Consider the following 52,500-nt stretch of genomic DNA (forward strand, 5'->3'; position numbering starts at 1 on the left):
TGCGGAGTGGAGAAGTTTAGTTAAAGTCAATTTACCTCAAACAACCTTGGGAGTCTGAGTAAAACTACTTTCACATCCATCTCCCCATCTTGACCCATCTATCTCTGCTAAGCGTCTGAGATCTCCTCCATAAAGTGGAGAAACTTGTCAGACTGACACTCTATACCAGCCACTTCAGGGATGTTCATATACACTAACCCAGCCTGCAGTATAAACAGCTGCATCCTCAAAAGTCTCAGTTATAGGAAGGTACAAGAGGAGGCCTGGAATCCAGGCTACATCCTCAATGACATAGAATATGAGAACAGCGCTTGACTCATGTTTTAATACAATGTGAGGAATTGTATCTTCTACTCTACTGCCAATGAAGTGTGTATCATGGTAGTTACAGGATATGTGCTGGTTCCTCATTCTGAACTAGAGCATGCTGGAGGGATAATGTGATGAGGAACCCCACTGGGCTTTATGACAGAGAGAGTGGTGCCCTCTGGGTGTCACCCTCTGACTGAAGGCGAGAGAGAGAGAGAGAGAGAGTGAGAGAGAGAGAGAGAGAGAGAGTGAGAGAGAGAGAGAGAGAGAGAGAGACAGAGAGAGAGACAGAGAGAGAGAGAGAGCAGGACGGTGTGGACAGGAAGGGTCGAGTCGTGTCCCGAGAGGAAGAATGTTGCCAAAGGTGGGTGCACACGCTGGAACACACACACACGTTTCTAGATATAGTGGAACACACACACACACGTGGGGGCGGCAGCTAAGCTACGCTTCATCTCTTCTCCGGCCTGGGTCTGGCCACAATACTTCGTCCACATCACAAGATACGTTTTCTCTTGCCAAACATCGAGGGAAGTATCTCCTAGCATGGCGTATCCAACCTTGGACAGAGGCAACCTCTATGTCCCCACATGCGTCCTCCATTGCCTGGAGAAGCGGCATGCGGGCATAGGGTTGGCGATCATACACTTTCCAGCGCCAGGCTGAGAAGAATTTCTCTATGGGATTTAGAAAAGGTGTATATGGGGGTAGGTACAAAACTACAAATTGTGGATGGGTGGCAAACCAGTTTTGGACCAGAACAGCCCGGTGAAAACTAACATTGTCCCATAAAACCACAAATCTATCAGGCTCCTGATCTGGATCAGGGACAAGCATTGTGTAAATTGCATCCAGAAAAGTGAGCATATGGCCGGTGTTGTACGGACCCAGTGTGGCATTGTGAAGGAGGACCCCGATTTGAGTGATGGCAGCACACATAGTTATGTTACCCCCACGCTGTCCAGGGACGTTGGTAATTGTCCTCTGTCCTATTACATTTCTTCCTCGGCGCCTGGTTTTGGTGAGGTTGAAGCCAACCTCATCCACATAAATAAATTAATGGCGAATTACATGGGCATCCAGCTCCAATACTCTCTGTATATGTGAGTGTGTTGGTAGAGTCTAGTGAGTGTGCATAGAGCCTGTCAAGGGAGTCAGTGCAAAACAATTAAGGTAAATAAATAGTAAAGGGGATCAATGTAAATAGTCCGGGTAGCCAGTTGATTAGCTGTTCAGCAGTCTTATGGCTTGAGGGTTGAAGCTGTTCAGATATCTTTTGGTCACAGACTTGGCGCTTGGTTACTCGTTGTGGTGCAGTAGCAGAGAGAACAGTTTATGACTAAGGTGGCTGCAGTCTTTGACAATTTTTCGGACCTTCCTCTGACACCGCCTGGTATAGAGGTCCTGGGTGGAAGGGAGTTCGGCCCCAGTGAAGTACTGGGCCATGCGCACAACCCTCTGTCGCATACCGTGCAGTTGCTCTACCAAGAGGTGATGCAGCCAGTCAAGATCCTCTCAGTGGTGCAGCTGTAGAACATTTTGAGAATCTGAGGGCCCATGCCAAACCTTTTCAATCCAATTCCAGCACTGATTCATTGCACTGGCTCAGCGCAGCCTGTTCAGACTGTAATTCTCCAACAGGGACGTCATTATCTTCTATGCGCTGTCTATGGCCCAGCTCACCCACACTAGAGACTGATTAAGACTACCTCAGCTGTACAAGATGCTACTATTGCAGAGGTCTCATACTGTATACAGTGGAGCTCCACTCAACCACAGAGAGACATGTCTGTTGTGCTACAGTGGTTACAGTGTGTGGGAGTCTGATTTCTCTGTGGAATGGGGAGATACAGATGTAGGATCTCAATTTGAGCCAGTTTGCTACAGCAGGAAAAAAAAACTTAAGTTTGGCATTTCACTTTTTTTTTGCTTAAAAGAGAGAAGTTAAACAAAGTTCGGAGCTCGATCGACACTATTTAAAGCAGGCATGGAGTGTGTGTGAGGTGGACAGTGGAAGTAATCAATTCTAATTGGAGGCTGCGAAGCACATTTCCTCGGCTGCAATCCTCCGGTGGCTAGCTCCAGGCATGCCAAATGAATGGGCTGAGAATTGACGATGCTATCTTACAGGTAATATATTGAATATTGATGGTGGATGTCCTATTCTAGAGATCCTGCCATCCTCCAACACACGATACAGTATATGCTGCAGTGGAACACTTGAGATGAAGTATTTCAAATACTTGACCTGTGTCTGATGGAGCTTGCCTAGCTAAATGGAACTTATACAATAGTCCTAAAAATCCTCAGCCACATAAGGGTGATCAAATGAAGTTCCTACATCTGCAGGGGTCTTGTACTATATGGTCAGTTTTGAATGACGATGGAGGGATCACAAGTCATTGATGAAATGTGCACTTTTGACAACAGGGAATACAACAGAATTTGTTGTCATAAGAATGCTATAATATATTCCCTTTACTCACTTGTACAGGCGCCGTCGTGAAGGTGATCCAGGTACACAGTTTTTCACCTTCACACATAATACCATGACTCATTCACACGTTCCGAAACAGGAACAGGAAATAGGTGTTTGTGTGTCCGCATGTCAGCATGGTTTCATGGTGAGGGTCAATGTCTGTGATGTGCTGAGTGGGCCATGGGAGACTGGCGCTGTGCCCACGAGAGAGAGAGAGATAGAGAGAGAGAGAGAGAGAGAGAGAGAGAGAGAGAGAGAGAGAGAGAGAGAGAGAGAGAAAGAGAGAGAGATGGAGAGAGAGAGTGAGAGAGAGTGAGAGAGAGAGAGAGAGAGAGAGAGAGAGAGAGAGAGAGAGAGAGAGAGAGAGAGAGAGAGAGAGAGAGAGAAAGAGAAAGAGAAAGAGAAAGAGAAAGAGAAAGAGAAAGAGAAAGAGAAAGAGAAAGAGAAAGAGAGAGTGAGAGAGAGAGTGAGAGAGAGTGAGAGAGCAGACAGTGGAGCTGGAATGAGCTGACGGTGAAGAATGACCAAAGTTTTAATACTGGCAGGAAGTTAAAGTGGGTTGAAAATATAGATGAATTACAGATGCAGGATCTTAATTTGATCACTCTTTTGTTGTTGAGAATTTTCCCGGGCATCAAAAAAGGCTAACATGTAATGTATTCAAGGTTTAAAAAGGCTTGTAAAGTTTGTAATTTACACTTTCAAATGTCAGACTTCCCCTAAAGACAAATGTATCAACCCCTACAAAACATTTACATGAATTACAATCCACATAATAATTCACATTTCCGGTTGCTGGAGGATTATTTTCCTGCTGTAGCAAACTGGCTCAAATGTAGATCCTACATCTGTAGAAGCTGCCGGTCCACAAAGTCTCTGTCTATAGCTGGAGACTCTATCTTACTCTGTAGCTGCTCGGCTTTCCCAATAATTCATTTATTGTAATGCAGCACTGCGTGATCCATACACCAGCCCAATGGATTAGTGTGTGGGGTTGAGTTGGGTCTGGGCTGCATAAAGGAACAGTAGAGTGTATAGTGTAACAGACAGACCTCAGGGCTTCTGAGGACAGACTGTACATAACAGTACTAGAGTAGCATGTCTCCCTGTTCCGACATGAGATTTCAGGGCAGGTCTCCAGAACTGGGTTCAAATACTATTTGAAATCATTTCAAATACTTGACCTGTGTCTGATTGAGCTTGCCTAGCTTAAATTGAACTAATACAATAGTCCTAAAAATGTAAACCCTTCCCATCTGGCACTGCAGGCAGGCTCAAGCAAACACTGAAACTATATTAAAACAAACATCATTATTTGAACCCAGGTCAAGTACATAACAGTTACTATTGTGGCACATCTGTCACTTCCCTTCAGACATGAGATGTCAAGGCAGGTGTCTGCTATACTCAGTATACTTAAAGCAGGCAGATCTCCCAGTCTCGTTCCACCCCCAACCATTAAATATTTACACTTAATTTCAGCTAAAACGCTCACTGCCTCCGAGAGGGCACGCTTAGAGGGAGAGGAAGTCTCTAGCCTACGGCGGAGGAGTTGAGCCTAAGTCTGTGTAACCCTAATGCAAGGTAAAAACACATGACTCCCTTAACTTAAACACTAATGTAGAAAATAGAAACCGAAGCAGAAACCCAACACTGAAGTTAGTTTGAATTTTGGCAGCGGGCATTTCAAATGAAAAGAGAGATGAAGTTAAAATAAAGTTTGGAGCTCGATCGGCACTATTTAAAGTAGGCATTGAGTGTGTGTGAGGCGGACAGTGGAAGTAATCAATTCTCATTGGAGGCCGCGAAGCACATTTCCTCGGCTGCAATCCTCCGGTGGCTAGCTCCAGGCATTCCAAATGAATGGGCTGAGAATGGACGATGCTAGCTTACGGTCTAATGGTAATATATTGAATATTGATGGTGGATGTCCTATTCTAGAGATCCTGCCATCCTCCAACACACGATACAGTATATGCTGCAGTGGAACACTTGAGTTTAGGTTTTAGAGGCTGTTATAACGCTCCATTGCATGGCATTTAAAAACAAACTATTCACATTTTTATATAGTGTCACATTTTGACTTGAGGACAGCTGAACTAGGCCCCATCTCTTTGATAGTCACGACACTTTGCAAACTGGTTCCTGCATGAATATTTCAATCAGCTTTCATTCATCTGAATGTATTCCCTGTGGATATCCTGTCCCAAATCAATTACATTTCATCCAAGTTGAGTGGATTGAATCCTTGGGTTAGACAAGAGATCGAAGTCAACTGTCCCTCAAATCATTCTCAGCCAGTAGCCCAGCCAAACCTGTCTTCAGCCTCTAACCCCTACTAACACTACTGTACATTCCTCTGGAATCTCCCCAACAACTTCCCCCAGTGTGTATAAGGTGTGTTTAAGTGTGCGTTCAGGGTACTCACATGTTCCAGCTTCTCTTTGCTGCGGAGCCAGATGGTTGCAGAATAGTCCTGCTGCTGGACAGCACTGTTGGCGTAGATGTCAGAGAGGTGGGGTGCGTGGAGGGGTTCCCCTCTACCCCTCATCCCATGGCCTCCTGATGCCATGATGCACACACGCACACAACACAACACACACGCACACACACGCACACACACACACACAAAGCTCTTCTTCTTCTCTTCTGGCCTATTTCCTCCTCTAGACTCTATCACTGTCAGTCTATAGCTAGTCAATGAGTGAGCCAAGCCCTTTTGAACCACCGTGGATCTGTAAGTGGGTGACTGTCTATAGCTCTTCAAACCCACCGAGGTTCTCTTCTCTCACTGGCTGTCTAAATGTCTGGCGTGGGTCTAACTGTCTGGGCAGTGGGTGGGCTGGTTCCTCGTTGGAGGTGGGGCTCAACAGGGAGTGCTGCAGCAGAATGAGGTGGGAGAGTGCCAGACCCGCTTAAAGGCACTGAGTGAGTGAGGGTGAGCGTGTGTGTGTCTGTGTCTGTATGTCTGTGTGTGTGTGTCTGTGTGTGTGTGTGTGTGTGTCTGTGTGTGTATGTGTGTGTGCGTGTGCACGTGTGTGTGCATGTCTGTGTGTGTGTGTGTGTGTGTGTGCGTGTCTGTGTGTGTGTGTGTGCGTGCGAGTCTGTGTGTGTGTGTGTGCGCGTGTGTGCGCGTGTGTGTGTGTGTGTGCACTACATTGAAATTAAAACAGAGGTTCTTACATCAGTGAGGAAATGTATTTATCCACCAGAATGGATTTATGTCACGGCTAGAGAACCTTTCTGCCACCAGAATGGATTTATGTCACGGCTAGAGAACCTTTCTGCCACCAGAATGGATTTATGTCACGGCTAGAGAACCTTTCTGCCACCAGAATGGATTTATGTCACGGCTAGAGAACCTTTCTGCCACCAGAATGGATTTATGTCACGGCTAGAGAACCTTTCTGCCACCAGAATGGATTTATGTCACGGCTAGAGAACCTTTCCGCCACCAGAATGGATTTATGTCACGGCTAGAGAACCTTTCTGCCACCAGAATGGATTTATGTCACGGCTAGAGAACCTTTCTGCCACCAGAATGGATTTATGTCACGGCTAGAGAACCTTTCTGCCACCAGAATGGATTTATGTCACGGCTAGAGAACCTTTCTGCCACCAGAATGGATTTATGTCACGGCTAGAGAACCTTTCTGCCACCAGAATGGATTTATGTCACGGCTAGAGAACCTTTCTGCCACCAGAATGGATTTATGTCACGGCTAGAGAACCTTTCCGCCACCAGAATGGATTTATGTCACGGCTAGAGAACCTTTCCCCCACCAGTATGGATTTATGTCACGGCTAGAGAACCTTTCCCCCACCAGAATGGATTTATGTCACGGCTAGAGAACCTTTCTGCCACCAGAATGGATTTTGCACTGATTGTTCTAGTTTCATTGCCTAAATTATGCAGCCATCATTGCATCAATACTGCACAGCTAAACTGATTCTTAATCGGTGAATTCTCCTATGGCAGTAGTTCCTATATAGCCTGTCAAAATGTACTTACTCACAAGCCTCCATCTCTCCACCCCAGGATGGAAATTGCAATATTTATGCCCTTACTTTTCCTCCAGTGTTTAGTGAACAGCATACTAATTCCTCCTCCTTCCCCACAGCCAGGTCTGCATTGGCAGACTTGCTGACACAGGACTCTTGTTTCTTTTTTTTTGTCCTCCTCAAACCTTCATCAGTCGACCACAAGCAATAATAGTTAATTGATGGAAAGTATAGACTATGTAAATATAAACGCCCCATTGCACACACCAGCTTGTTCGGCGTCGTACATCTTCGCCTAGTCAATGTGAGGAGACCAAGTGCCAAGTCACCATCGACTGACAGCTTAGCCTTTTGATATCCATGTTATGCAAGATGAACCAAAGACTTTGATACAGTATTCTACTGTGAGAAGTGTGTGTCAGTAACAGACAGGACGCAGCATAAAGGTCCAGGAATATCATAGAAAACCCATTTGAACGTTATACTTTATATAAACCAATATCCGTTGGATATGTAGAAGTATTGAGGTGCTGCCCAGGTCCCCAAGTCGTCACATTTGTCAAAACGAATCAAAAACTAGTCCGGTCTCCCTATGCACACTGACACACCAAAACACTCATAACATACACACACATTTATACTGACTCTACACAGTCATAACATACACACACATTTACACTGACGCTACACACTCATAACATACACACACATTTACACTGACTCTACACACTCATAACATACACACACATTTACACTGACGCTACACACTCATAACATACACACACATTTACACTGACTCTACACACTCATAACATACACAGACATTTACACTGACGCTACACACTCATAACATACACACACATTTATACTGACTCTACACAGTCATAACATACACACACATTTACACTGACGCTACACACTCATAACATACACACACATTTATACTGACTCTACACAGTCATAACATACACACACATTTATACTGACTCTACACACACATAACATACACACACATTTACACTGACTCTACACACACATAACATACACACACATTTATACTGACTCTACACACACATAACATACACACACATTTACACTGACTCTACACACTCATAACATACACACACATTTACACTGACTCTACACACACATAACATACACACACATTTACACTGACTCTACACACACATAACATACACACACATTTATACTGACTCTGCACACTCATAACATACACACACATTTATACTGACTCTGCACACTCATAACATACACACACATTTACACTGACTCTACACACACATAACATACACACACATTTATACTGACTCTGCACACTCATAACATACACACACATTTATACTGACTCTACACACTCATAACATACACACACATTTATACTGACTCTACACACTCACGCACACTCAAATACAATCATTATTTATGCTGCTGCTACTCTGTTTATTATATATCCTGATGCCCAGTCACCTTAAGCCTTTACATATCTACCTCTATCACTCCAGTATACCTGCACATGGTAAATATGGTACTGGAACTGACCCTGTATATAGTCACCTTAAGCCTTTACATATCTACCTCTATCACTCCAGTATACCTGCACATGGTAAATATGGTACTGGAACTGATCCTGTATATAGTCACCTTACCCCTATACATATCTACCTCTATCACTCCAGTATACCTGCACATGGTAAATATGGTACTGGAACTGATCCTGTATATAGTCACCTTAAGCCTTTACATATCTACCTCTATCACTCCAGTATACCTGCACATGGTAAATATGGTACTGGAACTGACCCTGTATATAGTCACCTTACCCCTTTACATATCTACCTCTATCACTCCAGTATACCTGCACATGGTAAATATGGTACTGGAACTGATCCTGTATATAGTCACCTTACCCCTATACATATCTACCTCTATCACTCCAGTATACCTGCACATTGTAAATATGGTACTGGAACTGACCCTGTATATAGTCACCTTACCCCTATACATATCTACCTCTATCACTCCAGTATACCTACACATGGTAAATATGGTACTGGAACTGACCCTGTATATAGTCACCTTACCCCTATACGTATCTACCTCTATCACTCCAGTATACCTGCACATGGTAAACATGGTACTGGAACTGACCCTGTATATAGTCACCTTACCCCTATACATATCTACCTCTATCACTCCAGTATACCTGCACATGGTAAATATGGTACTGGAACTGACCCTGTATATAGTCACCTTACCCCTATACATATCTACCTCTATCACTCCAGTATACCTGCACATGGTAAACATGGTACTAGAACTGATCCTGTATATAGTCACCTTACCCCTATACATATCTACCTCTATCACTCCAGTATACCTGCACATGGTAAATATGGTACTGGAACTGACCCTGTATATAGTCACCTTATCCCTATACATATCTACCTCTATCACTCCAGTATACCTGCACATGGTAAATATGGTACTGGAACTGACCCTGTATATAGTCACCTTACCCCTATACATATCTACCTCTATCACTCCAGTATACCTGCACATGGTAAATATGGTACTGGAACTGACCCTGAATAAAGCTTCTTCCTTTCTTATGACCCTGTATATAGTCACCTTACCCCTTTACATATCTACCTCTATCACTCCAGTATACCTGCACATGGTAAACATGGTACTGGAACTGACCCTGTATATAGTCACCTTACCCCTTTACATATCTACCTCTATCACTCCAGTATACCTGCACATGGTAAACATGGTACTGGAACTGACCCTGTATATAGTCACCTTACCCCTTTACATATCTACCTCTATCACTCCAGTATACCTGCACATGGTAAATATGGTACTGGAACTGACCCTGTATATAGTCACCTTACCCCTTTACATATCTACCTCTATCACTCCAGTATACCTGCACATGGTAAATATGGTACTGGAACTGACCCTGTATATAGTCACCTTACCCCTATACATATCTACCTCTATCACTCCAGTATACCTGCACATGGTAAATATGGTACTGGAACTGACCCTGTATATAGTCACCTTACCCCTTTACATATCTACCTCTATCACTCCAGTATACCTGCACATGGTAAATATGGTACTGGAACTGACCCTGAATATAGTCACCTTACCCCTTTACATATCTACCTCTATCACTCCAGTATACCTGCACATGGTAAATATGGTACTGGAACTGACCCTGAATATAGTCACCTTACCCCTTTACATATCTACCTCTATCACTCCAGTATACCTGCACATGGTAAATATGGTACTGGAACTGACCCTGAATATAGTCACCTTACCCCTTTACATATCTACCTCTATCACTCCAGTATACCTGCACATGGTAAATATGGTACTGGAACTGACCCTGTATATAGTCACCTTACCCCTTTACATATCTACCTCTATCACTCCAGTATACCTGCACATGGTAAACATGGTACTGGAACTGACCCTGTATATAGTCACCTTACCCCTATACATATCTACCTCTATCACTCCAGTATACCTGCACATGGTAAATATGGTACTGGAACTGACCCTGTATATAGTCACCTTACCCCTATACATATCTACCTCTATCACTCCAGTATACCTGCACATGGTAAATATGGTACTGGAACTGACCCTGTATATAGTCACCTTACCCCTATACATATCTACCTCTATCACTCCAGTATACCTACACATGGTAAACATGGTACTGGAACTGACCCTGTATATAGTCACCTTACCCCTATACATATCTACCTCTATCACTCCAGTATACCTGCACATGGTAAATATGGTACTGGAACTGACCCTGTATATAGTCACCTTACCCCTATACATATCTACCTCTATCACTCCAGTATACCTGCACATGGTAAACATGGTACTGGAACTGACCCTGAATATAGTCACCTTACCCCTTTACATATCTACCTCTATCACTCCAGTATACCTGCACATGGTAAACATGGTACTGGAACTGACCCTGTATATAGTCACCTTACCCCTATACATATCTACCTCTATCACTCCAGTATACCTGCACATGGTAAATATGGTACTGGAACTGACCCTGTATATAGTCACCTTACCCCTATACATATCTACCTCTATCACTCCAGTATACCTGCACATGGTAAACATGGTACTGGAACTGACCCTGAATAAAGCTTATTCCTTTCTTGTGTTCTTCTTATTTATATTTCTTGTGTGTTTTTGTTCTATCTTGTTATTTTTAGTACTACATTGATATTGATTACTGCATTGTTCAATTTGGATCTCGCAAGAAAGGCATGTCACTGCACTTGTGCGAGCGACATTAAAACTTGAATCAGTACAGAATAATATCCTGCCCAGACAAAAGGACAACGAGGCCAGTGCACTCTTAATCTTTCATTTCCATGTAAAACCCCAAGACATTCAAAACCACAGTTCAGTAACAAGCCTCAACATAATTCTGAAAACCCACAATTCTCCCAGTGGAATCAGAGCTCCAAAAGCACATGCTGTGCAGCAGCAGCATCAGTAGCCCAGTATGACAAAATGGGAGCAGCTTTTTACACTGCAGGGGGATTAAACAAGTGGAACAGAATATCTTAAGCGACTGTAATTAACAGAGCACCGCAGATGGCCCTTCTGAGCCATAGAAATAGAATTTACAGAATGGAAATGGTTTTTACTTAAATGGGGCGGTCCATTCTAATAATTATATTTCTATGTTCTGTGTGTTCTGTATGTTCCGTTTAATGGTGACTGAAAGAGGTCGGACAATAGGGTTGGGTTGAGTGTGGAAAAGCAGGGAGGTTTAGGGAAACAGGGAATCTTTACAGTAGCAGCTGACTGACTAAATTATTTCATAGAATTTAGAGTTATTGTCCCAACGTGTTTAGAAATATATACAGCCTGGATATCTGGATATGAAATTCACATGAAACTGTCAATGATAATCATGCATTTTATTAAAACCAGTGGAAAGTAGACAAACAAAAAAATCATGTAACCATTATCTTACAAAGATAACAAATACATCATGACAATTAGAAAACCTATCCGTACAAAATATACAAGCAGAAGCATGTAAAAGGTTTGAAATGACATAAAGACAATAAAGACCTTACTAATAAGACACAAAAAGCTATTTCCTTTATTGATAATCAAGCTGTTTTGGCTGAGAAACATCAACATTTACGATCTGGTTACATTCATGTGTAAACATTGGTATGAGGCAGGACATCCAGATACAGTATGGGTATATCATAGAGGTAGATAGAGGACTCTAGTGTCTAAAAGCCATGTTAGCATGGGCAGCACCATTGAGGACTTACACCATTTTGAAGTAGAACTGGGTGGGACTTCTTATGGGTTAAGAAAGGATCACATCATTCAAACCAGCTCATCAGGATCAGCCAATGAATTACACTTGTGAACAAACATTCCATAACTGCAGGTGGCAGTAAATCATAAACCTTGGATTTATACCTGTTCAAACAACACACTCCAGGTGGCAGTGTGCACCCTTTCAGTTTGTTTACCAACTCATAGTAGTAGAATAAGAAAAGTAACCACTTCAAAATGGAGATGGCCTCAATGGTGCTGTATGCTCTCACAGACGCCATAAAGGGACAGATACAATGTTGTGTCCTCTATCTAGCTCTATGGGGTATACAGAGCTACTTCCTGGTCCATTTTACTTCCTGGGTCCATTTAATTTCCCGGTCCATGTCATGGTTTCTCTCAGCACTTGGTCATGTTCAGTAGGGTACACTGTAGCAAACTGTTTTGCAACGGATAATGAAAATGAGTGGTTACCTACCCGCTTAACTCCATTTCAAAAAAGTTTTCTCCCGACTGAACATGATCCTGGTCTCCCGACTATCCCTTTCTATGCTGGCTTTTACTCAGATCTCTTCGCTTCATAAGCGTTCTTCAAGTACGTTAACCAGAACACTCGTGCGTGTTTCATGACGCAATCACAGATGGCTGGTGGTGCCTTAATTGGGGAGGAGGGGCTCTTAGTAATGGCTGGAATGGAATGGTATTGACACGTCAAACACATGCTTTCCTTGTGTTTGATACCATTCCATTCACTTCATTCCAGTCATTATTATAAGCCGTCCTCCCCTCACCAGCCTCCTGTGGACTCAATCATAATGGATAATCAAAACCAGTTCTTAATAAAAAAAACAAGTTCCAATGAAACCCAGCATCCACAAGGAGTACACTCAGACCTGTTTTGGGTATCCTTACTAACACCACCACTCTGTGGTGAATCACCACAGCTTTAACATGTGCAAATCAACAAACGTTAGCTTAGCTACACCTCCTAGCCTGCTTCTGCACTCTTTCCAACTCCTTACGCATTTGTCATGCCAGACATGTGGCACCCAGGCTATTTCCATCTTATCGTTTCATCAACAATGGTTTTGACAATGGGCACTTTGTGACGTAATACACTTGGATATGGGGACTACTTACGGGAACAGATTTTTCAGGAAGCTACTTTACCACCGTGCCTACAGTAGTTAGTTATTAGTAACATACGGTACAGCTATCTTTGATTCATCATTCTTAAGATACTGTATCACTCCACACGGGAAGGCATGGATGGGAGAATTATACACATTATACACATTTAAATGGATACATAACACTGTACATACCCTATGTCTTTTCATCTGAATAAATAAAGAATAATATTGGTCTCTCTTTCGTGGAAAAATCGTAATATTAGAACAAGCGCAGCAAGCTGCAAGTGCTACACGTCAGCTAACAGACACAGTATGCTATATGGTCATATTCACAATATTTGCTGAGCTATGCTATGCATAATGGTGGGATATTCTGAAAAGTATTTCCAGAAAGACACTGAATTCTATTCTCCAATGCTGAACCATGGTGTCCATTTAGTTTTTGTTGTAATTTGGGTTCTATATAGCCCCCAAAGAGGGGTTGTAACCACAAAGCAGACTGTCAATCAAGCATCAGTCAAATGCAAGCTTATCAGTCAAAACAGTGACTTCATCGCTTGTAAATAGTAGCCTGCACAGTAAGAAAAGAGGGTTCCTCAAGGGTTCTTTGGGAAGGTTGATAATTCTACGTGGAACCATACTGACCCAAATAACCATTTGGGCCACTCAATGGTTCCTTACTTTTAGCGATCATTAAAATGGTGGCTCATTTTAATATTTTGGGGCGTGGTTCGCTAACAGCTCTTTTTGTCCAACCGTAAGTGAGAGTGTAATTTCAGTTGATCTGTTGGGTTATGCGGTTACATGCTATACAATATGTGACTATAGCCAGTGACAAACTCATGTATGGCCTTGGGTCAATCGAGAATCAGTTGACACCTGATTCAACAATAATAAAATCTATGGAATTGTAACAATATAATATGTATATTAAATCTGAATTAAAACCCCTCCATGGTTTTACAAAAAAACCCTTTGAGATTGAGAAGGTTCTTTACAGAACCATTCTCCATAAAAAAAAGGGTTCTATTTTGCCCCCAAAAGGGTTGTAACCTCAGCGGAACCCTTTTTTGGCTCTATATATAACCTTTTTTAAAGGATAAGGTTCTTTATAGCACCATACAGGTTCCATTTAGAACCTTATGAGTATGGTTAAAGAACCAAAAAGCCAAAGAACCCTTATTTGCCACTATATAGAACCACTTGTTTTTAGTGTGTAAAGTTACACGGTGTTACACAGTCGGCAACACTGTCGAACACAAATATCAAATGTCTTCTGAAAAGTCATAAATCAACCAGCAACAGGTGCAGTTAGCAGACCATAATGCAAAATAACTCCTGATACTTTTCAAACGTGTTCAAGAATATTGATATAGTAGTGTTGATAACGGACTGTAGGACATAGATTGTATTGACAGTACATACTCCTTTCACAGCCTTTTTATACACGGTATAGCTAAAGAACAAGCTCACTGTTGGCTCCAATTCATATGAACAAACGGATTGGTATGTCAGAGACAAAGATTAAAAAGTGTTTATTTACTTCTCTTTCGGTCAGGTCTGATGTTCAGGTTTGTCCAGACATTGAAGGAAATATCAACCCACTGGGCGTACACTAGTTGAGTCAACGTAGTTTCCACGTCATTTCAATGGAATTACGTTGAACCAATGTGGACTAGACATTGAATTGACATCTGTGCCCAGTGGGAGTCCCATCTCTCCAAGTTTTTAACCATACTCCCTAGTAGTGAGCCTCAATCAGGGCCCCTCCAAGCAAGTGTTTAGGTAGTTGTACTTTAGTAGTGTGTTCTAGATCCAGGATCCTCCTCATTTATGAACCACACAGTTCTGTTCTCCACCACTAGAGGGCAGATTATTATCCACATGGAGTCCCAGGTCTCTCTCTGCCACCTGGGTAGAGGTGCCTGAGGCCCCCGAGGAGGGTCCACCGCTGGGGGCCGACAGGGTGCTGCTAGAAGGGCCTTCTCCACTACTACCTCCAGGGGGGTGACCGACAGAGGAGGGCCCCGCTGCCCCAGGACTGATCCTCTGCAGGTCGGTCAGAGGGCTGGTCAGTCCCAGGCTGGTCAGGGCATCCAGGGTGCCATCCGGATCCACCATCACATCAATCACTGTGGAGCAAAGAGGAGAAGGAGAAGGTCTAAGTCAGTGAAAGAGGAGGTCTGTCTATCAGTCAATCAAAGAGGAGAAGGTCTGACAATCAGTCAGTCAAAGAGGAGGTCTGTCAATCAGTCAATCGAAGAGGAGAAGGTCTGTTAATCAGTCAGTCAAAGAGGAGGTCTGTCAATCAGTCAATCGAAGAGGAGAAGGTCTGTTAATCAGTCAAAGAGGAGGTCTGTCAGTCATAGAGGAGGAGGTCTGTCAATCAGTCAATCAAGCAAGCAAACAATCAATCAGAGAATGGAAGATTTATTTCTATAAAAATGTGATGATTGATATGATGAAATACGTATGAATATAGATGCTCTGTTCAGATGCTAACTGTATATCTCTATGACTTGTACTGTATACAGCTGAAATCAAATCATGTATGACTGTCTCAGGACTCATACCTAGTAACTGTCTCTCCACTCTCTTCAGATCCTGGAGGATGGTGGTGATCTCCTGGTAAACAACCACACAACAAACAAAAAGGTCAACAAAACACACACAAATTGTTTAGGGAATTGAAGAAGGCATTGATGTCCTCACCTGTTACCTTCCTTAAACAACAACAACAACAACAACATCAGATTGACCCTTGTTGTCTTCCTCCTTTCTACTGGGAAAAGTTGAAGCAATTAAAATGTGGCATAATCATCCCCTCCATTTGGACTCTAGTGAACAGACACATCACTGAGAGGTAGCCTAAGGCCAGTCACTGTGTTCAGTCTGAATTTACAACCGTGTTCCTGAGCAAGGCAGTATTTTTTGGACCGCCCACGACAACAGACTATAAGTCATGTCCTTTGACTAATCAAACTGCTCCTCTCCTCCAGCTTGAATAGAAGTAGTGATTTAGGATCAGTTTAGCCTTTTAGATCATAATTAATAAAATTATATGAACATGTGGGACCTGATCCTAGATCAGCACTCCTACTCTGAGACAATTTTTAATACGGGAGGACAGTGAGGAGGGATAGCTGCTATAGGGAGGTGGGACTGAAAGGTTGTCGGTTCAAATCCCAGGACGGGACATATTATCGCCGTCCACCCGAGAGTGGCACTTGATTCTGATGTGATGTTTGATACTGTTGTCGTATGTTATGTTATAGTCTCAGAGAGAGAGAGAAAGACAGGTAGTGAGAGAGTGGCAAGAGAGGGAGGGAGAGAGAGAAAGACAGAGCTAGGGAGAGAGACAGAGGGAGGGAGGGAGGGTTAGGATGGAGGGAGGGGGAGAGAGAGAGAGAGAGAGAGAGAGAGAGAGAGAGAGAGCGAGAGAGAGAGAGAGAGAGAGAGAGAGAGAGAGAGAGAGAGGGGGGAGATAGAGAGAGAGAGGGGGAGAGAAGAGAGAGAGAGAGAGAGAGAGAGAGAGAGAGAGAGAGAGAGAGAGAGAGAGAGGGAGGGGGGGAGTCATACCTCATCAATTAAAGTGGATATCAAAATACTTTATTGCAATCAAGAAACATCATAACTTATACTTTCAGAATTGAGAGGAAGTGACTTATTATCTTGATTCAGAAAGTGATGCCAACTCACATCTCAATTAAACAAATGTGACCGTGCAGACCGGGGGGCAGGTTTGAGAAACACGTCCTTACCTCACCCCCTGACCACCTTCTGTTTAGGTCGTCCTACTACATCTGGGTGTATGTCAGGCTTAACAGACATGATTAATGCAACAGCACCATCAGCCAATGATGGCCTTTAAAACTACTCCGAGCTTCCCAGATGGTGGTAGAAGCCATCAATTATTTACCGTCCCAAAGTTCTGTTGCATCATCACCTCTAATAAGCACTCTCTGGTTTGTGGTTATATTTTTACCAGGCACTTCTCTTGCACCATCGAGAGCCGGTTGCACCACGACCTGGTATGGGAATTGCTCCGTCTATGACCGCAAGGCCCTCCAGCAGGTGGTGAAGATGGCCCAGTACATCACTGGGACCGTGCTCCCACCCATCCAGGGCATCTACTCGAAACGGTGCCTGAGGAGCAGCATCATCACACACCCCAGCCACGAGCTGTTCACCCCCTTACCGTCGGGCTGACGTTATTGGAGCACGAGGTCTGATACCAACAGGCTCAGAGACAGTTTCTATCTACAAGCCATCAGACTGCTGATCACATGAACTGGACTGACCACCTGCTCTGATTCTCCTTACCTTATTAGCACACATGCACTCCCTGACTCAAGCATTCACACACCCACACAGACACATATACATTCATGCTACACACACATCACAACTGCCTCTATCAGAATGTTATTATTGTTCCTAAATACTGCACAACTTAAACACCCCAACCCCCATTCCCCCAAAAACACGTGTAAATATTGGACTATAAATTGTGCCTTCCTTCATTACACTTATGCTAAAATGTTTATTCTGTTCTACTGAACCATTAACTTTATGTTTCTATTGTTATCTTGTATTACGTTTTATTGTGGTTGCACCGTCCAGAAGGAACCTGCGAGTACACATTTGGATGGACGGTGTACACCATGTGTATGCGCTACCTACGACTAATACAACTTGAAACCTGAACTTGAAACTAGGTCCACCTGCCCTCTGCAGTCATTTATCACAGCAGCTGGGAGGTACAGCAAGAGACAAGGTGTGAGGTAAGGACAGTAGGGGTCTGGCACCTTACCGTGCTGGAAGTCTTGAGGAGTAGAGAGTCATGCTCGGCTTGGAGTTTATTCTCAATCTCGTCCCATTTCCGGTCCTTATCTTTGAATAATATCCTGGAGAAGTTTTCAAGAATAAATTGAAAAAAATCAAAAATCTGTTGTATGATCACGTTGAGTGATTTAATTAGTGTGAAATGGGTTGAGGGGGAACATGAAAGTGGTTTCTGATGTTTAAAAAGTGAGGATGGATGTTTCAAGTTGTCATCTTAACCTTTATGAAGTGCCATTCATAGTATCCAAATTAGGATACAGTATTTTCTAGGATACAAGCCATCATATCTTATACAACACTACTGATTCTTCCTTGTCGTTATCCGGATATGATCCAGTTCAAAGCACAGCATGTAACTGCATGTATTCAGAAAAAAATGTATTCAAAGTCAAAAACGAGCCTATTATTTCACACTGCTTGGGTTCACTTGCAACTCATAGAGCACTCCTAACACTTCATCATCAAAATCAGGGAATTCATTATTTCACATTCCTTTTCTTTGAATGAATCGTGATGAAAGGTGATGCCTACCTGATTTTGCCGGCTGTTTTGTCCACAGAATGGCGTATCCGTGCCGAGAGCTGGGTCACAGATGCTAATAGTAAACTGTCCAACACCGCCTGAGGGGAAACAACAAGGAAAAGAGGAGGTCTTATGTAAGAGGTGTTTCAGTAAACACCTAAAATAGCAATAATAACTAGGACAGGCAGGGATACCAAGGCTATATGCAGTCACAAAACCAGAAGGATATTAGATATACAATAGCTTATTTTTGCTCAAATCTCCCAGAAACCAGCATCATCCATCATTAATATAGTAATAAATGTGTTATTAAGGACCGGACTCCTTTTTTCAATTTTCGCCTAAAATGACATACCCAAATCTAACTGCCTGTAGCTCAGGACCTGAAGCAAGGATATGCATATTCTTGATACCATTTGAAAGGAAACACCTTGAAGTTTGTGGAAATGTGAAATGAATGTAGGAGAATATAACACATTAGATCTGGTAAAAGATAATACAAAGAAAAAAACGACAGTTTTTTTGGTACCATCATCTTTGAAATTCAAGAGAAAGGCCATAATGTATTATTCCAGCCCAGGTGCAGTGTATGTGCAAAGTTTTAGACGGATACAATGAACCATTGCATCTCTGTTCAAAATGTTATATCAGGATTGCTCAAATGTGCCTAATTTGGTTTATTAATAACTTTTCAAGTTACACACTGTTTCATCAATAATACAGGTTTCTGATGGGATAGGGTTCATTCACCCTGACATCAAGTCCTTTTGGTTTCTGGGTTGTGTTTTGTCTCTCTCTCTCTAACGACTGTTTTTCAAACTTCTTCATGATGCCAGTGTCCTTATAAACACACATGGGATAGATAAAGACAAGCTGAAACAGATTAGAACCCAGGCTAAACCAGAGTACAATCAAATACTTTCAGTTATTATTATTTTTAGTTCGGATTCCAAGCGGCAACAACTCACATCCTCTCTGTTCCAAGTCTGGCGGCGAATGGCGCGGGGACCCTGTCTGTTAGAGTTGCGTGGCCGGAGCTCCACGGGGCGGATGTTATTACCCAGAATGCTCTCAGTTGACGGGCCGCTCCCAAGATCCAAGCCATCGTCAAAAACTCGCTCCTCCATCTGAGCAAAGTAATACAAAGTAATTTATTTTCTGATATATACAGTACCAGTCAAAAGTTTGGACACATCTACTCATTCCAAGGTTTTCCTTTATTTGTACTATTTTCTACATTGTAGAATAATAGTGAAGACATCAAAACTATGAAACAACACATATGGAATCATGTAGTAACCAAAAAAGTGTTAAACAAATCAAAATACATTTGATATTTGAGATTCTTCAAAGTAGCCACCCTTTTCCTTGATGACAGCTTTACACACGCTATACGTCTGCCTCCAACTCACACTCTCAAACACCTAGATCCCCTGAACACGGCTCATTTTCCAGACAACTTTCCAGCTCACCCTCTCAAACACCTAGATCCCCTGAACACGGCTCATTTTCCAGACAACTTTCCAGCTCACCCTCTCAAACACCTAGATCCCCTGAACACGGCTCATTTTCCAGACAACTTTCCAGCTCACCCTCTCAAACACCTAGATCCCCTGAACACGGCTCATTTTCCAGACAACTTTCCAGCTCACCCTCTCAAACACCTAGATCCCCTGAACACGGCTCATTTTCCAGACAACTTTCCAGCTCACCCTCTCAAACACCTAGATCCCCTGAACACGGCTCATTTTCCAGACAACTTTCCAGCTCACCCTCTCAAACACCTAGATCCCCTGAACACGGCTCATTTTCCAGACAACTTTCCAGCTCACCCTCTCAAACACCTAGATCCCCTGAACACGGCTCATTTTCCAGACAACTTTCCAGCTCACCCTCTCAAACACCTAGATCCCCTGAACACGGCTCATTTTCCAGACAACTTTCCAGCTCACCCTCTCAAACACCTAGATCCCCTGAACGCGGCTCATTTTCCAGCCTACTTTCCAGCTCGCCCTCTCAAACACCTAGATCCCCTGAACACGGCTCATTTTCCAGCCTACTTTCCAGCTCGCCCTCTCAAACACATAGATCCCCTGAACGCTGCTCACTCTCCAGATCCCAATCACCTGAATTCGGATCACCTGTTCACACACCTGTATGTCATTATCACACACTATTTAGTTCAGTTCTTTGCACCCCATCATTGTAAGGTATTGTTTGTTTTGTGACACACTTCTAGTCGGAGCTCTGTTTATCCTGTAATTTAAGCATCCTGTGTATGATAGTTTTTACCTGGCTCACTAACGATGCCTATTCCCTGCCTGTACTTTAGCCTATCGGATTTCCTGTTATCTACCTATTGTCTGATCTCCTGAACTACGTTACTAGCCTGCACCTCAGATTGCAGCCCAAATAAATGCTTCACGGAGTTCAAGTAACAGACACATCTCAACATCAACTGTTCAGAGGAGATTGTGTGAATCAGGCCTTCATGGTCAAATTGTTTCAAAGAAACCACTACTAAAGGACACCAATAATAAGAGACTTGCTTGGGCCAAGAAACAAGAGCAATGGACATTAGACCGGTGGAAATATGTCCTTTGGTCTGATGGTGTCTTTGTGAGACGCAGAGTAGGTGAACGGATGATCTCCACGTGTGCGGTTCCCTCCATGAAGCATGGAGGAGGAGGTGTGGGGGTGCTTTGCTGGTGACACTATCTGTTATTCATTTAGAATTCAAGGCACACTTAACCAGCATGACTACAACAGCATTCTGCAGCGATACGACATCCCATCTGGTTTGCGCTTAGTTGGAATATCATTGTTTTTTTTAAAGGACAATGGTCCAACACACCTCCAGGCTGTTTAAGTGCTATTTGACCAAGAAAGCGAGTGATGGATGCTATTTGACCAAGAAATAGAGTGGTGGAGTGCTGCATCAGATGACCTGGCCTCCACAATCACCTGACGTCAACCCAATTGAGATGGTTTGGGATGAGTTAGAGCACAGAGTGGAGGAAAAGCAGCCAACAAGTGCTCAGCATATGGTGAAACTCCTTCAAGACTGTTGGAAAAGCATTCCAGGTGAAGCTGGTTGAGAGAATGCCAAGAGTGTGCAAAGCTATCATCAACGCAAAGGGTGGCTACTTTAAAGAATCTAAAATATATTTTGATTTGTTTAACACTTTTTTGATTACTATATGATTCTATATGTGTTATTTTATAGTTTTGATGCCTTCACTACTATTCTACAATGTAGGAAATAGTACAAACAAAGAAAAACTCTTGAATGAGTAGGTGTGTCCAAACTTTTGACAGGTACTGTAAATCCATAACATTCACAAGGAGCAGGCTTCAGGGCCCGTATTTATGTAGCTTCTGATAGGAGTACTGATCTAGGCTCAGTTTTTAGAATTTAGATCATATTCCTAGATCAGCACTCCTACTCTGAGACGCTTTATGAATATGGGCCCTGATATGTACATGTGGCTCAGACTTTTGGGGAAATCATGACTGATGTCATCAGCTAAATAAAGTGGGATTATTGCATCGTGGGATGTGTAGTACCATGGCTCCTGGGTCAGTGGCAGCACTAGCGGCTGGGCTGACTGAGTCGATCTCTCCGGCCACGTCATGGATCTCCCTGGCCAGCATGGCCAGGTCTTTGGCTAGGTCCTGACTGATCCTGTCAACATACAGGGAATGAATCAGTTAAATACCCTTGATTTGACTTCTATTGTGTATTATTGTGCGTATATAGTGCATGAAGTGAAATAATGAATGTTGCAAAATGGATACTTTTGAGGTTATACTGGTTCTCAAAGTAATTTGCTCCCCTATAGAATTGACCCTATTATATTGTATAGGCCTAGTGAGATTGCTCCCCTATAGAATTGACCCTATTATATTGTATAGGCCTAGTGAGATTGCTCCCCTATAGAATTGACCCTATTATATTGTATAGGCCTAGTGAGATTGCTCCCCTATAGAATTGACCCTACAGTTTCTCTGTATATGTATAGTACAGACTGCTCCTCCATACCTGGCGATCTCTTCACTGTGAGTGGTCCAGTCCTTCATGTACTCCTCCTGTTCTCTGCCTGCTGACTGCTGCCTCAGAGCCGCTATACCCCCCGGACAGGGCGTGGCAGGGGCGGAGCCACCCAGCTGGGTCAGCCGCGGCGACGCAAACTGCCGGGCGGGACCGCCGTGCTTGGACGGGTGGCGGTTGGAGCCGAACTCGTCCTCAGAGGTGGAGGCGTAGTCCATGGGCATCCGGCGCCACCGGCCACCAGCTGGAGTCAAGGGAAGATGTTTTGTCAGTAGACGTAGTAGTGATTGAGGGCTTCACCACTACTAGATACACACAACTGTCCATAGAGAAGAGATTTTACTCATAAACTCAGTAAAAAAAGAAACGTCCCTTTTCCAGCACCCTGGAGGAGATGCACTGCAGTACTTAATGCAGCTGGTGGCCACACCAGATACGGACTGTTACTTTTGATTTTGACCCTCCCTTTGTTCAGGGACACATTATTCCATTTCTGTTAGCCACATGTCTGTGGATCTGGTTCAGTTTATGTCTGTTGTTGAATCTTGTTATGTTCACACACATATTTACACATGCTAAGTTTTCTGAAAATAAACGCAGTTGACAGTGAGATTACATTTTTTTTGCTGAGTTTACATGTAAATGTACATAAAGATGCTCAATAATGACAGCACCTACAAAAAGACTATAGCACAAACATGATACCAAATCAAATATTGCGGTGGATAAGTTACTAGAGAACAGTCAGAAACACTACTTCTGTATCAGACAGTACAGTATGTTACCTGTTGGGGTGATGTAGCCCTTAGACTTGTCAGGTAGTTTGGAGGCGCTGTTAGCCCTGGCCCTGGGTATTATCCCTCCCATGTTGCTGACTCCTCTGAGTCCCTGTCGGACGGCGTAGTCGGTAGCAATGCTACGAGCCCCTATCCCCCGGCTACGGCCCCCTGTGGCCTCTGAGTCACTCTGGGCAGACGGAGATCCCATCCTGGGCTTCCTGGGCTGGGCTAGGGCGTCAATGCGTGACAGGCCTCTCCGGATCCCTGGTCCGGGAGCCGCAGACCTGGAGCTAGCGGTGCTAGCCTCGGAGGCTACGGACATCCGGTCCATGTCGGCTGGTTCGGTATCGGAGGAGTCCCCCAAACGGGCACGTCTGAGTATCGAGGCCCGGGTGGGCCGCACCTTGGGCAAGGTGGTGGTAGGTTTACTGAGGGTGTTTGTGGTGGTGCTGGATGCCTGGGTGTTTTTAGCCCGGCTAGCCTTGGTGCTAGCCTCCACTCTGGTGCTTCCGGCCTGGGTTCTGGCGTGGGAACTGTGGGAGCTAACCTCCTGTAAGGAGGGTTGGGAGTCGGAGAGGAGGGAGTTGGAGTTGACGTCGTCATCTGTTAGGTCCAGGGAGGTCCAGGCACGACCAGCTTGGCGGGTCCCTTGTCCTCCAGACGGTCTGGATTTGGGTTTCCTATCCTGGGTATCTCTGGCTCTGGTAGGCCCCTTGGTGGAGGAGCACAGCACCGTCTTCTCCCTCTCTTTCTGCTGGGCAGTTAGGGTACGTCTCTTCTGGTGGACCACCTTCCGCCCTCCGACGCCCGCTGCCTGGCTAACGGTGCTGGTGGTGTCCACATCCGACTCAGGCGACAAAGACCCCTCGATGGACTGGCTAATTGGTTCACCCAGGTCTGATACCGTTGTCTCCAGAAACGCAGCCACCGCTTCTGAGTCCTTCTGCCGGGTGTTACCATCCTCCCTGCCCTCCTTTGTCAGTATTCGTGCCCCAGTTTGCGTGTCAATCCGTGGGATGAGCTCCTGGGGGATGTTGGTGCTGGGTCTCTCCACCGTAAAGCTCTCTTGTCTAAGAAGCGGCTTCCCAGCACTCTCCCTTTCTTTAGCCTTCTCCTCCATCTCCTTCTTCCTCCTTGGTGCCTCCTCCAGTCTCTTCCCCCCACTATTCCCTGGCCGAGGAGGCAGTTTCGCCAACACAGTTTCTTTCCGGCTTCCCACATCTTGGTTCTTCGCTGGAGAGCCTTTTTTCGGACTTCCTCTGGTGCTTCCACCCACACTACCAGCCTGGCTACCCCCACCACCTCCACCACCAGGCTTGGTTCTCCCTCCTCTCCCCGTCTCCTGGTTCTCCTTCTCCTGGAGCTCCGTGTCCTGTTTCTCCCCCACATCGGAGGGGCGGTGAGCTGGACCAGGGGATCTCCTCCCCCCTGGGGTTGCCTCCTCGGTGGAGGGGAGCTGGGGCAGGGTTCTCCTCTTGCGCTCTGTATAGCTGGTGGAGGCCATGGAGGCAGAGTGACTGGACTCACTGATCTCAGCTATAGAGAGACAGGGTATAAAACATCATAATCATTTCTACACAATCATATCTACTGTGTCTAACTAACTCTCATATATTGGCAATATAAATACCCAACACTCTTTTCTTTATTCTAGTTATTTTTTGACTTAACTGAAATAAGTGGTATGACTAATAAATGATAAACAACTGAAAAACAGCAAAGCACTTCAATTCAGAACAGGTCTAAACCCAGCAGTAGCACCTCTGTCCTCGGTGTGGTAGTGGACATGGGACTCAGGTCCAGAGCCCTCAGGGTCAGTCCTGATGTGGCTGGCTGCCAGAGTAGCCCATTGGGAGACCCACCTGGGACCGCCCACAACCAGCTCCTCTGGGAGAGACTGGAGGACAAACCGAAATTGAACAACACTCAGTCCCCAACATAAAGGGGAGAGACTAGAGCACAGGGGAAGATGAGGACAAATTCTACTAGTCAGAGTGTCACAGTGGCATGTACGCATCTATTATTTACAGGTAAAATGCTTAGGACTACTTCAAACACAACCGCACTTTTGAGAGCACATATCCTTTCTTTATAAAGAATCATATTTTTTCCACAAGGAATGGCATCAAACTGAAAGCTTTCTTTACGTGTGAAGTCTGTCTTAATCTTGGGAGTATAAAAAAAAAGCTCATCTACAGTAGTGTCTGACTTGGAGTTGAACTCCTTCACTCCTCTGCAATGGAGAGTCTCTGTGTAGACAGAGAGAAATGCTGTTACCTCTGGTTCGAAACGTCCAGGCTTGCCTCTGTCTCCTGAGCCTGGCCTCTGAGTGGTCAGTCTCTCTCTCTGGATGTCAGGATAGCCCGCCACCCTGGACAGAGTCTGGTAGTCCTCCACACCAAATACCTGGGCCAGAACATGGACTTCAATAAATATTCAACCAAACATTCAATCGAGAGGTCAACACAATGTGGGATCAGTGCACTTGCACAGTACCACTTGCAGTAAATACGAGGCCATGCCCTTGACAAAAAAGACACCAATTCTGGGACTAATGACTGTGTAAAAGAGTTATTCAGATGAAACAGGATTCAAATGACAGTTTAAGCTCATTAAAGTCCTATTTACCATCCCCACCTTGTCAATCATTCTCCTGGCCTCCTCCTCTTGGTTATCTTCGTTCTCTATCTCTATGGTATAGGTCCCCCGGTCGCTATAGTCGTCTCCATGGCGATTCTGAAACCCCTCCCCAAGTCCTATCGGTTGGTGTTGGTCGCGGTGGTAAGGAATGGAATCCTTGGTCCTCTCTCTTAACTCTCCTCCGATGGGTGCCATTTTGGAAGCTGAGGACCTGTGTCGTCGGGCTGGGCTATCTTCCTCGGCAAAGAGTCCCTCTGGGACGTTGGCGCGCCCCTCTCGTATCTTGACCCCTGACCCCTCTATTCGGCCGCCCCACAGCCCCCTGGAGTGGTCCTCGAGGGCGGCCCGGCGTTGCTCTCCCAGCGCGGCTGCATTCTCTGAGTCGCTCTGGGTACCGTCCTCGTGTTTACTACCTGAAACGAGAGGGAAGGAGGTTGGACGTTTGGTGTGTGCAGTTATAATCCTATGAACCTATTGGGTTGGTTTCCCAGACACTGATTAAGCATAGTCCTAGACTATGAAGCGCTTTCGATGGAGATTATCCAGTGCGTATGCTTTCAAATCAAGGACTAATCTTAATCTGTGTTAGGGAAACTGTCTCATAGTGTAATAACTGTGTAGTGCTATGTAATGCAATGGCAAGAGGACTTGTTGAAAAATCGCAATTCTATTCTTATGGTGATTGGTTGGTTGGTCTTACCTTTAAGACTCTTCAATTGAACCGGCACATCACTCTTCACGCTCTCCCCGTCGTCGTCCTCCACCACTCTGTCAACCGACTCCGTACGGGCCAATGGGATCTCGTTCTGGGCCAGCCAATCAGCTACTTTCACCTCCGCCGCCACCATGGCCGTTTGCAGGGCGCTCAGCTCCTCTCCCGCGCCCTTCTTTGGGGGCCGTGGCCTCACCTCCGGCACCACCTTCGCCACCCGGTCCTTAACCGTCACCTTATTGGACGCCTGCAGGTCAAACGCGATGGTGAAGGAGGCGTGGCTCTGGGGGACGGCTTCAGGGCCGGAGGCGGGGTTAGTGGCGGTGGCGCCTTCCGTGTCTTGGGAGGGGGGTTCATTGGTATAGGAGGGGATCTCGAAGTAACTGGGCTCTTGGCTTGAGGTGTACAGGCCATTCTCCTGGGCCACGGCTGTTGTCTCCTTGGGGTCTTTACAATCTGTCGTTTCAAGCAGATATAAAGATGGCGTAATACAAGGACTTAGACTTTGAGATTCAATTGCTGTCATATGCTACCAGAAAGGCAAAAGTCTACTGTTATCTGGTAGGGTGTTTGATGTATAAACAGACACACAGACAGACAGGCAGAAGACCAAGTGAAACACAGCTAAAACTTCAGTCTGTATTCCAGACTAGACAGCATCTACCTGACTCAGATCTCTCCTGCTTCCTGTCAGTTGTCGTCCCATCCTGCTTCCCAGAGTTCTCATCGTCTGCGTCCCCGTCCCCCCACCAGGAAGGCTGGCCGTACAGAGGGGTGCCCCTTTTTAGTACTGCAATGTCCCCTGGGAAAGAAACGACACCAAGGTCAGTGAGAAAGACACAGATTTTGTTTTGAACTGAAATTGTGTTTCCTCACAGTTCCCCAAAAGACTATTGTGACAGAAGAAGTTTAACCTCCTAGTTTGTCTACCGTAGGTATCCGCGCTTTGCCTTCGGAAGGTACGCCAAATAAAAATGTGATTCACATACATTTAAAAAATATCTATATATATTTTATTTAAAACAAGTAATTCTTCACATTTTCAAAGAGTCCATTTATATTTTCCAACAGGGCTATACATTTGGGTGAGGTTTTTTTCTTGCCTGAGTAGCCTCGTTTCACTGCCACAAATAGCGTTCAGTGAAATAACAACACAATGTCAAATACAGGTAGCCTAGTCAAATAATTAACATCCAATCACATTAACCTTTACTCTCTCGCGGGAATTCCATTAACGGTCCGTATGTAGCCAAACCATAGCTGCTGCTCATTCCGTTTGCACGAAAATTGATAAATGGTTAAAAAAAAGTTAGGCCCGCGTCCATAGAGACACATACCAGCTCTACTAGTAGTACTGCTACTACTAGCAGTACTACACCTGCACCTGTCGACGACACAAGCTGTTCTGCTTCCACGAGCACATCCAATGCTAGCATCAGTTATTATACATTTGTTGTTAGCCCAGCTAGCATGGACACTGACAGTTGTGAATCTGATGCAGCCGAAGAGCTACTACCTCCTTACCGGGAAAGCACCGAACAACAGACAGGGAAGTTGGACCATCGAAGAGGCGCAAATATGATGAGAACTACATTGATTTGGAGTTCATTTATATTGGGAGTAGTGCCTTTCCTCAGCCACAGTGTGTTATATGTTATATGTACATATTCTTTATCCCTTTACACTTGTGTCTATAAGGTAGTAGTTTTGGAATTGTTAGCTAGATTACTTATTGGTTATTACTGCATTGTCGGAACTAGAAGCACAAGCATTTCGCTACACTCGCACTAACATCTGCTAACCATGTGTATGTGACAAATAAAATTTGATTTGATATGTGCAAAAGTACTATCTCACAACTCGATGAATGGTCTGAATCTAGGGATTCTCCGCAACTATATTCAATGTGCGGGACAAAAGTGAGGCTATGATTAAGAAGTTGGAGCTCTTCTCTGTCTGCATTATAACAAGGACAACATACATGTCTTTCCATCATTGTATGATTCTTTGTGTGCAAATGAACTCAAACTTACGGACAATGTCAAATGTGATATAGCAAAGCACCTGAGTGAGTTGGGTGCGCATTTACGCAGCTACTTTCCTGAAACGGATGACATACAACTGGATTTGTTATCCCTTTCATGCCCTGCCTCCAGTCCACTTACCCATATCTGAACAAGAGAGCCTCATCGAAATTGCTACAAGTGAAAATTCAATTTAATCAGAAGCCACTGACAGATTTCTGGATTGAGCTGCGCTCAAGAGTATCCTGTCTTGGCAAATTGCACTGTTAAGACGCTGATGCCCTTTGCAACCACGTACCTATGTGAGAATGGATTCTTGGCCCTCACTAGCATGAAAACTAAATACAGGCACAGACTGTGCGGAAAATGTTTTAAGACTGAGACTCAACCCAACATTGCAGAGTTATGTGCATCCTTTCAAGCACACCCTTCTAATTAACCTGTGGTGAGATATTCACAATTTTCTATTAACAAATAAGGTTTTATATGTAAGATGGTTAAATAAAGAGCAAAATGATTGATGATTATTATATTATTATTTGTGCCCTGGTCCTATAACAGCTCTTTGTCATTTCCCACTTGTGACAAAAGCTCACACTCATTCTTATGTTTAATAAATGTATTGTATAGTGTGTGTGTGTGGCAGGCTTACAATGATGGTAAAAAACAACATTTGAGAGTGTGCTGACCCTGATTCTAGAGGGGGTATGCAGCTGGAGGTTGAATGTTTGAAGGGGTACGGGACAATAAAATGTTTGAGAACCACTGTTCTACTGCAATGTCCCCTGAGAAACAAACAACGACCTCTGCAAACTCGAACTAGCACTTTGTACCCACACAAGTCCCCAAAAGACATATTGTGGCAGAACAGTTTGACCTCCAAATTTGTCTCCAAGTCAGAGCACTTTAGAATCACATTTAGGTGACAGCCTAGCGTAGGAAACTAAAAATACAGGACACACGGTTGTCACAGCACAGACTGTGTGGGTGTGTGGCATCGCCAAAATCGTGTCCCCTGTTATCTAGTCCTGTCATCTCTGTTAACCTAATCCCGTCACCTGTGTCACCCTCCAAGGTCCATGCAGAGTGCAGACCCTCTCACCTGCCAGCTTGTCGTCCCCGGCCCCCTCTCTGCTGGTCTCAGGGGGTTTACTACCCACTGCCACCGCCCCGTCGGAGCCACCCTCGGAACCACCCTCGGCTGCAGCCTTGACCTCTACTGCAGGTCTGGATGGTACCGGAGCAGCTTCTGGCGGCTTTACCGTCTGCAGCAGGAGCTGACTATTAAACTTCTCATGCTGATAGACGAGGACACAGGACAACACAGAGAGGAGATGAGCTCACACCATTAGAGATATGATTACAAGGGTAAGTCTGATAAGGAGCTCTTCTATGTTTGCACCAACATACATGGGACAATCGATCCTTGCATCAGTGAAATTATACAGTAGTCACGGTCTTGGTTATAAGCGTAGAATTTTTTTGTTTGTTGTGCAAATCTCATTTGGCATCAGTTCATGATTCACGCAAAATCTGAGTAATTTATGCATGTAGAAGTCTAGTTAGGATTCAGACAGACCTAACTGAACAATGTATCGCCTAGTTCCTTTTTGTCATTCAAACAAAGCAGTGAGGTTTTGCCACATGCAGCAGAAACTGCCGCCATTCTTGACTGAACATAATCTCCATTAAACATGCATCAATCAACGTAGTAGGAAAAGGTATTTCTCAGAGCTTTTCTTTTATAATACTTTGTAAGCATATTTTAGCGAGGCTCTTTCTCAATTCATATTTCCTCGAGTCCTCGCATCCTCTCTCCTTCCCTCCTTCTCAAAATGGATTAGAGAAGAAAGTCAGAGGGGAGGGACCTTGGAACCTCTTCCTCCAATATGGTTGAGAAAAAGGCGAGGAGATAGGATGATAGGAAACACAGAAAGAGAACTAGCTATTTCTTTAGCCTACTGTCCAACCAACCTTTAGTGCTTCCTCGGGGACATGGAGCTCTCCTCGCACCACAGTGAACAGGTTGGTATGTGAGACAGGTTAAGGAAAGGTGATTGTACAGCACAGGCTTAGCTCTTCACAGGAGATAGCACAGATATTTAACATTTCAGTCGTTTAACGGCATACATTCTTATTCAGAGCGACGTACAGTCCAGAAACAGATATGCTAATCTATTATGCATTAGTCACAGCGGTAAGTTTGAAAGGTTAAATGATTTTTCAGGCAGTATATTAAGAGTGATTATGTTACAGTTTTATATACCCGTATTCTGGCCTTGAGGTCCTTTTTTTGTCGCTGTCATTCCTATTGATGACATTTCAATGAACTACTGTAGGCTAAGCTTCAAAGACAAAATGGCACCATGACAGGATATCATATCCAAACCTCAACTTGTCGTCAATTTTCAAAGTGATATACACCTGCTCCTGTATTCTGACATCATTCACAAATGTCTGGAAGGAAAGGAATATCATTATTAGCAGTTTAGACCAGTTTATGAAGCACATGAATCATTTCATATTCATATTTATTCAACTCTGACTTACCCCATTCAGGCTTCCCAGGTCCTTGACTTTATGTTCGTCCGTGGTTGGTTCATAGTTGATAACGGCATGCTGTTTGTCCACACTGCGGGACTAAAGACACAATAATCCAGTCAATCAATATAATCCTGCTAATCTCTTTATAATCCAGATTACATAGATCACATTCGGTCCAACAGTCACCTGCAGCAGTGTGACCCACTAGATTTCGAACCCAGGTCTCTTGACAAGACTAAAGCCTAGAGATCAGCTCTGGGAGCTACCGCACGTCTTCAGGTTACTCATCATGCCAGAGTGGTTCATCGACCCACCTCCGTAACATTAGCAGTGGTAGTACAGTTTAGGCATAACGGCTACAGTGTTGGACTGACATTGTCCAGTAACCGGGTTCGTGTTCCCTTCTGGACTCGCTACAAAACTAAATATGATTTACCTGTAACATGAGTTCACAGTCGTCTCGGCCAACAAAGATCATCTCCCAGGGCAGGCGGTGCCTCATGCCCCCGCCACTCACCAGGAACCAGGAAGAGACACTCATCTCTGCCACGCCCACTGCCACACCTGCTCACCTTTAACCCCTATGACACACTGTGTAAGAAGACAAGGGGCTCCATTCAATCAGTATTGCGGAAGTTCAACGGTGCAGCGTGAATGAATGTTTAAAGGCCACGTTCCCCGGCGTTAGAGGAGACTGCATTCACGGTGACCGCTACATATCTCGGCTCAATAGGAAATGACCTTTAAAGTTTCGATCAAGTGTATTGTAACACTTCAGCAATACAGATTGAATAGAGCCCACGGTCAGCATCAGTTAGAACAACCAGTCATAACAGCCAACTGTAAATGGAGGGAACACAAGCATGACCCTTTTTATTAAAGCATTTGATATGACTGCTCACAATGTAAAGAGCTTTGTCATTTTTGTCTGTAAATAAAAAGCCCTCTACCAATCAAGTGTAGGCCTACTGTTATAATGTATTATTGTCACAACATTCGAACGACTTTCGACAAAGTCGAATGGAGAGGATGGATACGAACCTAAAAACAAACAGGGATAAAGTTAACAACTTTGTCACACCTAAACTCAGCAAAGAGGTTTCTTTAAACTAAATGCCCAGCACACTAACCTGCTGGTATGACTGGACCTCATTGCTAACAATGAGGCCTTAGAATAGACTACATTGCAACCATTCCAGAAGAAATGAGATAATATGCCACTGACTGTTTGACATCTTGCTTAACGGCTAAATTACTAAGTGTTTTGCCGGGTCACCAAACCAAAGTCGCACTGAACCAATGTCACTGAACTGAGAGTGGCCGTTCAGTGATGATGGATATGTTGTGACACAGCAGGCTGGAATACAGGCTACCCGTACAGGATCTAAACAACGACGATCACTGTTGGATAGTTGATCAGATGGCTTAGATAGACCAGACAGACCAACCTGAAAGACATGAAGATACTGTATAACATGAGTATGACTCAGGACAGGCACAGAGATCACAGCAGGTACACAGATAGAGAAAGAAGGACACACACCCACACCCACTGACAGAGTCATCTCGTTTCCGCTCAGAAGAAACATACCATCTGGTGCTCATTTTTGGGTCATAATTCCTACAGTAGCCTACATAAAAACACACTACGCCTATTTGGCCTAGCTAGCCTACCATTCAGTGGCACAGGCCTCCATAGGCAATGCTTGAACGGGCATGCTACTGGTAGGCCATGCTGACTCACGATGCCCCATCAGTGAAAAAGTGATTTAGCGAGATTTAATCTAATCAGGCACCTTGTCATATCTAGGCCCCGAATGAGCGTAGATGGTTCATATGTGAATGCGACCAGACAGTCCTGATTCCCCATTGTGGAATTGGATTGGTTAACCCTCTATGCGGCCTCGGTCTCGCAATTGTGCCCGACGTTTTTGCAATGGCTTCGTTGCCGTGTCTCTCTCCCTCTCTCTCGTTCTCCCTCCTTCTCTCAATTACAGAGCTATATCGTAAATGACAGCTCATCATTTCGCTCTGGAAGCTACTGTAGATGGCCCTGCCTGAGCATAAAAAACAACCCACCCTGCGTTAGCGACCGTTCAGTTTCTTATTATTACATTTACCATGTGTCCAATAATCATGATTTGTTTTATTAGCATAGGCTGTTTTGGATGTACTAGACACCATACTGACGTATGGCAACTGATGCTGCTGTTTTTCAGTCTGGTCTGTAACCTTTTGCGGTTGAAAGCTTATATGATATCTTTATCATAGTCGATAGCTTACATATGTGGTATTACGAGTGCCATTTAGGGCAACGCGTAACACCGAATTACACATATAGGTTAATTTGAAAGGTTTACAATAATAACCCATCACGTGTTGTTTAGGTAGGCAATTTGATGTGCTGTCTGGGCTGTACCGTTATGGACGACATAGCCTGGTACCCTCGGACACAAATAGCCTAGAATTGTCATTTTGCGGTCCTTTTTTAAATATATTTTTTAAGGCAGGTGGCTGGCAAATGCATTGTCTGGGTGTGTCGGATACGGCGGAGTAATAACATATGCATCTCACTCACCCTTTGTCAGGTACGGAGTATTCAGCATCCGATTTGTATCCTGTAAACCTTTGAATGCACGGTGCGGTGACATACAGTGAGGGAGCCTGATGCCTGCCGAGCCCTGGTCCTCGAGCGCTTCTCTTCCTTCGCCTCGAGGTGGCGCTGCGCTGATGTACAACACAACAAGCCAAGAAACCAAAGGCAGTCCACCCATTCATGCTACGCAATGACAACAACCGCGCAATGAGCGCATCTTCTTGCGTATGACGTTGAGATGTAAACTGTAGTCCAGTGGTTCCCAACCTTTTCCCGTTACTGTACCACCAGTTTAATTAGGCTCTGCTCAGAGTACCCCTGAGGTACCCCCTCATGTGCATTTGACCACGAAGCCCATGGTCTCATGAGTGTTCTCACGTACCGCCAGGGGTCCTGTACCCCTGGCTGAGAACACCTGTTGTAGACTACTGGGTTCATTAAGGTTGGTCAATGTTGTCCCATGAATATGATCCAGTTGTTTTGATGTAGCCAGATGCTGCTAATTCGCGATGGTTGCAGGAAACACAAGTGTCCTTTATTTCTTTATGCTGGAGGCTACTGCATGTGCTGGACCGAAGGATCACTGTCACGTCATGTGGTCTGTTATGGGTGTAGTGACATTGTTTTAAGTAGGCTACTGGAATTAGTCCTAAAATGTAGAGCGTGTGGAATGTATATATATATATATATATATTTTTTTTTTGTTGTTGAGTGCATTGCCTTACTTAGCATCCTATGAAACAAACCTTTATAGTCTATAGGACTTCACTTTTATTTGATAATAGGCTACCATGTCAATAATCCCTCATGGACAGATTTTAGTTCTGTGTTACCGAGATTACTTGAGAAATGACATCTGTTAATTTTAGTTTACAACCAGCAGAGGGCAGGCCAACTCTATGTTTGGCAGTGAACCAATGGAGCATGGTTCACTCCCATGGTGGGTGACTGCCAGGTACCAGTACAGTGTGTGTGTGTGTGTGTGTGTGCCTGCCAGTAGTCAGGGGCTAACATTGCTGCCAGCAGACTCTCACCCCCTCCTCTCTTCTACTTCCTTAATGGAGTTGTCAGTGCTGGAAGATGCTTCTGGTCGACTCTGTGGATCGGAATCTGATAGTGAAGCCAAGAGCAACTGAACCATGAACCGTAGGCTACGTATGCCATTTTTAAATGTGTATTGCGCTGTCCTTGTGATGTACCTGTTCTGTATTATGTCATGTTTGATGTTCTGCGTGGACCCCAGGAGGAGCAGCTGCTGCTTTCCCAACAGCTAATGGGGATCCTAATACATACCAATACCAAGCTGCTTATTATGACCGTCTGGCAGTCCTGATAGGTAGACAGACATACAGTTACTGTAACCGGAAGTTGCTCCTAGGTACAGAGCTAGGATCAGTTTGCTCTCCCCAAATTCTATCCTGAACCATTAGGGAGGGAAATACAAAACTGACCCAAGATCAGTGTAGAGGGACGACTTCACCCTAATATAATGGCCAGGATATGACATCACATGGCTTTATCTTGGCTGTACAAATGGAGGGAGAGAGAGAGGGGGGCAGCACGGTCACAGGTGACTGTCATGTTTAATGATAATTATCACCACGCACCTGCGCCCCCACACTAATTAACTGGCACATATGCAAATGAGGCAGGAGAGCACAGCGAAGGCCCAATGGAGAACAGCTAGCTTGTTCAGCTGTAGGACTTGACTAGGATAACGAATGGTAAGGCAGGGCCAGGGAGGAGAGGTGGACGATAGGAGGAGGAGGAGACTGGGAGAGAGTGGGAGGAAGAGGAGGGATCACCAGGGAAACCGTGATAAGAGCAGGTGGATGTGGGTCTGTGTGTGTGTGTGTGTGTGTGTGTTGGACTGGCATCTGGTGCTAGTGGTCACATAACATGAGCCATAACATAAGGTTGCAGTGTTGGTGGCAACCGTAGAACATGTGGTCATCAAAGTCCCTGTCACTACAGTATGTCTAACCTCAGCAGGTGGACATGGAGAGAAGTGACAAACAAGCCAGTAGATCGGAACATTTTCATATTTTTCTGTTGTGGTTTTCAATATTTTTATGCCATATATTGGACACTGACTTTAATTTAAAAATAGGGTCCCTAATGGAATTTGCACGGTAATTCAGAGAAAGCTTTGGATTCATTGTCATTCATCACATTCCAAACACCAATTCAAAGCAATTCAGAGAGACCTTTCTTCCTCATACATAGAGCGTTGGTCTGAAGAGCTTTGAGTTCATTCTCATGCATCACATTCTAAACACGAGTCGCCATAGTCCTCATTGTGAGCTCGTCTGGGCATGCCTCTGGAACAAAGCAAATTATAGTTCAGTAAACTCCACGCCCCCAATCTCAGCACACAGGGGCAGCTAGCCTCCACACAGATAAGGGGTGAATTAGGGTTTTACATTTCAATTTAGCCCCAGGCTTCAGTCCTATTAGAGGACCATAATCCAAAGCCTGGTCAGTGGGTTCCCTCTCTCTCTCTCTCTCGCTCTCCATCTCTTCTCCCTTTTCTCTCTCCCTCCCTCTCTCTCTCTCTCTCTCTCTCTCTCTCGCTCTCCATCTCTTCTCCCTTTTCTCTCTCCCTCTCTCTCTCTCTCTCTCTCTCTCTCTCTCTCTCTCTCTCTCTCTCTCTCGCTCTCCATCTCTTCCCCCTTTTCTCCCTCTCTCTCTCTCTTCCCCTTTTCTCTCTCTCTTTCCCCTCCTCTCTATCTCACCCTGTCTCTCTCTCTCTCTCCCTCCCCACAATGTGGTAATATTACCTTGTCAGAACGAGGAGGCACCCATCCAGACTCATTACGGGCCATTATATTCCTATTATGTATAATATATGATAGGAACACATCTTATTGTCCGTAAATGGCCCAGCATGTTGTAATGCTGTGCTCTGGTGTTACCAGCTGTTTCATTATCCTAGAGCACAGAACACTAGGTAGTGGAATTGCAACAGGGATTGTCTCGGTTGGTGTGTGTAATGAATAAACCGATGCAGTGAGCCACTTGCGTGTGTGTGTGTGTGTGTGTGTGTGTGTGTGTGTGTGTGTGTGTGTGTGTGTGTGTGTGTGTGTGTGTGTGTGTGTGTGTGTGTGTGTGTAAAAGCATGGAGGATGGAGGAAACACTCAGCAGGTGTAGAGTCAGAGGCTGACAGGTAATTGTCAGAAGATCATACCAAGATGACCAAGACAGCATGACATCTAAATAAACACACTTAGAATAAAGCATCAACCATGGGTTCAGTGATTACAGGTGCTGGCAATAATACAGATTTTTGCCACTGAACGTGACCAAGGTAAACACTAGATGGCAGCTGTTGATCTACACTGCCCTAACCTCCTCCTCCCCCTTCCTTCCCTTCCTCCTTTCCCTGCTCCCTCCTCTCCCAGCTGAGAGAGAGAGGGAAACAGAGGAAGAGAGAGCGGTCTGGGTCATGTAGCTCCATATATGTCTGTATCTCTCTAACCTTGGCCTTTTCCCACTCAGATGAGCCAAGGTGTTGTAACCCACTCCCTCCCACACTTCCAGCTGAGGAGAGAGAGAAGAGAGAGAGGTCTGGGTCATTTAGCTCTGTAACCCCGCCTGCTCCCTTTCTTCTCTGCCAGCTGAGAGAGAGAAGGAAAGAGAGAAAGAGAGAGAGAGGGAGAGAAATCAAGTGGAAAACAGAGTAAAAATTCTTCCCCGGCACCACTCTGCTCTGCTCTGTAACCCTGCCCCGGCACCACTCTGCTCTGCTCTGTAACCCTGCCCCGGCACCACTCTGCTCTGTAACCCTGCCCCGGCACCACTCTGCTCTGTTCTGTAACCCTGCCCCGGCACCACTCTGCTCTGCTCTGTAACCCTGCCCCGGCACCACTCTGCTCTGTAACCCTGCCCCGGCACCACTCTGCTCTGTAACCCTGCCCCGGCACCACTCTGCTCTGCTCTGTAACCCTGCCCCGGCACCACTGCTCTGTAACCCTGCCCCGGCACCACTCTGCTCTGCTCTGTAACCCTGCCCCGGCACCACTCTGCTCTGTAACCCTGCCCCGGCACCACTCTGCTCTGCTCTGCATGCTCTGTTCTGCTCTTGGGGTCTTTGGCCTGGGCCAGAGGCTGTGGGTGGAGGGTTGTGGCTGGGCTGGGAACATGTGGTAGTAATCTGGTTGTTTAACTGTCTGGCTCTGGCGGTGAAAGTGTTGGGCAGGGGCTACGGGCGGTCTGGATTGTGTCAGAAGCCGCCGCGATCAGGTTACCCTGACAGGGCCAAACAGGACTGGGAGGAGAAGGCCAGCCCTGGGGGCTTCTGGCTGCAGGAGAGGGAGAGGGAGGGAGAGAGGGAAAGAGAGAAAGAGAGAGAGAGAGAGAGAGAGAGAGAGAGAGAGAGAGAAAATAAGGGAGAGAGGAGGAGAGGGGGAGTGAGCAGTAGAGGAGGAGTGAGAGAGAGGGGGGAGAGGCGTTGAGTGAGTAGACCCAATCTTTTTACTCTTTCGGGCCTACCCCCTCGACGAAAGCTATTTTCATAAAGCTGTGTGTGCTTGTGTGTGTGTATGTGTGAACCCAAGCCAGAAGGCTGCTTGAGATCCAGGTCCACTAGAACCAGACCCAGCTGAGAAAACAAATGGCCTCTCTCTCTTCTTTCCCCCTCCCTCCCTCCCTCCGTTCATTCAATTTTATTTGTCCTTTTTTTCTCCAGAATGGTCATTTCATCAGGTAGGAGAGCTAATCAGAACCAGAACACAGCTACTGACCCCTCCGCTATCCCCTCGTAATCCTCAAACTCTGCTTCTCATTTTCTTCGACCTGGAGGAGGTGAGCTAGGGCTGTCTGCCTCTCCACTAACCATAGAGAAATGCCAGATGAGTACTACGATAGAGTGGAGCTTATGGTTAAACCAAAATAAGATCCATCTGAATATACCTTTATAAAACACCAGTCATGTTTTATATCATCCATTGAATTAGTTCAAGTTCTGTTTCACCTGTCTTTGTGATTGCCTCCACCCACCTCCAGGTGTCACCGGTTTCCCCATTAGTCCCTGGGTAATTATTCTGGTGTTCCCTGTTTGTCTGTTGCCAGTTCGTCTTGTCTTGTCAAGTCAACCAGCGTGTTTTTCCGCGCTCCTGCTTTTTCTTATCTCTCTTTTGCTAGTTTTGAGCCTTGCCTGCCTTGACTCTGAACCCGCCTGCCTGACCATACTGCCTGCCCTGACCTCGAGTCTTCCTGCCACTCTGACCTTGTTATGATCTTTTGCCTGTCCACGACCATTCTCTTGCCTGCCCCTTATATTACAATAAATATCAGAGACTCGATCCATCTGCCTCCCATGTCTGCATCTGGGTCTCGACCTGTGCCCTTATAGTACGAACTGGCCATGACAGATTCAGTGGAATTGAACCAGCTCCGCCACACTGTCTCCCTGCAGGGAGCCCCATTGGGAGGCATGAGGAGCTACTGCTAGACCTTTTGGAAGGGCTTCGTTCCCTGACGGAACGCCACGACCAGGCTATTATGGAGCAAATCAGGGAGTTAGCTCATAGGCGGCCTACCAACACTGAGAACCCCCAACCACTCAGAAACTATTTCCCTGTGTGTGGTGAGTTTGTTCAGCCTACCCCGGCTCCCTGAGAACCCCGCTAACCTCCTCCGGAGCAATATTCTGGGGATCCTGGAGCCTGCCGGGGTCCTTTCTCAATGCTCCCTTATTTTTGAGCTGCAGCCATCTTCGTTCCCTTCGGATCGGTCTTGATAGCGTATATTGTTATTATATTATTCCGCTAATGTCGGGAAGGGCGCACTCCTGGGCTACGGAAGTTTGGAAGCAACAATCCGCTATTTGTCATGCTCTGGAATACTTTACAACAGAGGTGAGGAAGGTTTTAGATTCTCTTGCATCCGGGAGAGAGGCAGCCCGAAAACTACTTGAACAACGTCAAGACTCACGTAGTGTGGACTGTAGACTTTTGCATGTTGGCCGCCGAAAGTCCCTATTCGATGCCTTCCTTCACGGATGATCAGAGGTGATAAAAGATGAGCTAGCTGCTCGGGAGTTACCGGGGGACCTCGATTCCCTGATTGCCCTCACCATTAGGATTGATAGACGTCTACGGGAACGCAGGAGTGAGAGGAGGTGTGGCCTAGGTCACACTCGTCCATCCGCTGCGGCTCGCTCACCTCCGAAGGAATCCGGAAGTCCCCGAAGGCTGTTTTTCCGAGAGGATTCGAGGCCACCCAAGCTCCCTTGAAAATCATTGATGACGGGTGAGTCAGATACACCGAAACCTATGCAACTGGGGAAGAGCTAGATTATCGTCTAGGGAACGTTCACGCCGGCTAAGCTCCAATAGTTGTCTGTATTGTGGTGCTGTAGGGCATTACATAGCCATCTGCCCAGTGAAGAGACTTGAATCCTTAGTAGGTACAAGAACACTGATGTGCCTGACTGGGAACTCTCTAATTCCCATTACCCAAGCTCCTTTATATGTGATCTTTCTGTGGGGAGAACAGTCTAAGTCTCTCCAGGTGCTCATGGACTCTGGGGCAGATGAGAGTTTCATGGATGCTACCCTGGTATCAAAACTAAGTATCCCTACTCAACTCCTCTCCGTTCCCATGGTTGCCAGGGCACTGGACGGCTGCTCCATTGTAAGAGTCACGCACAGCACAGTTTACATCAATATGCGGGTTCTGGAAACCACAGTGAGTCAATACAGCTGTACCTCATTGAGTCTCCCCACATCCCTATTGTTTTGGGATTTTCTTGGCTCCAGAAGCACAACCCCAATATTGACTGGACCACGAGCTCAATCCTGGGTTGGTTCCCGTTCTGCCATTCACATTGCCTCTTCCTCGGAAGGTCTGCCTCCAGGGTTGAGTACGGCCGTTCCCGCAGAGTACCATGACCTCCTGGAGGTTTTCAGCAAGGCTCGTGCTACCTCCCTTTCTCCACATCGTCCTTACGTTTGTGATATTGACCTCCCTCCTTGCCTCGAGGACGGCTATATTTGCTGTCTGGTCCTGAGACCAAGGCCATGGAGGACATCGAGGACTCTCTGGACATTGGGAGCGTTCATCCTTCTTCCTCTCCTGCTGGCGCAGGATTCTTCTTTGTGGGGAAGAAGGACAAGACCCTGCGCCCATGTATTGATTACCGGGGCCTCAATGACGTTCCGATCAAAAATTGGTACCCTCTACCACTCCTCTACTCGGCTTTCGAACCTCTCCAGGGGGCTACCGTATTTTCTAAACTGGACCATCGGAATGCCTATCACCTGGTGCGGATATGTGACTGAGACGCGTGGATGGCGGCTTTCAAAACTGCCAGTGGACACTGAGTATGAGTACCTAGTCATGCTGTTTGGGCTCACCAACGTGCCCGTTTTCTTCCAGATCCTGGTCAATGATGTGCTCCGGGACATGTTGAATGGCATTTGTCTACCTCGAAGACATCCTGGTTTTCTCTCCTTCTGCCCAGGAACACATTCTCCATGTTCGACAGGCCCTTCAGTGCCTCCTGGAAAATCAGTTGTTTGTAAAAGCTGAGAAGTGGGAATTCCACCGCTCCACTATCTCCTTTCTGGGATACATCATCGCTGAATGGAGTGTTCAGATGGATCCGGAAAAGGTGAGAGCGGTGGTGGATTGGCCCCAGCCCACGTCCAGGGTGAAGCTACAATGGTTTCTGGGGTTTGCTCATTTCTACTGACGTTTTGTTCGGGGCTACAGCAACCTGGCAGCTCCCCTCTCCGGACTCACCTCTCCCTAGGTACTGTCCACATGGTCGCCAGCAGTGGACAAGGCTTTTGGGGATCTAAAGCAGACCTGACTTGTCAGTTTGTGATTGAGGTTGACGCTTCCGACGTGGGAGTAGGGGCCATCCTTTCCCAGCGATCCGTCCAGGACCAAAATCTTCATCCCTGTGCCTTCATGTCCCATCGTCTCAACCCTGCGGAGAGGAACTATGACGTTGGGAACCGGGAACTCCTAGCGGTTAAGATGGCTCTGGAGGAACATCCATTTTTGGGGGCGGAACATCCATTTTTGGTATGGACGGACCATAAAAATGTTGAATACCTCCGCACTGCCAAGCGCCTCAACCCAAGGCAAGCTTATTGGGCGTTGTTATTTACCAGGTTTAATTTCACCATCTCCTACCGCCCATGGTCCAAAAACGTGAAGTTGGAAGCTCTTGTCCCGTCTGTACAGTTCCACTGCCACCCCCTCTGAATCTGAGACCATTATCCCTGCCTCAGGGAGGGGCAGCTAACTGGATGTTTGTTCCTGAATCGGCCCAGCCTCAGGTCCTGAAATGGGCTCACTCCTCCAGGCTTACCTGTCATCCTGGTGCTTGTCGTACCCTGGCTTTCAGGGAATTTCTACTAGGATTAAACTTTTTTCACATCTTCTGACATTTAATCAGGTAAAAATTCCCTGTCTTAGGTCAATTAGGATCACCACTTTATTTTAAGAATGTGAAATGTCAAAATAATAGTGTAAATAATTATTTATTTCAGCCTTTATTTCTTTCATCACATTCCTAGTGGGTCAGAAGTTTAGAAACACTCAATTAGTGTTTGGTATTATTGCCTTTAAATGGTTTAACTTGGATCAAACGTTTCGGGTAGCCTTCCACAAGCTTCCCACAATAAGTTGGGTTAATTTTGTCCCATTCCTCCTGACATAGCTGGTGTAACTGAGTCAGGTTTGTAGGCCTCCTTGCTCGCACACGCTTTTTCAGTTTTGTCCACACATTTTCTATAGGACTGAGGCCATGGCTTTGTGATGGCCACTCCAATACCTTGACTTTTTTGTCCTTAAGCCATTTTGCCACAACTTTGGAAGTATGCTTGGGGTCATTGTCCATTTGGTTTCCAAGAACACAAGGCTGCCACAGACCTGATGAAACTAGCCACCTGTCAGAAGATGCTTGCCCTCGTTCACCTTGTTATGACTCTATACTTGTGATGAAAGGTCAAGTTTTGGTCAAACCCACTTGAGATTTTAATTGCTGATAAGATGGTTGCTGCTGTCAGGGGGAGGTTAGATTTATTAAAATGTTGTTGCCAGGGAAACTCACGTAATGAGGACTGGGAGAGGCTATATGAGTTACAGGATGTCTTAGACATTTTGCAAAACTCGGGGAGAACTATCATAAACTGTTATACTGTACTCTGTACCAACTTCTGCTTACAATTGTATTACTAAAGGAGTATTTTAATACTTAAACGAAGAGTCTGTGTTTCCTTTCCATTACTAATGTACAGTTGAAGTCGGAAGTTTACATACACTTAGGTTGGAGTCATTAACACTCGTTTTTCAACCACTCCACAAATTTCTTGTTAAGTCGGTTAGGACATCTACTTTGTGCATGTCACAAGTAATTTTTCCAATAATTGTTTACAGACAGATTATTTCACTTATAATTCACTGTATCACAATTCCAGTGGGTCAGAAGTTTACATACACTAAGTTGACTGTTCCTTTAAACAGCTTGGAAATGTCCAGAAAATTATGTCATGGCTTTAGAAGCTTCTGTTAGGCTCATTGGCATCATTTGAGTCAACCTGCACCTGTACCTGTGGATGTATTTCAAGGCCTATGTTCAACCTCAGTGCCGCTTTGCTTGACATCATGGGAAAATCAAAAGAAATCAGCCAAGACCTCAGAAAAAAGATTGTAGACCTCCACAAGTCTGGTTCATCCTTGGGAGCACTTTCCAAACGCATGAATGTACCATATTCATCTGTACAAAAAATAGTACGCAAGTATAAACACCATGGGACCATGTAGCCATCATACCGCTCAGGAAGGAGACGCGTTCTGTCTCCTAGAGATGAACGTACTTTGGTGCGAAAAGTGCAAATCAATCCCAGAACAACAGCAAAGGACCTTGTGAAGATGCTGGAGGAATTGGGCACAAAAGTATCTGTATCCACAGTAAAACGAGTCAGGGACTGGAGGGAGACTCTGGCGGATCAGGACTGGTGGGAGACTCTGGCAGATCCGGACAGGAGGGAGACTCTGGCAGATTCGGACAGGAGGGAGACTCTGGCTGATCCGGACAGGAGGGAGACTCTGGCAGATCCGGACTGGAGGGAGACACTGGAGGATCCGGACTGGAGGGAGACTCTGGCAGATCCGGACAGGAGGGAAACACTGGAGGATCCGGACTGGAGGGAGACTCTGGCAGATCCGGACTGGAGGGAGACTCTGGCAGATCCGGACAGGAGGGAGACTCTGGCAGCTCCGGACAGGAGGGATGCACAGGACTCACCGGGCTGGGGAGACACACAGGATACCTGGCTCTGGGAGCAGGCACAGGACTGGGGAGACATCCAGGAGGCCTCTTCCTTGGCCGAGGCACCGGATACACTGGGCCGTTGAGGCGCACTGGTGGTCTCGAGCGCAGAGCTGGCCCCACCTGTTCTGGCTTGATGCCAGCTTCCACCCGGCAAATGCGGGACACTGGCACCGAGCACACCGGCCTGTGAATGCTCCGCCTCGACACCGTGAGCATCACCCCATAGCACGTGGCCTGACCAGTCCCATGCTCTCCACAGAAAGCACGGGGAGTTGGCTCAGCTCTGCTTCCTGACTCTGCCACACTCCCCGTGTGCCCCCCAAAAATTATTTTTTGGGGGCTGCCTCTCGGGCTTCCTTGCCAGCCGTGTTCCCACATACCGCTGGTTCCTCTCTCCTGCTGCCTCTGCTCTCCTAGCTGCCTCCACCTGTTCCCATGGATGTCAATCCCTTCCCGCCAGGATCTCCTCCCATGTGTAGACTGCCTTGGCGTCCAGAACGTCCTCCCATGTCCAGGAGTCCACCTTACCATGCTGCTTGGTCCGTTGGTGGTGGGAAGTTCTGTCACGGCTGGCTGAAGTACTGGACCAAGGTGCAGCATGGTAAGCGTACATTTCCTCTTTATTCAAAAATGACGCCAACAAAATGAAGGACAAAAAACTAATCGTGAAGCTTTGGGCTATGTGCCCTGAACGAAGATAAAGTTAACTTCACACAAAACAGGTGGGGGAAAAGGGTACTTAAGTATGGTTCTCAATCAGAGACAACGATAGACAGCTAAACTTCCGACCTCAACTGGATATGTAATTTTCTATGTATTGTTTATCATTCACTGAGCAAAAACAGACGTCAACATGCTCTTCACTCTGCCTCACCAAACGCCTCTATTTTTTAATCGAAACTATAGAGAGATGAAGTGATACCTTGGGTCCAGTACTGAGGGAGTGGCGATCCCTGGTGATCCCACGTATGCACACACATACAGAGAGAGAGCGAGAGAGAGAGGAGACACACAGGGGTCATCGAGGGTCAGGGTGATAAGTCGTCTGCTTGTGAATTAATAGGAACCAGATGGAGCTACCTTTACGAGATGGAGGAGTGTGTGTGTGTGTGTGTGTGTGTGTGTGTGTGTGTGTGTGTGTTAGGGTATGCAGAGAGGTGCTGGTCCTCAGAATAGATTTATCCGTCTATGTGATGTGAGCACAGGGAGCAATGTCTGCCGACTCCCCTGCTCTGCGAGGATTTAGTACATTCCTTCATCACGGTGAACTAGGAGGTGTCTGTGGACTGGCAGAACCTTACAGTTGGAGAGGGGGGAGATTTAGAACTATTAGGATTGTAAATAATATGATTCATATAAAATGGTGATAAGTTACAGTTGTACGAATGTTTCCTACCGTGGTCCCTAGAATACCCAGCTCATAATTAGGGCACTGAGTTTCTCCAATACCATATGACTTGTACCCTAGTTACTTGAATCTAAAGATGAAAGATTGCCATTTTGAATAGGGCCCTGAGTTTTCCATGACCAAGTTGTAACCTGACATGGAAAAAAAAACTCAGGACCCTATTCATCATTTGTTATCTGTAGAGCCCATTCTCATTAAATCACATAATTGTAACAAAAGATACTCGAGAGATCAAAAATACTCTGTACATGGCGAATTTAACATCCTCCAACAAAAAGCCTCTCGCCAACAAAAGACCTAGTTCCTGATCCGTGCACGCCGTGAGATGTCAACCCCGTTTGACCCAATCACAGGCCCTCGTTGGGGGAAGCAGAGTGCATGGAGTGGGCCACTCTCATTCTTATCACTTTAGTGATAATGGCCGCAGCATAAAAGATGACCTGGCGAACCTCCATAAATGCCACCGCTGCCCAATTAGCCACTATGCATTTCATACAATTTGCGAAAGGGCCAAATGTTCCTCAGCTGTAATTATGTACTCTGCCCAACCAGGCTGTCGTTAGGGAGGTTGGGTTGTGAGGTAGAGAGAATGGTGACTGAATGCTATATGCTGACTCTAAAACAATAGAAATTAGTGCTTTCTATTGGTCAGATTTGGCTTGGCATCGTAGCAGGGTGTTGTGATGTGTGTGTATTGATTTTGATATTGATATTCAAAGTGTTTATTAGTCACATGTACAGGGTTACAGGTGTGATTGCAGGGAACAGTGAAAACCTTAGGGTTCGAGCTCCAACATGACTAAGTGAAATAACACCCTGGAAATGGTAACAAAAAACAACAGCAATAGAAATAGACACACCGCTATATACATAATAACAACTGTAGCAGTGATGAATAAATACATGTCCATTGAGGCAGAATAAAGACTGTTGAGGGGGTGGAGGATGAACAGGGGGAGCAGCAGACTGACTAAAGACTGTTGAGGGGGTGGAGGATGAACATAGGGGGAGCAGCAGACTGACTAAAGACTGTTGAGGGGGTGGAGGATGAATATAGGGGGAGCAGCAGGCTGACTAAAGACTGTTGAGGGGGTGAACATAGGGGGAGTAGCAGGCTGACTAAAGACTGTTGTGGGGGTGAACATAGGGGGAGTATCAGACTGACTAAAGACTGTTGAGGGGGTGGAGGATGAACATAGGGGGAGCAGCAGACTGACTAAAGACTGTTGAGGGGGTGGAGGATGAACATAGGGGGAGCAACAGACTGACTAAAGACTGTTGAGGGGGTGAACATAGGGGGAGCAGCAGGCTGACTAAAGACTGTTGAGGGGGTGAACATAGGGGGAGCAGCAGGCTGACTAGAGACTGTTGAGGGGGTGGAGGATGAACATAGGGGGAAGAGCAGACTGACTAAAGACTGTTGAGGGGGTGAACATAGGGGGAGTAGCAGACTGACTAAAGACTGTTGAGGGGGTGAACATAGGGGGAGCAGCAGGCTGACTAAAGACTGTTGAGGGGGTGGAGGATGAACATAGGGGGAAGAGCAGACTGACTAAAGACTGTTGAGGGGGTGGAGGATGAACATAGAGGGAGCAGCAGACTGACTAAAGACTGTTGAGGGGGTGGAGGATGAACATAGGGGGAGCAGCAGGCTGACTAAAGACTGTTGAGGGGGTGAACATAGGGGGAGCAGCAGGCTGACTAGAGACTGTTGAGGGGGTGGAGGATGAACATAGGGGGAAGAGCAGACTGACTAAAGACTGTTGAGGGGGTGAACATAGGGGGAGTAGCAGACTGACTAAAGACTGTTGAGGGGGTGAACATAGGGGGAGCAGCAGGCTGACTAAAGACTGTTGAGGGGGTGGAGGATGAACATAGGGGGAAGAGCAGACTGACTAAAGACTGTTGAGGGGGTGGAGGATGAACATAGAGGGAGCAGCAGACTGACTAAAGACTGTTGAGGGGGTGGAGGATGAACATAGGGGGAGCAGCAGACTGACTAAAGACTGTTGAGGGGGTGAACATAGGGGGAGCAGCAGGCTGACTAAAGAATGTTGTGGGGGTGAACATAGGGGGAGCATCAGACTGACTAAAGACTGTTGAGGGGGTGGAGGATGAACATAGGTGGAGCAGCAGACTGACTAAAGACTGTTGAGGGGGTGAACATAGGGGGAGCAGCAGGCTGACTAAAGACTGTTGAGGGGGTGAACATAGGGGGAGCAGCAGGCTGACCAAAGACTGTTGAGGGGGTGAACATAGGGAGAGCAGCACGCTGATTAAAGAATGTTGAGGGGGTGAACATAGGGAGAGTAGCAGGCTGACTAAAGAATGTTGAGGGGGTGAACATAGGGGGAGCAGCAGGCTGACTAAAGACTGTTGAGGGGGTGAACATAGGGAGAGTAGCAGGCTGACTAAAGACTGTTGAGGGGGTGGAGGATGAACATAGGGGGAGCAGCAGGCTGACTAAAAACTGTTGAGGGGGTGAACATAGGGGGAGCAGCAGGCTGACTAAAGATGGTTGAGGGGGTGAACATAAGGGGAGCAGCAGACTGACTAAAGACTGTTGAGAGGATGGAGGATGAACATAGGTGGAGCAGCAAACTGACTAAAGACTGTTGAGGGGGTGAACATAGGGGGAGCAGCAGGCTGACTAAAGACTGTTGAGGGGGTGAACATAGGGGGAGTAGCAGGCTGACTAAAGACTGTTGAGGGGGTGAACATATGGGGAGTAGCAGACTGACTAAAGACTGTTAAGGGGGTGGAGGATGAACATAGGTGGAGCAGCAGACTGACTAAAGACTGTTGAGGGGGTGAACATAGGGGGAGCAGCAGACTTTCTAAAGACTGTTGAGGGGGTGAACATAGGGGGAGTAGCAGGCTGACTAAAGACTGTTGAGGGGGTGAACATAGGGGGAGTAGCAGGCTGACTAAAGACTGTTGAGGGGGTGAACATAGGGGGAGCAGCAGACTGACTAAAGACTGTTGAGGGGGTGAACATAGGGGGAGCAGCAGACTGACTAAAGACTGTTGAGTGGGTGGAGGATGAACATAGGGGGAGCAGCAGGCTGACTAAAGACTGTTGAGGGGGTGGAGGATGAACATAGGGGGAACAGCAGACTGACTAAAGACTGTTGAGGGGGGTGAACATAGGGGGAGCAGCAGGCTGACTAAAGACTGTTGAGGGGGTGAACATAGGGGGAGTAGCAGACTGACTAAAGACTGTTGAGGGGGTGAACATAAGGGGAGTAGCTGGCTGACTAAAGAATGTTGAGGGGGTGAACATAGGGGGAGCAGCAGGCTGACTAAACTGTTGAGGGGGTGAACATCGGGAGAGCAGCTCCCTCGGGACTCACTCAGTCTTCCAATCCTTTGTAAACAAGATTTTCAGGGACCTGCACGGGCAGGGTGCAGTGGTGTATATAGATTGCATTCTAATATACTCCGCTACACGCGCCGAGCATGTGTCCCTGGTGCGCAAGGTGATTGGTCGACTGTTGGAGCATGACCTGTACGTCAAGGCTGAGAAATGTCTGTTCTTCCAACAGTCCCATCTCCTTCCTAGGGTACCACCTGTCAGCGTCAAGGGTGGAGATGGAAAATGACCGCTTTTCAGCCGTGTGTAATTGGCCGACTCCAACCACAGTAAAGGAGGTGCAGCGGTTCTTAGGGTTTGCCAACTACTACCGGAGGTTTAGCTTTGGTCAGGTAGCGGCTCCCATTACCTCCTTGCTGAAGGGGGGACCAGTGCGACTGCAGTGGTCAGCTGGGGCGGACAGGGCTTTTGGTCACCTGAATGCTCTGTTTACCTCGGCTCCCGTGCTGGCTCATCCTGATCCCTCCTTGGCATATATAGTAGAGGTGGACGCATCCGAGGCTGGGATAGGAGCTGTGCTGTCTCAGCGCTCAGGTACGCCACCAAAGCGGTGCCCCTGTGCTTTCTTTTCGAAGAAGCTCAGCCGGGTGGAACGAAACTATAATGTGGGCGACCGGGAGCTGTTGGCTGTTGTCAAGGCTCTGAAGGCATGGAGGCATTGGCTTGAGGAGGCTAAACCCCCTTTCCTCTAACCTGGGTAGTGGTGCTCAGGCCCTCTCTAACCTAGCTAGTGGTGCTCAGACCCTCTCTAACCTGGCTAGTGGTGTTCAGTCCTTCTCTAACCTGGCTAGTGGTGCTCAGACCCTCTCTAACCTAGCTAGCTGTGCTCAGACCCTCTCTAACCTGGCTAGTGGTGTTCAGACCTTCTCTAACCTAGCTAGCAGTGCTCAGACCTTCTCTAACCTGGCTAGCGGTGCTCAGACCCTCTCTAACCTGGCTAGTGGTGCTCAGACCTTCTCTAACCTGGCTAGCGGTGCTCAGACCCTCTCTAACCTGGCTAGTGGTGCTCAGACCCTCTCTAACCTGGCTAGCGGTGCTCAGACCCTCTCTAACCTAACTAGTGGTGCTCAGACCCTCTCTAACCTAGCTAGTGGTGCTCAGGCCCTCTCTAACCTAGCTAGTGGTGCTCAGGCCCTCTCTAACCTAACTAGTGGTGCTCAGGCCCTCCATAATGTCTCCATTGCCTGCACCTGACCCTGGGAGCGCTCGGTGGCCAAATTGAGTTTGGAGGCGTGCCACCGTGGGAGAGCCGACAGGCACATTAATCAGCAGGAGTTTCCCCCCTCTCAGCCACCAGGTCAGACACAGAGCAGGACACACACACATCCGTGTGCACACACACTCACATGCCTGTACACACACACACACACACACACACACACACACACACACACACACACACACACACACACACACACACACACACACACACACACACACACACACACACACACACACACACACACACACAGACACACACACACACACAAATGCTCTGTCAAAGCAAACACACAGACAGACACATCACCTCCACCACCCCTCCTGCACCCCATCCCCACCCCTCACGCACACCTGGTCCTCCCGTCCCATCAGTCACACTCACTATCTCTCAGTTTAATCCACAGTCATCCCTCTCTCTGGTCTGTCTGTCTGCTCTGGAGGTTTTCATCAGCCTGCTGTCTGTCTCCTCAGCCTCAGAGGTTAACCATAGACCACTAGTCCCAAGTCAACCCATCCTGTGGGGTGGGGTCCAGACACACACACACACACACACACACACACACACACACACACACACACACACACACACACACACACACACAGTGGATTGATAGAGCTGGATCTAAATCTGCATGAGAATCCCATAGTGGATGAGCAGAAGGATGAAAGGGGGGAAATATATGACATGTGTTATTGTCTCTGAAAGGAGTACGGAGCGCTGTATGGCTGAATGCTCTCAGAATGTTGATTGGTTACACAGGGATTTGGTGCAATATTTCATAGACTGTACATTGTTATGGAATGTGACAGCTACATAATTCATATATTTATTACATGTTAATTCAGTTGTAATCTGGATTTATTAAATTGTAATTAACACTCTGGAAGTGAAGGATTAGCTAGATAAGATACAGACTGAAAGCATTTGTTTAAGACATATCGCTATAGAAATGAGATGAAGCCAAAAGTGTGTTGTCTCAACCATATATGCACTGTCATTGGGCTCATTGTCTATAACGCCGGAAAACACTCAGGAGAGAGATAAATCGTACGATTCCGTTAGATTAATGAAGGTTACTAAAACCCCCAGATGTTTTCAGGTAATTAGAGCGTTTTTTTACAAGTCTCATCAAGAGCAAAACATTCCTCGTAATTATTCATCAGTTTAATCATTTGAGGGTAGCCACTTCATTTACCACCCAATTCATCATGCTAATGTTATGCATAAATCTACATAATTACTTATTAAAATGATGCCTATTGGAATGGTGTTCGACACTAAGTTTAGGAGTACCAAAACATCCTATTTATTGATTTACAAATATGCTAGAAGTTACGTTGAGATTATATGAAAAATATCATGCCTACAATACTGTATATGATCTTAATCTTCATGTTTTAAATCTAATGCATCCTCTATAAATAGATTCAAGGGAAAAAGTGTCAGGATTTTCATGCAGCGTTGAAATGACCTCTTGAATGACATTATCATGATAGTGAGTAGATTACATCAGAAAACTCTAGCTTCACCCTGTGTGCAGATTTCTACAGTAAGGAAGCTCCATTAACTTATTTAAAAAGATGGGTTGATCATACTATCATACCCACCACCCTCGCTCTGCGCCACGCACCCATGTTTATCCAATATCATCCCAAATTAGCTCTCAACGTCGGTGTGCGAACTACAAGAGTCCGTCTATGATTCATTTTCATGGAAATTAATTTAGGTAAGGTTGCTGACCAAGTTTCAATGAAAGTGAAGAGCTTTCAAGGGTCAGTATTCAAACCGTTTGAGCCAGTAATGAAGGCTGGACCGAGTGAATCCAAAATGGCACCCCATTCCCCTAGATAGAGAACTACTTTTAACCTGGGCTCTGGTCAAAAGTAGTGCACTATCTAGGGAATAGCTTTCCATTTGAGACACACCCTAGCCTGGGCAGCAGCTTTGAGTCAGCGTAGGCATAAGGACATAGTCTAACTGGACAGCAGGCAGCAGAGTGTGCATTTTGTCTCGCCCCAGTTCATTTCTTTGTCAGAAATCAATTGAAGACCATAAAGTAGGGTTTCCAGCTAGAGGTCATTCATAGCAGTGGTGTAAATATTTTATTCACACGCCACATCAGTAGCTCTTACAGATGTGTGCTGGACCATGCTCTGTGTGTGTGTGTGTGTGTGTTTGTGTGTGTGTGTGTGT

General features: G+C 45.9%; 1 protein-coding gene across 1 annotated transcript; it reads right to left on the minus strand.

Annotated features, from left to right (window-relative positions):
- Positions 1-11,772: 11,772 nt before the first annotated feature.
- LOC109880312 (centrosomal protein of 170 kDa) lies at positions 11,773-34,170 on the minus strand. Its single transcript, XM_031799882.1, has 19 exons — positions 33,995-34,170; positions 31,853-32,007; positions 31,423-31,512; positions 31,251-31,329; positions 30,847-30,905; positions 29,975-30,170; positions 27,513-27,650; positions 26,837-27,304; positions 26,134-26,549; positions 25,774-25,902; positions 25,258-25,393; positions 23,503-25,032; positions 22,709-22,961; positions 22,234-22,351; positions 19,635-19,793; positions 18,676-18,764; positions 18,113-18,206; positions 15,873-15,924; positions 11,773-15,431 (listed from the first exon to the last, which is right to left on the minus strand). The coding sequence occupies exons 2-19, from the start codon at positions 31,955-31,957 to the stop codon at positions 15,127-15,129; spliced, it is 4,416 nt and encodes a 1,471-aa protein (XP_031655742.1). The 5' UTR covers positions 31,958-32,007; positions 33,995-34,170; the 3' UTR covers positions 11,773-15,126.
- Positions 34,171-52,500: the final 18,330 nt, after the last annotated feature.

This window comes from Oncorhynchus kisutch, linkage group LG20 (genome assembly GCF_002021735.2).
Source record: "Oncorhynchus kisutch isolate 150728-3 linkage group LG20, Okis_V2, whole genome shotgun sequence".
Classification (NCBI taxonomy): Eukaryota; Metazoa; Chordata; class Actinopteri; order Salmoniformes; family Salmonidae; genus Oncorhynchus; species Oncorhynchus kisutch.

Coding starts and splice junctions, on each gene's coding strand:
- LOC109880312 (XM_031799882.1), bottom strand. CDS start 31,957: ATGAGTGTCTCTTCCTGGTTCCTGGTGAGTGGCGGGGGCATGAGGCAC. Junction 30,171..30,846: donor TCCCCGAGGAAGCACTAAAG/GTTGGTTGGACA, acceptor CTCGTCTATCAG/CATGAGAAGTTTAATAGTCA. Junction 27,651..29,974: donor CGGGGACGACAAGCTGGCAG/GTGAGAGGGTCT, acceptor TTTCTTTCCCAG/GGGACATTGCAGTACTAAAA.